This window comes from Ixodes scapularis, unplaced genomic scaffold (genome assembly GCF_016920785.2).
Source record: "Ixodes scapularis isolate PalLabHiFi unplaced genomic scaffold, ASM1692078v2 PGA_scaffold6__148_contigs__length_123643588, whole genome shotgun sequence".
Lineage (NCBI taxonomy): Eukaryota > Metazoa > Arthropoda > Arachnida > Ixodida > Ixodidae > Ixodes > Ixodes scapularis.
Genome location: NW_024609881.1, coordinates 66,677,601 through 66,749,689, shown reverse-complemented (window position 1 = coordinate 66,749,689; position 72,089 = coordinate 66,677,601). Strand labels below are relative to the sequence as shown.

Below are 72,089 nucleotides of genomic sequence, written 5' to 3'. Positions count from 1 at the left end.
GGTGTGAACAACACGCCAGCTAATTTAAACGATTCCCGCCGTCGCAAGTTACGGAAAACATGGCAGCTAATTTTTGATGCCGGAACAATTCCCGTATCCGTGCATCACGTGCGGTACAGTGACTGAGAGCTACAGTTTTCTGCCATGCTTCTACGGGTCAAGTTACGGGGAAAACCGTAGGGCCTCATTACTCTCATGCACGTAAGACATAGTTAATGCTGTGATCATGATGGAAGACAACGGTAATTGTACCGGCATCAAAAATTAGCTGGAAATTTCTATAAATTTGACGGAATTTGTTTTTACAGTGTATGTACTTTTTGTCAGGATCCGATGACCTTGGATTGTGTCTAACTCTGGACCTGGAATCTCTGAGAAGTCCAGCGTGTAATCCACGGCGAAAGGCCCTGTACAGCGCTATTTGTAAGTGCTTTTTATTCTAATAGTTCATGAAAGACGTTATGATTGGTTACTTTTGTGTTCGAAGTCATGTTTATTTCATTTTTGCTATTAAAATATGGCTGTCTTCTTGGCGGTAGATATGTGCTGTAGGAAAGTCCTCCCAGTAGGTCCAAAACCGAATGCCACAGAGTGTTGAGTTAGTCCTTATTTGCCAAGATTCGGCTTGTTGGGTGCGAGTGGAGTGTCAGTTACGTCACTGCGATATGTGAATGTATTTGCCAGTAATTGTCTTTAGTCGACGATTTCTTTTTATATGACTGATTTATTTGAAATTCTTGATTCATTCAAATGTCATGTTCTTTCCTATAACAGGGTATTTATTCGACTTAATTTAGTAGTACATTTGACGCTAGTGAGCTGAAGAGGAAGGCCAGCGGTTTGATTTTTAACTTGTAAATGATATGGAGGCAATATGGGTACATTTATGACTACATATTTCTGTGCCGCGAATACCGTAAGCCTTAAAACATTTTTTTGTTTGTTTTCAAATCAACATAGAAATATAGGTGTGAACTTAAATGGCGAGGTTGTAGTTATCAGTTCTTAAAAACCGGTGAAAGGAAAAAAAAATGTTTTTTTTTTTAAATCTGGTTGGGGCACGCGTGTCAAAGAAAATTGAAGTGAAAAAATTTTTTATTTTAGAGAAATATTGATGGCGCGAGGTGCCTTGCAAATAAGTCAATAGTCACCTCCTTTCAACTGCTTTTCTCTTGGCATTCGGACGTGCGGAGGAGAGGTCGATCGGCTTCGCCTTTACGTTGAGGTGGAAACAACGAATGACCATCTCGTTGAGGTGGAAAGAGCAAATGACCATTCTGTGATGTCATGGACTTTGCCCGCATAATTTCAAATGAATCTTTTGCCGTCAATATTGCTCTAAAAATTATTTTTATTTTTTTTCGCATAAAATTTATTTTTTGACACGCGTGTCCCAACCAAACTGCTTAAAATATATATATATTTTTTTTTTCAAAGCCTCTTCAAGGTTAGATGAAGGGTTGAGGGTCACTATGATGTTGCAAGGTTAGGCCTAAGCAATTTATAGATTCACCTTCCTACTATTTGAAAAAAATAAAAAAAGAGCTCTAAATTCGACCTTGCAATGCAATGCATTCAGAGTGGTGCAACCAGTTCATTCACATGCAACGAGAAATTTAGAGCCCCCATCTATTGTGCAGCTAGCTGCATGATGAAGTGGCACACATGAACAGCTTGCTGACTATCTAGTAGTGTCGGTTGTGGCGGAGCTTAGGCATGCCACGATGCATTCTTTGTTTTGACATGTGGCACATTTATCAATTATTTTAACTCTTGCGAATCAAAAGCTGTGTGTTCTTGGGTTGGGGTACTTTTATATATATATATATTTAGAATTTGTGCATTTAAGTATGTATAATTGTTTTTTTTAAGGTTAAAATATACTTTATGGCAAATTAGCTCCTTGTAGAGTTGAAATTACTTTTAATTAATGGTCTCCCCAAACTGAGATATTACATGCATTCGCTAGCTTTTTTTTTTTTTGTAAAGTTGTAAAATAAACTATAATATACGGCAGTCAGCACTGAACCACCACAATAGATTGTTCACACTAACTAATCTATAAAAACTTGGACGAGTCTACTTGGACAAATCCAGATGTAAAGAAATTGCATTCATCCTACCCTTCGGGAAAGTCTGTATAAATATAGAGCTATGTCCTTTGCCACTGTGGGCAGAGGCCAGCTGAATTGCTACCGTTTGGAAGGTGGAGGGGTGATGTGCAGGGAAGCTAAACCCTGTCTCCTTCTCCCATATCGTTTGCTATAATTGTTTCAAATGTCAGGAAAAAAGGGGGGGGGGCAACTGCCCCCTCCCCTTGCACCCTTGTCCCGATGCCACTGGCAGGGGGTGCTAGCTTGGGGATGCCATAAATAAATGCAACCACTTACGGCTGCCATTGCATACAAAGGAAAAAGTAGAGAGAGTGGGAGAGAGATGTGGATTATTTTTCTTTTAGGTGTTCATGTCAGAAGGGGTACTAATGGTTTTGGATGGTTGCGGCTGAGTGGCTAGCCATGAGTGCTGCCTAAGTGTTTGGTTCGGACTCTTGTTCAATCGGCAAAAATGCAAGTCCCAGCCAACTATTCAAGTATATTCTATGAATGGCTCCTGGGATTTTCGAAAATGGTCTATTGTCTTGCAAATGAGTGCACTGGTATTAACTAAGGGCACTTAGAAAGCTTACTCTTTTTTAATATTTCTGACTTTACATTTATGCATTCATTCTTCACAGGAGGAGTGGCACGACGGATCGACCTGCCCGGTGATGCGGAGTGATGAAGAGGACTCAAGTGCCATAACTCTGGTGTCGGAGGACCACTTCTTTGAGGTGACGGATATTGTGGCTCGTGCTGTGCTCGTTCTTGCACTGCACTGGGTCCACGACATATCTTACCGTCAAAAAGCAAGCCGGTCACTCGCAGTGATTGGGCACTTCATTGGTTTGAAGTACAAGATAAAGTCCGTCCTGGCTTTGGATCTGATATCAAAGTTAGAAACTTTTAGCCAGAGGGAAGTTAGGTGCCAGTTTTGGTTTTTTTGCCATGTGCTAAAATTAAAGTCTTGGTTTATTAAGCTTTTTTCTACTGTTTTTATTCTTTCCATGCTGACTTTTCATGAAGACCTGTAGCCTCTGTACAGGCTCATTATCTATGTGCCGTTCCACATTTCCTATGCAACTATCTTGTAAAAATGTACATAGCCGATTTTAGATTTTAGGGCTACTGTTCATTGCAAAATACTTGAGTTGTCCCTAGTTGCATGCAACAACTCCTGCAATAAGGCCAAAAGCATTCCACATTACAGTGAAATCAAGAGAGGTATTGACATTCATAAAATAATTGCAAAAAGAAAAGTACTGTGGTCGCACTTTAACTGGCTAGAAATGCTGATTGCCAGTAGAGTTTTTTTTTCTTTTTTTTTTTACTTTTTTTCAGCAAACTTTTTATTAACAAACAGCCAAATTTACACTTCTGTTCTTCTAATTTTCTTTTCAGGCGTTTCTGTTACTTTTTACTGGGTTAACTTGCACTCAACAACACAACAAAAACAACATATAAGAGTATAATTGAGTGGAGTTTGTGTGACCCCTTCCTGGAGAGTGTGTTTAATTCTTTTAGACAGAGTTTAGGCACACGGGGGTGTACTTTACACAATTCTTTGTGGAGAGTAATTAACTCTATTAAAGAGTTAAGCACTCTTCGAAAAGGGGTCACACAAACTGCTCAAGTGTGCTGTTATTTGACATTAACTCTCGCTAGAGAGCATGCTTAACTCTTTAGTGTGAAGTGTAGGCAATACTTCTAATGGAGTTTTATTTACTCTCCTCAAAATGGTCATCACAACTCTTCCTAGAGAGCATGCTTAATTTTTTATTACAGAGTTTAAGCAACACTTCTAATGGAGTTGTAGTTACTCTGCACAAACAAGTGAAATCAACTCCTCCTGGAGAGTTTTTTTAACTCTTTACACAGAGTTTAGACAACACTTTTAATGGAGTTCTCATTACTCTACACAAAAAAGTGAAATCAACTCTTCAGGGAGAGTATGTTTAACTCTTAAGTACAGAGTTCAGGCCACACTTCTAATAGAGCTGTAGTTACTCTACACGATGGAGTGAAGGTAACCCTTCCTGGTGAGTACGCGTAACTCTTGAATACAGAGTTGAAGTTACTCTACATGAAGGAGTGAAGGTAACTTTGCCTGGAGAGCCTCCTTAACTCGTTAACAAGGAGTTTAGGCAATACTTTTGATAGAGTTATAGTCACTCTACACAAAGGAGTGATATTAATTCTCGTCAAAGAGTTTAGACAACACTTTTTATGGAGTTATAGTTACTCTACACAAAGGAGTGAAATTAACTCTCACACTTACACATCGAAAGAGTAGTGCTGACTCTGGCAAAAGTATTGGCATGACTCTTTATGGAAGAGTTAAGTGAACACTCGCATGGGAGAGTTAAACTGACTCTCGTCGTTGAAGAGTAACCGTTACTCTCAATAAAGAGTGTGGTTTGCGACAACCCAGATACTCCCCAAAAAGAGTCGAGTCGACACTTGTCGACTCCTTTTTTTTAGAGTGTGAGGTTAGCATTGCAAATAAACCGCCAAGGGAGATGAGTAAGCTACGTCTCTAAAATTAAATTCAATCCATAGTTTCGACCAAGAGAAAATAAAAACTCATATTGCTACGTTTTCCTTCAGAGGGACGGGCGGAGGCGCAGTACCTGGCGAGGCCGGGAGGATAATTTCCATTGTCGGCCTCGATGCCGTGGAGGGTTGCGGGGCACCGGCGGTGCCGGGGCCACAGGTAAGGAGCTCATTTGTTTTTGCCCAAGACTTTCAGACATGTTTTGCAAAACAAAATATTTGTCTGCACATTTTGTGAAACCGAAACTTATATTGAGTTGCAGCTTCTCACTTTGGTAATTTTAGACAAAATGTTTATCTATAAACCTTTTACCTGATGAATACCGACTACTTGACCGGAAAGTAGCAGTTGCAGCCTGCTGCTAAGAGGTACTCGGTAGAACACACGACTATATCTGGCAAAGATGGCAGCATAAATACTATACTTAAAGAGGCTGCATTTAAAGTTTTCAATAAACAGTGAGGCCTCGTCGCACATGCCGACATGATTAGAGTGTTAATCTTGATGCTTCTGTTCAGTTATGGGGTCCAAATGTACTTGCAGCTCATGCTATACTCGACTTCACCTCAAAATGTCATAGCCTGTGCAACCACAGGGATTGTAATTGTTCTTAGCAGTTGCCGACAGTGATAAATATGGTTAGTGCACACATTGTTAAATCACTACAATGTCTGTTGTAACAGAGTGAATAATGGCACTCTGAGCGTGTTCAGGTACAGGAAGCCTCTCTATAGAGTGCCAGTCAGATGAAGTCCTCGGAAGACAGCTGCAGCCACTTTACGTGAATTACACAAGTTTCCATGTGATCATAGATTTCTCTAGGGTTCTAGGAATGCCAAATTCAATATTGCTCGATGATAGCGAGATTCACCTGAACCCCGTCACTTTCAGGCTGTACCATCGCCAGTTGCGGTAGGCAGCAATGAATATATTGGGGAAGTCCCAGGAACCAGTGACACCGGTAAGTGTCTCTTACAGCATGCGTCGTTATTTGAGTTTTAGTTGATGTATATCCTGCCTATATTAACAAATACGAAGGAAATCCAGAAACAGGAAGAATGCGAGACTTTAGGCAGACGAGGAATATGGTGTCCAGCACATAAGTCCACAAAACCACTCTATACCCTTAAATGTTGTAGTTAGTGAAGGGGGAAGGGGGTTATTACGTTATAATTGTTTGCAAACAGAAATTGGTTCGAGTGCAGCCTGTCTTTTCTGCATGCGCTCTCGATATGGACCAGTTTGCTGTCTTCATAATGCAATGACTGCCCAAGGGGTGTGATAGTACACTCGTCGCTGCCAGCTGCAGTTCCTGCCTTTTCTTATTGTCCTTCCCAGCTTGGTTCACAATCGCCTTTGTGTTTAGCTCAGAGCCAGCCGCCCAGCCGCCCCCGCCCCCGCCCCCGGTGTCCGCGAGCAGAGCGGCATTCTGTCGACACAGTGTCCGAGCAACTCATCAGAGGTCAGCAGCGACTAGTGGAGCTGGCCGTGGCTAGGCTTGCTGCCCTTGAGCAGGCACCCGTATAAGACAAATTCCTTAATCCCCTACGAAGTTTTTTGATGTCTTGATGACTGGTATTGGTGCACATGCCTTTTCCTTTGTTACCAAAGACAAGAAGACTGCCGCATAAGGCACTGCATGCATTTGAAGAGTTTTATGACCAGGTAGTGGTTTGGTCACTACAATGATAGTTAAGAAAAAAGAAAAAGAGATAACATATGGCACGATTCGGTGTTTCTGGTATGTGTGAGGACAGTGAAGAGTATACAAAGGCACAATTTATAAAACTTGTTAAAAAAGGCACCCCCAGCCATCTTATGACAGGCTGAAAAATTTAGTAATAGTTATTAGAAAAAACCACGTTGTCATATATGCCATGATATGTTCCAAAATCATCAGGTGGTGCTCTGCATAAGGGTCATAGTTCAACAGGGCACACATATGTACACACAAAACAAAATAGTGCATATATAACCCTCGGAGCATTAAACGTTCGTAATTTTCACTCTACTTTTATATATATATAGAGAGAGAGATAGAGAGAGAGAGAGATTCACAACTGCTTTCAAGGAACATAATTAAGTGATATTTCCCAGCGTTTATTTAGACATCTTGATACAAGTTGCTGTCTCCCCTTCCGAGGAGCATGGTGTACTCTCAGTGCCAATATTTCAGTTCTCCTGAGATTCTAACCCAGAGCATGCGAGACTTTAGGTTGATTTCCTGATAATAAACCTTTCAGTTGTTAGTCAGCGCTTGTCCTGTCCAGTTCCTTCCTCTGTCCTTGTAAAATTCGTGCTGTTCCATTATGAATATGTAGATGCCTTGAAACGCAACGCCAACTGAAGTATGTTTCTGCAATTGGAAGCAGTCAGCGTAAGGCATTACTTGGCTTTAGAGTATGGCCAAAATACAGTGAACCCTGGTTATTCTATATGGGTGACCTGTGGTGGGAATGGTCATCATTCGAAACGTTTGCCATTCCAGCAAACCTCGGCTATCCGGTAGCTGACACTGGTGCTCCTGCTGCCGCTCCTGATGACCTCGGCCACCCGGCAGCCATGCCTGGCTCTGCCCTGCAGGCCCCCCACTCCGCCGCCTGGCAGCTTTTCTTTTATTTATTATTTTTAAATCTATTTTTGTTCACCAAGGCGTGGCTTTAATGTTTCTTTTTTCCTTCTAATGTACGTAATATTTCAATCACAAGAACTACATTTCTTTTTGCAGACCAATGTAAATATTTATTTCACAAGATGGTAATTCTTAGAATGGAATGGTTATAAACTTCTGTTGTACAAGATGGAGCCATTTTATTTTGTTCTCACAGTGCATGATGGTTACTTTCATAACGTAACTCTGCGCCCTAAAATGTGTACACAAGATTGTAGCATTATGTGAAAGAGGCTAGTGTATTACTGGTAACACCTGCAAAATCGTCGGCATCTATCGGCTAGAATAAAACATTGTGGAGGCAGGTTCGCTCACCGACCATTTCAAGCGAATGAAATATTAACAGCACCTGGCCGCCTAAAGACGAAGCCGTGAAAGTGGGTTCAAAAACATGTGATGAAAATACACTCTTAAAAAAAAGAGCCACTACCCTACCAAAAAAACGGTTTAAAAATAAACCGGAATGAATCCGGAATTTTAATCCGTCATATGGGCCCCTAAGCAAACCGGATTTCTAGAAACCGTAAATGAACCGGAAATACCCAGTCCGGAAACTCAACCGTAATTGGTCGAAGCGGAAGCTGAACCGTATCTGGCCAATCCGTAGAGCTTCACCGGAGTGGGTCTAACCGTATATTAAACCGTATCAGCCAACACCTGAATATAATAGAAGTAGTTTAATATAGTGACACACCTACTGTTTCACCTTCCGATGTACTGCAGCTGATGCTACAAGCCATCCCTTACAAAAATGTCATATCTAGACTTATAATGAAAATACAGATATGGATATATAAGGAATTGGGCAGATATGACCACATCTGCCCAATTCCTTATATACCATATATAGACTGCGTTATATTATCCCGTGTTTGGGCCTGGCAAATAGGGTACCCACCTCATATAAAGCAATTTTCATGTGATGCTCCTTCTATCATTACATTAAAATTATTGCCATGGGGCAGGTACCATACTTTCAGGTCCAGACATGGGATCATATAATGCATTTCTATGAATATCCACAAAATATACATTTTACTGCTATCCCACACTGCCAAACGTGTGTTTACGTAGATACATCGGCAGAATAGGCCACTGACCAATCTTTAGTGGCCTGGTTTGAAATTTGTAATTCCGACAAATATGTATGCTACAAAAATCAAATGCAGGCGATCGCTAGTTAGCAAACACTGTAACATATCATTCCACGTCTGAAAGTCACAGCCCTTTGGCGGGATTGGTTGTCGAGGGAGCAGACAGATATGGTTTGCAAAAAAAGGTTTATACATAAAAGCGCCAAAATTCCAAACAAGCACTTCCGCCGTTCAAGAAAAAATAATAGTAATATCACACGAACAACCATTAAAATAAACTAAAAATGTAATAGCACACAGACTCCTATTAAAATAAAACAAAAGGAAGTCGACAATTAAGCTGTTAACTATACGAAAGTTCCAAAGTCGTTGATCCTTACTCACAGGGTAAAGTTCTGATTCAACTCTCCGGTCGAGCACAGCAGTTTTGACATGGGCTTGCTTGCTAGCCTCGTCGTTGAAGTCCTTCCTTGCACCGTGCGATGTTCAAAGTCCCCCAGTCGCTCCTCGCTGGCCTTGTTTTTCCGTTCAGTCCCGAAATCATCCCTTGTGACCAACACGTCGCACACACACACACGCACAGACACCATTGTTCGCCGGAAGCAATACAAGATGAAAAGTTCATTACTGCTCCTTGAACACGACGAGGTCACCACCGCTGCCCGGACTGGAAAATTACGAGGGCATCATATTTTTAACTAAAACTTAATAAAGAAAAAAATTAATAAATAATGAACACATAAGTAACAGAAACCCGGACTAAATCATAAGAAAAAGTGAAACAACAAACACACAAATAAAAAAAAGAGTAAAAACACAAAGGACTTACACAGAAAGCTTTTTGTCGGGTCCAGCTGTCGGCATGCAATGGCGTCGCCTTTAGGGAGGCAATCCTCCCCCACCCGCTTTGACCCCCACCCCCGCACCCCCCGTCTCCCAAAGAGTTCCGCCGCTACTGATGAACCTTGAGCGAGTAGTCTCTGCATCGGGGAAAAAAGAAGAAAAACAGCCTTGCATAACACCATTCACGCACAATTAATAATACTGGTAAAAGCAAGCGATCTACAGACAATAACAAGCTTTCTGAACGCAGGAAATAAGCTAGCCCTAACGAACAAAGAAACAAACTTACTTCGGTTCCCGTGCCATGATCTTGGCTGTTGAGCCGATTTGACGAAGTTCCACTTCTCACAGTCGCTTCCGTCTTTTTCGGACACGTTTGAAACTAAGGCAAACTCCACGCATCACGACTAATCGGGAAATTTAACCGTTATCCGGTCGCGAACGCAGGCATTCAAACGCACACGGCCGATACGGCCGGCAAACCGTGCGAAACATAGGCTGTTGATTCGATGAGATTGTTTTCGTATCTTCAAAACGTTTCAAATAAAAGGATAAGCAAACCGCATTATAAAACTCATATAAGACACAGCAATAATAAATTATTGCAGACGTCATTATTGCCATAATATTATGAATAAGTCCTGTATATGTAGAAAATATTAAATACGAAAGTAAGTACAACGGTTCGAAACGACTTCAGTAGACATGTATCTTTCCAGAACACACCCTTGGATAACCGGGCAACTTTAGTCTAGTTTGCTAACGCGCTATCTTGCAGAGCGTGCGGACGTTGGTTCGAATCCCGGAAAACACTCTTTCTTATGTTTTTTTTTTTTTGTATTGGTTTTCATTCTTTTAAATCTTTTTTTACCTTTTGTATTAGTTTTTATTACTTTAAATATTTTTTTCCTCGCCTTTTTGCATTAGTTTTTATTATTTAAAATATTGTTTCTCACCTTGTATTAGTTTTTATATTTTTTAATATTTTTTTCTCACCTTTCTGTATTAGATTTTATTATTTTAAATATTTTCTATATTTTTGCAGTCGTCGGCACCGTTCTTTAGGGTAATAATCACGGACAAGGTGAAAACAAAAAGTGCGAGCCTAAGTTTGAATTGTTGCAAAGCACAAACCGTGGCCCTCTTGTTTTGCCGGGATAATTCATAACCGTAGGCAAACAGTACTAGCCCTTTCAAAGAAGAAAGAAATGTAATAATAATGAGCATATTGCGAGCAAAATGGGAAAATGTGTAAGTGGTAAAACTGCCACAGTAATGCAGCTGAAGTTTGTCTGAAAGCGGCCATCTTCACCCGCTGTCGAATCAAAAATACCGTCATTTTAAGGCAGTAATTTAGCTGAGCTCATAGCGCGCTACGTATTAATTAAGCACATCTCTTAATATTCTGACTTCCGGAAAGTAGTATTTAATTTGTTCTCGTAGATCAGTGCTATCCCCCGCGTGCCGCCAGGTTTTATTTATACAGCTTGCGCTCCGCAGTTTTACTTTTTTATTAGGCCTAGACACGTTTTTATTCCTGAGGTTCAAGTGCAGCACGGATAATTAAACTATCTTTCAGAAACGGCATCGTTCAACGTTGTAACAATTATTTTTCGTAGCGTCAAGGGGTCACATTCACAAACCCGGCAGTGTGAACATCCATAATGCAGTGGTGTTTCTCGCTTTTTTGTGTTAAAGAAATAAGTTTTTATATTCGCGATCCTCTGGAGCGGTATGTCGTATAACATAATTTATCAAAGCAACAGATATCGTTTGGCTATGGGAACGTTCGAAATATTTCTGTTAGATAATCGTAACTACCACAGAAAGCAGTTGATTCCTGTCTGAAATAGCATATTTTCGCACTCAATTTCGTAGCGTCATAAGCAATAAACACATCTCTTACTTTTCTAGTCTCTGGAAAGTAATGTTTATTATTGTTTTTGTAACTCAAAGCGCGTGCTCAATCATGCCACGTTTTTTTTTTCTTCATTTTTAGGCTCCGTTATACCGTTTTTAGTTTTTATCAGGGCCAAACGCCTCCGTATACCACCGGACCCTAAGTATAGTACATCAAATTAAACTAGCTTCCTGAAAAAAGTGATGTTCAGCGTTGTAAAATTTATTTTTCGTGGCGTAGGCGGTCACATTCTCAAATCCTCTGCAGCTAATTTTCTTCACCGTATTGTTTTTTCTTGCGTTTTCGCGATAAAACACGTCAGCCTTGTCATGCTGGGATAAAATACCCTAGCGTCGGCAGTCATTTAGGAAGGATTGATCAACGCAAACATTTCCACTCGCTATCCATGAATTGCCACAGTTTGTCAGAATCTCAATGACTTGACCTCATAGTGAAAAGGACGAAAAAAAAAAAAAAAAAAAACGATGCCGGTCAGTAAACGGATCTTTTATGACGGGGCTCGCCAGCTTGAACACCAAAGCGCCGATGCCGGCCAGTCACTGAACTTCCATGTAAATACTGGCCATCAAAGGATATATTAGCTTTCACTTCACAAAATAATTTTTAATTTTTGTGATTGTTTTCTGTTCTGATAAACTCTGGATCACGGTTAATATGAAACATACACTTAACGCCAATGTCAAACCGGTCACATTGTTTTTTTCTTTCTGTGTTGTCTCAAAATCGTTACCAGCGACGTTTCAGACTAAATGAATACTATGTTTTCTTTTCCGCCAGCTCTGCATGACAGTCAATTTACCTCGTTTCTTCATATTGGCTACTGCATGTCAGGAACATTGGTGGTTTTGATAGAACCGAATTGGATGGACATCTGAGAATTCTAACTTATTAGTTATTACACTGAAGGCGACACGTACTGACACATGTAGCGATGTAGGAGCGTCATAGATTTAGAAATATAATTTTTTTATTATAAGCACGACTAATGATTCCAACCAAGTATCCTTAATCCTAAAGTTAGATTGAACGGAAATCGTATTACCAGATGCACCACTCGTTGAAAGTAACTCTGTCAAATTGCCACAATATTTCAAGATCCGTCCTCCAAGTCATACATGAGAAATTTTTTTTATTTTTTATTTTTCGGCTAATATTGGTTAAAACCAGTTACCGGTAAATACTTTACGGTTACGCTTACGGTTACGTGTTTTTTTTTTAATTTCAAATAACAATTTTGTTTCTGTTACGGTTACTGAAAATTTTCGTTCCTAAATGGTTTTCGGTTTCGGTTACGGTTTAAATCCCTGCTTTGCGTACCTAAATTGATAAAAGCCCCTAAAATTGCCTGCGTGTGCACCATAATAGAATGTTCAGCATGCAGGCATAAACAAGGAGACCGCAGAAAAGCTGTCAAAGATACTGAAATGACACTTCCCGATTGTGTGTACATCTAGCTGTGGCATCGAATTAGTTCTTGTTTTTGTTTGTTTTTATGTGGAGAAAATTATATAAAAAAATTATTTGACAGTTATCAAGCAATTATTTAAAAAATAACTAAAAAATACCAAAACGTTGTTTAAGCATAATAATGAATAAGTATTGCAGAGTGCATAAAAATTCTAGATGGAATCAGATGGCAATGACTGGCACAAAAATCGCCGTGATGTCTCCTTTTTGGCACCGCATATCAGCTGGCTGTCTTCTGCGGTCTGAGCTTTGATCGACGCAGCAGCCCGTACGTACGGTATCGGGATGGATTGTTTGCAACTTGATATTTCAACCATACGCTTGAAAGCCTTCGGCATCAGGCGGCTGATCCGATTTTCTTTGGAACAAGATATGGCAAAGTATGGTTTGTGCAAAGCAGATATTTTCAGCCTAGACTTTGTCCAATTTGTTTTTTAACCGAATTTGACAAAAAATGGTTTGTTCGAACCGCATATTGTGTGTCTGGAATTCCTTCAATTGTACTTTGAACCGGACTCCAAAAATCACGGTTTGATCGAACCATTTAGGAAAATCACGGTTTGTGTGAACCGGAATTTGACTGTCTGGAATTCCTTCAATTTGACTTTGAAGCGGATTGGGAAAATCACGGTTTGTGCGAACTGGAATCTGTCTGTCCGGAATTCCTCCAATTTGACTTTGAACCGGATTAGGAAATTCACGGTTAGAGCGAACCGGAATTTGCGTGTCCGGAATTCCTCCACTTTGACTTTGAACCGGATTAGGAAAATCACGGTATGAGCGAACCGGCATTCGCCTCTCCGGAATTCCTCCAATTTGACTTTGAACCGGATATGAAAATTCACGGTTTGTGCGAACCGGAAGCCACCTCTCCGGTGTGACTCCGGTTTGATCTTAGTCCGGATTTCACTTTCCGGACTGATTTCAAACCATTATTTTTGCTAGGGTATGACTCTCTTTGGGGGGTATTGGCGCGCCGCAGAATCGACTCCAGTTTGTAGAGTCCCTCGACTCTTTTTTTAAAGAGAGTCGCCACGACTCCTTTGCGAGCTACAGATTTGACTCTTCCGCGACTCCAGTTTGTAGAGTCTTATTTAAAGAAGGGTCCTGCGACTCTCATCATACTGAAGTCATGGTAGTGTATGGGCGACTCCAGGTGACGTAGTCAACTGCGACTCTTTAATGACTTTTATCCAACGGAGAAAAAGAGGCACACGACTCCTTCCTGGTAATCCCCGTGACTCTGTAACAAGAGTTGTGAGGACGCTCCTTTTATGAAGAGTCCCTCGACTCCTATCGCAAAAGAGTCATGGGAGTGTATGAGCGACTCTCCGAAAGATAGTCAGTGCTGACTTTCACTTTGTCCGGAGTATAGCAGCCCTAGTCAAGTATCAGTTTGTTGAATAAAGAAAGGCATTGTGATCGTTAGGAGACTTCTTTCCGCCTGTGAGGTTCAACTTGAGTTTCTCTAAAACAAGGGTAGTAACATCAACTGTGTGAAAGTATAAAGGTTGAAATGGAAACTTCGATTCCACCTAAAAGAAGCGGTAACATCAATTGTCTGCAAGTGTAAACGTCGAAATGCAGAACTGATATCTTACAATTTCCTGTAATGAAACATGAAAAAATGAACGATGATGGTCTTAACGATGCTGAACTGAATGCTGCTCTAAAATTTATCATGAAACACAACTGAAGCTTTCAGGACAGCATTGTTTTGTTACATTGGAATTTGCCCACTACAAAAAAAAGTAAAAGTTTTTTTTAATCGGCAGCTTAACTTTCTATTAGTTTGGTTATATTTATCATTTGCAATAGGTTGTATATCTTTTTTGTCACATGTCTATACTATTGGCAAGAGCTGGTGTGAACGAGCATGTTCTGTTGCTTTATGCCTGCTTTGAGTGGACAGGTGGGTGGCAATAAATTGCAGGAATCTTCAAATTTAACAATAAAGATAGCTGTTTTCTCTCAGCTCATATCACTGCCATTTGTGCAAATGCAACTTCGTGAGTCCTACCATGCAGGCACTGCAAAACAAGCCACAAGTATTTAAAGCAATTACTTTATTAGAAGCTAATGTGATACATATTGACTCAAAAGCCTGCTTCGGCTTATCACAGGGGTTTTATCACAAACGTACTAAACAAATAACATCATAAGAAATAATACTAATATACAAAACTGGTATAACTATTAGACAAGAACAAAAATAAATTACAATAACAAGTTTCGTGGAGGCTTGCTTTGCCTGCTTGATGTTGAGGATTAAATAAGAATAAAAAAAGACAAGTTTCCTAAAAGCTTTGTTTGCCTACTTGCTGTTTTTTCAAACTTTTCTTTTTGCAGTTTCTTCTTCTATGGTTTGAATCCTCATATCAACAGATGCACAAAAAAAATCTAACAGAAGTTTAGATACACAATGGAACACACAAACTTTTGTATTATAGCTGGAATATTCACCAAATACATATGAAAAACATTAAAACAGTAACCAATATTGGTCATTCTTTTTCCCTGTTCTAGGAATGTGCTCCGAGTGCTGTCACAACTTTCACAGCTCTTACCAAAATCTATGTATTTTTTTTACCCATGAGGGTGCTCAAGCACAAAAAGTGTGCTTCGTCGATTCCTCCCCCCCCCCCCCCCCACATGCTGACCTTCCTATGCTCAGTACATGGCTAATACCCGAGAGATTCTTGCTGAAAAGTCCAGGAGGCACATTCTGCCAGATGTCCATGGGTGCTTTCCAGTGAAAAGTAACGCCGGGTTCCCGAAAGTCTTTACTGGGTCCTGGGAAAAAAGAAGCCAATGATAAGAAATAAGTTCTGGAAGTCAGACAAAGTTGTAGGTGAGCAAAGTAAAATTGTCGAGGACATGTTAAGTGCCCGCAGTGTCATAGATGGAAAGTCCATGCAGCAGAGTGAAAGCAAGTGAGGCAGACGCCCATTGCTGCCTTCCTATATTTCGCTTTCCCCAATTCTCACTTGATTGTGAAGTGTTTCGTTAGGTGGAACCAGTGCATCAGGGTGTCTACCAAATTACTGATTTCAAATTCCTTGACTTTTCTAGAATTTCCCTTAACTATTTTGATAAAAACTTCCTGACCACTTCTGGATCAAAGGATCATAATTCGGAAACATTATCCAGCATACTCGTGCCCATGCGCAACCATCAAGCTTTGTTTCGTATCGCCGTTCCACTTTCAGTGGTCATTTTCCTTGATGAAGCCAACTTTTTGACGATTTCCCTGAGAATTTCAGGTTGGTAGACACCCTGGTGATGTATCAGGTTACAGATGGACACCATAAAAATGCAGACTATTGCATTCAAAATTATTTTAGCCATCAGGAGGAACCTAAAATATTCCCATGGAGAGAGATAGAGAGTGGAGGGGCGGGGGAGGCTGCTGCTGCTATTGTCTGCTTTTTCTTTTAAAATAATATCAATTTAAGGCTCAAAGGGAACGTAAATAATAATTCAGTAAGTGCACTGAAAGCACTTGAAGCTCAAGGGGCACGGTCTCTACTGAGGAAAGAGGGGAGGATGCCAAGTCTAGCTGAACCTGTTCTGCAGCACCCTGCATAAGCTAGGTGCTAGGCAAGACTGGGGCTTATCTACTGAGAGTGTCTAGTACAGTCAAAGAAAGCATTATAAAATTCTTTGCTGGGCAAGGTGCTTCGTGGCTGCAATGAAAGAAAAGAGTACATTAAGACAGGGACAAGAAAGGAAGGGAAGACTTTTTTTTCTGAATAAACTAGTTGGTAGTGAGCGCTTGTGTCTTCCTTTCTCGTCCCCGTCTTATTGTGCTTCCTTTTTAGTTGTAACGAAAGCAAGCCACGATGGAATTTAGAGAGGGCTTAAGCTTGCTTTAACATTTGTGTGCATGTGAAAGAATGCTTCATGTACAAGGCCTAGTACAAGGTAGTGATCATTACAATTTTCATCATCACTCATCAACAATAAAAAAAAGAGTACATAATGCATCTCTGCACTACAACGTCTCCTATAACTTTTCGTGTGCTGTACCTATATAGGCATCTTTTGCATGCAGAAATGGCGGGACATTGAAACTAATAGTAATATGTTTATCATCTTTGCTGAGATAAATGTTTCTGAAGTTTGGAAGGAAAGACCCGCCTTCCAACATGAGCCCGAATCTGGTCTTTGGTTTGTTTTGAAGTCATGGCCAAGTGCTCCTAATAAAATATTGAAATAACCAGTTGAGAAGACAGCAGATGATATTTATCTCACTTGGTCTCCAGTTTTAAAAAAAAAAATATGTTTACAGATTGGCATAGCAAAGACACCCTTTCAAACGCATTTATCTTAAACAACCATAGTTACATGTGATTTATTTTCAGCATGAGTAGTTACATCGACGACGCAAACGGCACGGCTTTCCTCTGCTCTTGTCCCTTCCCCCATCTTGTTTTCTTTTGCGAAGACCAGCATTGATAAGAATAGCGTAGGCCCTGACGACAGCAAACAGAGCTTGTTAGTGGTTGTCCGCACCAATTTAATCATAACAGTCTAACCCTCTTTTTTAAGAATGGAAACAAAAAGATGCTCTCCCACTGAAAAAAAAGGAGTAAAGTGGATTAGAGTATGACCATAGCACCTCTATACTCACAAAGCCTGCCAGTTCGACGACGGAGTCATAGACTGCCTGGTCATAGATTTGGAACGTGGGGATTTGGTAGAGCACAGAGCATTAAAGAGCCATTCCTCGGGTAACCTGGACGTCAGCGCACAGCTTTTGCTGTGGCGAGGACCCAAAACATAATTTTTTCGTGTTTCGCGTCCGCTGCGGCGAGACTCTTCTCCGTTGTATGCCACTCCACCTTTTCCATTTCGGCGACTGCTCCTCGTGGCAATCTGCCAGGTTTTGTCAGTATAAAGGAGGCTATGGTACGACATAAACTGGTGCTCTGTAGCGGGGCGCCATCCTGCTGTGTGATGTTTGGGCAGCCCCTTTGTCCACAGAACTCTGAGAATGTAGAGATTATCTATCCTACCTGTGACATTATCTGCAACTCACAAATTTCAGTGCTGCATTGGAGTGTTTACAGAAAGGCATGCAAGTAACTCATGTTTTTTTTTTATCCGCAAAACTTTCAAAAGGCCGAATTGTTTACCTCGGCAAAAACTGCACGATTCGGGGCACAGCCACGCAAGCGGCAAGGCGTTGACACCAAGAGGTCTCGCTCTCTTTCCCTCGCTGGCTCTTGTGGTACCCTTGTCTCCGTCGACTGAAAGGAAAGCCCTTTCAGTGTCGTGCATACTTGAGCCTCCTCTGAAGCAAAAATGATTCCATACGAACCTACCTGCCATTAAAGACCAAAGTTCACTTCTTCACTCTTATTTTCTGCCCACCTAATACAATGGTTTGTTACAAGGAACACCACCGTTAACTAGAAAACTCATTCGTAATGCAAGTCCTACGTAGTAAGGAATCATGTTCAAGGTCTAATTAAACAACAAGCATGGGCTCTAAAGACACCCTCCTACATGGGAGGGTATTAGTGGACCCGATTGGGCTAACACTTGCGAGGCCTAGCTTGACAACATAATAAATGACATTGTTTCTTGTCACATTATTTTTTTTATATGCCTTGGCATTAGTTCTGACCTTAGACTGGTTTTGAGCACACCAATATAATGTTTGCAACTTCGCCATGGGAACCGCGAAGTTCTTTCAAAACTAAATAGCAAGCTTTAAAATAAAATAACAAAAAAAGTTGTACAGATGCAAGAATATAATTACCATTGTCTATGCGCGTACCTGCTGGCACCCGTTTCCAGAAAAATCAACCAATACCAAAGTAATGCACATATTATACATCGTGAAGAGGCCTGCTGACAACCTGATGAAATGCCAAGAACGCAGGAACTGTTAAGTTTTCCGTTCACTGCATGGTTCTCTAAAGGCCCGTTCACACTCTTGCGACCTCTTAAAACTGGGTTCCTGAAAACCTCTTACGAGAGGACATACTGGCGCCATCCATTGGGCAGCAGTGTAAACTTGGCGGTCCAGCATATTTACTATTTCTCTTGAGCATTATCCTTTCTTTCTTGGCTCGAAAAACCTTTGTCAACGTTATAAACAAGCCTTTCTTACAGGTATTACAAACGTTTGACCTCGGAAATTCCGCGAAACCTTCGCTCTTGTAAAATGCAATTCCAGGGTCACCGCATAGATGGCGCCAGAATGCCAGTGTGTACCCTCGTCCTAAGAACTTTTAGGAAGTTTTAACAGACCTTGTCTCTCTCTGTCGTACTCGGCTGCAAGAGTGTGAACGGGCCTTAAGACTCAAGTTTTTGCCAACTGTGTTCATTTTCTTTAATCTTGGAAAGTGCTTCCAGGATAGTAGTGCCCATGTATCCTCCCGAAGTTGCTGGTGCATGCTTGGCACACCCTCGGAAGCTTCTGCCGTTGACTTTGGAAACCTGTGGACGCACACATACTGCGGTTCCATCCTCCAGCCAAGGCTACCCGCTTGCGCTTGCACAGCTTCCGCAGTTAGTTCATGCTGAGGCGAGGCGAGGTATAGTGGCATTTGCACATTCAAGATATCAAAACCCACCACATGTCGCTCCGAGCGGCATGATGATGATACCCAAGAGCTATTTCGCGTATGGTCTATAAAACCTATATAATGCACGATGCTGAACCTTGCCAATTTCTACATAGTTTAGAGCCGGGAAGGCGGATAAGCAGCAAGGCACGCACCTGCAATAGCATCCACTTTGACAGGTGTAATGGGCTTCCTTCCCACGGCGCCATACTTTGTCACGCCTGGAAGGTTGGCCCGTCACACTCCTATTGACCAGGTCCTCGCCCTTGTAGAGGCACCGGGACAACAGGATCAGCAGCGCGAGTCGAACTTCGCCTTGCCTATGGCCCAGTCAAATTTTTCTTGTGGTAGGGAGACCCCGCCTCGGAGGTAACGCTGCAAGAGTAAAGGTAATCATAAATAAACAGGTGCTCAAGCAAGTTTTAGTACAGGTATAGTGCCTGGACGTATTTCCCACTGGTGCAATTGTCATCTTGTCCCTCCCATGTGTTACGAGTTGTCCCAAGGAAGCAACAATGGTGTTACAAAACCAAAAGTGTCATGCTGTCGAAAGTCTGTAGTTGGTCTTCAAACCTCAAGTGAATAAGACAAGCAGGCACAAGTGCCGCTGTCATCATGTCGTCCCAACTTGTTACTGTGAAGTGACTGTGGACTGTCGAGGCACCGTAAAGAATGGTGCGGCACACACACCTGATGGCTAACCTAACCTAAAACCCCTTGAGGTCTTTGTGCTAGTTTCGTAAGTGGCATCAAAGCGCCTGAGCAGGAGGCCCGTGCAGGACTTGGAAGCAAATGGCAGTGTAGCCCTGAAATGAGAGGCACTTGGAAGTGAGTGGCAGCACGGCACTCACTCGTGGCAAGTGTCTCTCGCTTTCAGACAATTAAGGCTGGACCGCATGTAAGCGATTTAATGAGCAACGAATCGAGCATCGGCAACAGCGACGGAGATTTCTCACTGTCGCTTGTAACGCTGCTCGGTTCTTGAATTACTAGAAAACGTCGCTCATCACATTGGTCGCTTGCTCCTATCACTTTCATGCAATGTGCCTCGTCGTGCGGCTGAGCGATAACAAAAGGGGTCGCCCCCCCCCCCCCCCCCCCATCGCTTGTCCCGTCGCTACCTTCATGGTTGTCAGCGCTTGCAAAAATGTGAAGAGTGAAATTTATGCAGGGCTTTGTCCATGCCGGCTCTCAGACTGCTGGCAGAGCTTTGGGTTTCAGTGAAATACGACCACATGGTTTCTCACTCTGTTTATGTTCTGAGGAGGAAAGCTGACGAGGAAGTAGTTGAAAAATCAGTTCATGATCTCTTCAAGAAAGTTGTTCGAAACACCTCGTTTTTTGTTGTTTTTTTGGCTGTCTACAGTGCCGTCCGACGGCACTCCACACCAGAGGTCGGCATTTTAGGTCGCCCTCACTCACCCTCACCCTCACAGCCACACTCACCTAAGCCCCTCACTCACCCTCACCCTCACAGCTACACTCACCTTCAGCCCCTCACTCACCCTCACCCTCACAGTCACACTCACCTTCAGCCCTTCACTCACCCTCACTGAACCTCACGGCCCTCACGCACTCACCGCCCTCACCGCTTTCACGGCCCTCACGCCACTCACCACCCTCACGGCCCTCACGCCACTCACCGCCCTCACGGCCCTCACCGCCCTCACGGCCCTCACCGCCCTCACGGCCCTCACGCACTCATAGCCCTCATGCCACTCACCGCCTTCACGGTCCTCCCGGCCCTCACCGCCCTCCCGGCCCTCACCGCCCTCACGGCCCTCACGGCCCTCACCGCCCTCACGGCCCTCACCGCCCTCACGGCCCTCACCGCCCTCACAGCCCTCACTCACCCTCACACTCATGAATTTTCCTGGTTCAGAAACTCACTCACCCTCACCTCACCTGTGAAGATGAGGGTGAGTGAGGGTGAGTGAGGGCCCTCATGAGTGAGGTTTGCCGAGGTATGCTCCACACGCGCCTACAGGTGCCGTCCGAAAGAAAGTCGAACAGCACACGTATCCCTGGGGAGCTCGTTAACCAACCCCCTGCATACATTCATGCCACCTCGCGGCAACAGTATGCGGCTGCTAATTACAAAACTATTAACCTACTTGGCCCCATTGCACATGACGCCTCGCAGCGTCCAGCCCCGCTGTCCCCCATGTACCTCCGGAAAGGGACGCCCATACCATTTTGTTAAAGGGGCCCTGCAATCATATTTAAGCGCCTACCTTCTTTGCGGTTTCCACGTCTCTTGAGGTTCGGGCAAGCGAGCGGGCACGGAGAGAGTAACTAAATATCAGTGAGTCATATTTTAACCGGAAGACGCGGAAACCTCCTCCACCTACGAGGGCGACCTGCATTGCCGAAAGCGTGCAATATGTGACGTCTTTGGTCCTGGGCTTACCACTGGTCTAAGCCGCTAAAAGCTTTTTTTTAGGCGAAATACAAAATATAAGTGTCGCGAACCGTTTCAATTATGTATAAAAGTAGTTTTTGTTCGGTAATTTAGAGCAGAAAAGAAACAAATGCAGTTTATAAAGTAAGGAAACAAGAAAACACTCATCAACAAACCCGCCACCAAGCGGCGGAAAAAACGGCGCATACTCGAAAAGGCTTGTGGGGTGAGGCTCCGACGAACAGCGAGCGTAGAAAGGTCCCGGATGTACGCGGCAGCGCTGCGGTCGTATACCGGCTCGAGGATCCGACCGGTTCCGAGCGTTCCGAAGGCTTTCGGCGCGGGCTTGGCTGGCGATTTGGCCATTTGGCGGTATGGCAGCGCGAAGTGGCTCCCGTTCTGAACTGATCTTTACACCGTGTGTGCTGTAGTTTGTGGCCAATGAGGTGTTATGCCAAATTAGTCCTTAATCGAGTAGCAAATGCAATGTAAGCCGCCCTGGCCACCCGCCTCATACAGCCTATCCAGAACATGCTTTAGTGGCGCTCTCTCGAGCCGTCGACACGGAGTGCGGCAGCCGTGAGCGCTCTATGAGCTCACTACTCCTCTAGTTCACGGCCAGTTAAGCCAGGACCTACGACGTCATGAAGGAGGTTATTTTCTGTTTGTTTTTGTAATTCTAAATTGCCTATAACTTTCAAAATAAAGCGAAATTGGAGAAAAGATTAAGTTACTTTGTTCAGTGCGCTCAAGTTCGGTGCAAATGAAAAACCACTCAAAAAGTTGTTGCAGGGCCCCCTTTAAGCAAAGTTTCGTCGACAACATCCTTTTTTTTTTCCCCAGTGTTAATGGTAAAAAAGAAATGACGTAAATATCGCCAAATGCCTCGACGAAACAAAATGTTCGAGAAAAAGATTTTAAAAAGTAAGCCCACACTGTGGATCGAATCCGGCTCCGCTGCCTATGAGACGAGCTACGCTACACATTCCAATAAGCTACGCTACAACTTCGCAAAACTCGTTTTGACAATTCGCTTTACATAAGACATTCGGACGGCACTTGAAGACGCGAGTGGAGTGCCATTGCACGGCACGTGAACGTTCTGCAAGAGCGCCGTTAGACGGTACTCGACACTACATTATTTTTATATACCGGGTGTTTCTGCGAAGACTTTCAAAAATGCTAAAACTTAAAGAGTAAAAAAAAAAGAAAAAACTTTCTTCGGGAACAAACTACCAGCCACGGCGGACGTCAGGAATTGCCAAAAACATAGTAATTAGCCAACTAATTAATTAAAATTTGTTAATTAACTTTTTAATTAGTGGAAATAGACATATGGTTCTAATTAGAAAGTTGCTGAGCGTTATCGAAAACCACTAAATCAGTCACTTTCAAAAAGAATTTCGACGCGTGAGAAGCGCAGTAGTGCACTAAATTTACCGCTCTTTGAGCAGGTACAAGGCTGGGGATAGATAAGAGACGGAAAAATCGCGCGGGCGCCTTATCGCAACCGCTAGCTTTGTACCTGCTCAAAGAGCGGTAACTTTAGTGCACTACTACGCTTCTCACGCGCCGAAATTCTTTTTGAAAGTGACTGATTTAGTGGTTTTCGATAACGCTCAGCAACTTTCTAATTAGAACCATATGTCTATTTCCACTAATTAAAAAGTTAATTAACAAATTTTAATTAATTAGTTGGGTAATTACTATGTTTTTGGCAATTCCTGACGTCCGCCATGGCTGGTAGTTTGTTCCCGAAGTTTTTTCTTTTTTTTTACGCTTTAAGTTTTAGGATTTTTGAAAGTCTTCGCAGAAACACCCGGTATATATATATATATATATATATATATATTTTTTTGTAATTACTCAATGCGCGTTTTTCCCCACAACCTTCACAATAACCTACAGCCAGAGGGCTAGAAAATAAGTGCAACATATACAGCATTTTGTATAAAAAGTTCGTGCCCTAGTCAATAAAGAACTCCTCGCAAGCAACATCATCAATGCAAAGAATCGAACCTGAATTCGAACACCCGCAGTGAAAGCAAACGGGGTGCAAATACGAGCACCAGCACGTAATGGATACCTTTAGCAGTCATGGGTTCCGCGAAACACACCGCCTAGTTAGGTGGTACCAAGGCGCCACCCGATTTGTCGAACTCGACTTGTCCACCGATCCACGGGATAAAGCTCCCGATACACTTACAGAGTCCCGTCCCCCCCCCCTGCGGCTTGGGTGGGACCTTCGCCTCTGTGTGCGTTCCCGCAATCTGACTGCTCGCTCAGTGACAGGTCGGTTGCGGGACTACCTTGGGAAAAGCTCGAAGGTCATCCGATGCGCAAAGCACGTGTGCGACAAGGAGCCCCACACGTTCGCCGCGTTCGCCTTCACGCTTCCTGCACATACACACAAGGGCACTTCACAAACGCCCCGAAAAGAAAGCACTGAAAAAGTCAAGCGAATAGGCGAGTACTCACCAACTAGACTCAAACTCACAGCTGGTTCCATGGCCCCAAGGGCACGGCGGCACCTAGGACACTTTTTGTTTTTCGGAGAACGTTCTTCGGTGTTTTTTTTTTTTTAAAGCCTAAAGGCTTGAAGCTGCAACCGACCGAAAGTTTGAAGCTTGCTTTGTTTTTTATTTTGGTTACCGTGGCAATGGCGACGCGGCGACGTTCGCTGGTTACGACGAAACTCATTTGACGCAACGTGAATGTTTCTGTTTCAGTCAAAATTCATTAGAACTTTTAAACGTAAAATTTTTTTTTTACATTTATCTAATTCTTTGTAACGAAGTATGTTGGTTGTTTACTATACTGAACCTTGGCCTGGCTCAGCTTCGTTGTGTACTAAACTGTAGCTTGGCCTGTCTCAGCTTGGTTTTATTTCAACATGGCGGCGACAATCGTTGCGTGTTGTGTCGTGATCAACCTATTTTCTGTGCATTGGTCGTCCTGTTAGCCACCTCCTGCAATCCACATAAGCCGCAAGCATGCTGTCGGAGTATTGTGTGCCCGCCGGAAAGAATATGCAGTCTTCTCGGAAGCAAGGCTGCTACTAGGGCTGCTCGGATCGTGGCTTGGACGTCGTCGGCTCCCACGAACCCAGCCCGCGAGCCTCACGTCGTTTGCTTGGTTCCTTTACGTTTCCGGCGATGAATCCCCCAGCCTTGGCCTTTGCCTCATCCCTACAGGACCTAGCTGGTGAAAAACAATCTACGACAACGCGGCGTCTTTGAAATGCGATTGCTACGATCAGTTGCTCTTAAAAAGCTCTGTGTGTGTGTGTAGGCGTTGTAAAGAGAGCTCTTCGGTGTGAGGGCTCTTACCTTCACAGTGTGCAAACTCTTCAAATGGTTATTCAACAGGCGGCGCTGCAAGACGTAAGCGTTCGGCGTTGCTTTAACTCGCAGTGTAGTGGTGTGGTTCTAAATATGGGCACTTATAACTATTTTCATACATAGCGTGCAAAGCTGTCAAAGGTACTGAAGTGGTGCGTATGAAAATACAGAAAACAAAATGTGCTCCTGGGCGCGTTTCGTGGACGAGTGGTAGCGCTGCTCTGGCAATACCGACGTCTCGGCGGCAGTGGTTCAAACCCACTAGACGTGCAGTTTTTTTTTTCTTTTTTAGACATTTTTTTTGTGCAAGATTGTGCGCATTGCCGAACTGCATATTTCAATTCCGCCTTTCTTCTTGCTTTTTATTTATAAGTCGCCGAAAGGCCACATTTCTACCATCTGCTCTGCCGCTTTGCAAGTGTTATTTGCCTCCAACACCGAGTTATATTTTTCTTTTGTGCAGCGTGGAATGAGGAATATCCTTGATAGCAGCCTTGCCCCAAAATTTATAATAGGACGTTAATAGACAATAGTTGTGGCCTGAACAGTTTATTTTGGAATAGCTGTCAAGGGTAGGAATCCCCCTCTCGGGGTACTTGCGATGCACCTTCAGGCGAATGGTGTTGTGTGTGAATTCGGCATGCTTGACAGTCCCCGTGCTCGAAAGGTCTTCGCTTCGGGGACGCCAGCTCGCCAGATAGACACTGCGCCTTGTACTTCGCGACAGTATGGGCGCACACTCCGGTGTTGTTACTGACCGTCTCCAGGACTTCACGACCGACGTCTTCGGGAAACGCGTTCTTGTACTCGCGTACACGTTGGCGATCACCTGCTTGCACTCTTTCAAGGTCTGCGCACAACGAATCTTCGAAAATATCCGAGCAGGAGAGGTACTTGAGCTTGTTGCATAAGACGCCATCTTCTCAAAACCAGCCAGTGCCACACAACCCGAAAACCCGCAGCGGCTGTTGCACGGACGAAAACGAAAACAATTTAAAGTAGTTTACATTATCTTTTTCTTTTTATTAAAAAAATTTGTGCTCCGTCGAAATCATAACACCACTATCAGTTGCTAGCTCCAAGGAGGCATATTTTTCGACTATTTTATAAGTGTTTTTGCAGGGGACGCACTATTTTATGGGGTGAACGTAGACACGGTCGGCGATGCAAACTGGTGCGCTAGCTTTGACTGCGTTGCATGCTACGTTTGAAACGGAGTATAGTCTTGAATGAGCTGCTGCACCTTCACTCACTCCCAAAGACGCAGCCCATGACAGTTCCAGAAATATGTAAAATGCAGCCGCAGGATTCGGTTTCGAATAATATGCACGTCGCGAAACTTGTTGAATCTCGTATAAAACGAATTTTCAAAACGAGTACTCGCAGGTATAGCTACGTGGAAAGATGCCCGCTTCTTACGGAGCGAACCCAAGTTCGATGCAAAAAATAAACATTTTTTTTTACAATTATTGTTGAGAAAAATTAATGTCGACGAAACTTTGTGTATTATTTCTTTTTTCCTTTCCTTTTTAATTTTTTGTTTGCACAATCATTATTGAAAAAAAAAATGTCGACAAAGCTTTGAGCTAAATGGTGTCGGACTCCCTTTCTAGGGGTGCATAGGGAAACAGCGGGGCTTGGGTTGCCGGCTGGACGCCGCGAAGCAGCATTCATACTTTTTTTCGGTAGGGCAAATGCTGCTGTCCTGTGACTCCCGTTGAGAAGGGGAAGAGTCAAAACAGAGTCGCATGAAAAATTGACTCTCTAAGAGAGTCGTGAAGTGTCAAAGAGAGTCATGGAAGCAGTGACTCCCTTTGGACTCCTTTATTTTTAAGAGTGTAGCCAATAATCCGACATAGCGTCTTTTGAAAAAACACAAGTAGCAATCAGCGGTTCCTCATTCCTGGCCACCGGCTGAATATGTCCACCTTTCGTAGCAACAAACCAAAAAAACACTTCTTTTACTAAGCGTCGTGGCTATATACACACCGCTAACATTCATGTTTTCGAACAGCGTACTCTACGAGTCGTACAAGCACCCGACTGTGGCGAATCTTCACCCGGAACCTCTTTGCCATGAATTTGTTTATGTCAAATTAATTCAGAGACAGGTACTAACTACCATAAGATGTGTGGACTGCACAGACCTAAGCATCTGCTCCAAAATACTGCATATCTCGCAACACATGAAGGAATATGGGAAATCGGAATTAGACACAGTGACTGTCCTATCGGGTTTGAATGAAGTGCGAACAGTGACGGAACCTACAGCAGAACACCGGTGCATTGTGGACGCTTGGGTTGTGCTGGGCAAGGCTCAAGCACATCGAAATAGGACGCACCCGCTCGCAGCGCTCTATTCTCCACCCCAAAGTTTTATCAGTTTCCGGATGCCTCCTGCAGGTGCAGCATCTGTTGACAGCCACGGGCTCTGGTGTTTGCATTTCATTCGAACCCAATAGTATGGTGAAAAATCTAAAAAAATGCACATTTGCTAGCAAGAACGTTTTTGCCTGTTGGCATCTGCTAGATATGGCAAGGGTAAATGAGGTTGCTCACTCAGATAAGTTTAGACCAAAGTTAATCACACCCAGCCACGGTGCACCACCTCAAAGATGCAACATCGTGGGCAGAATTACTTTGAATGGCACTACTTTTTCTTTCTTGCAAACATCCTTTGCAGTCCTGTTATTACTGTGTCACGGACCTTTATCAGCCGATCTCCAGAAAAAAGCTGCAAGTGCCACAGCAGAAATCAAAAGCATTACAAGTGCCCATGTAATCCAGGAACCTGTGGAGCTTGCGACCAAAGCATTAAACACAAGTTGGAAGCACACGTGTCCATGCAATCCAGACCTGTGAAGCTTGCGCCCAAAACAATAGATACAATTCAAAAGTACTACACGTGTACTTGCATCCAGGCCTGTGGAGTTTGCACCCAAAGCATTGTACAGAATTGAAAAGCGCTACACGTGCACATGGAAGTCTGACTTGCGGAGCTTGCACCCAAAACAATGAATACAAGTCAAAAGCACTACAAGCTTACACGCAAGTTAGACCTGAGGAGTTTGTGCCCAAAAGATTGAAAACAAGTAAAAAATGCTACATGTGCCCCATGCAATCCACACTTGTGGAATATGCACCCAAAACATTGAACACAAGTGAAAAATGCTACATGTGCCCCATGCAATCCAGACCTGTGGAGCATGCACCTAAAACATTGAAAAGGAGCAAAAAAAAAACAACACTACACGTACCCCACGCAATCCAGACCTGTGGAGTCTGTGCCCAAAGCACTGAAAATAATTCAAAAGCACTACACGTACACATGCATCCAAGCCTGTGGTGCTTACATCCGAAACATTAAAACAGTTTCCCTACGCACACACACGGAGTCCAAACAAGCTCTCTCCGGCACAACATCCACAGCACTGTACACACTGACACAGACTCCAAAATGGCTTCGGCACATCCACGGCGCAGCACACACACACACGGAGTCCAAAATTTCTCTGGCATAACACCCACCGCACTGTACACATGCACAAAGAAGGTACAAGATGACTCTGGCACATCCACATCACTGTACACAAGCACACACGAAGTCCAAAATGGCTTCGGCACAACATCCACCCCACTGTACAAACACACACGCACACACTCAATTTAAAGAGGCCCCGGTGACGAGTTACAGTGCATCACTGGTTCTGGCGGCGACAACGGGTGCGACGCAGTCGTTCACGGACGCGTTGCAGGTGGGTTGTGTTCGGCAGAAGCACAAGGCGGTCCCGCACAGCCTTGCCCTGACTGTAGAGACGCCCCGACTGGAGGCCTCTCCGCTCGCGAACTGCGTCAGCGCTTTCTTCTTCATCATTGTCCTTGTCAGAACTGCTATCTGAGTCTGACTGTGGCTCTGGCTTGGCCTCTCCTGAGTAGGCAGACATTGTGGAGCACCGCACAGGCTGCCACGATCGGCACGATCGTGGCAGCCTCTGCGAGCACCGGAACCTGTGAGAGATCTTCGGATGATGGTAAAGGGTCCGGTGCCTGTGTAAGCACCGGAACCTGCTCTTCAGCAGCCCGATGCAGCGCTCCACGACTGCCCTCATGGAGGCGTGGGCCTGATTGTATTGCCCAGCCGGTGTGCCAAGTGCTGGCCGCCCAGGCACAGGAGTCATCAGCCAGGGCTCCAGGGGGTACCCACTGTCGCCTGCATGGAAAGAAGTATGACTGTTCCTTAGACATCTGAACCACTCCCTACACTTTGCACAAGTGCTACTGATCACGTATATAGTCCCTCACTCGTATCATTTGAGGAGAATGCTTTCACAACAACCAATCAACGGGTATTATTTAGTTTTAATCAATTGCTGCAGTAAGCCCGAAAACAATACCCAGTAGCTTGCTGACGCCTTTGTGCGTGCGTCGTATTGACCTATAGTGAGTCGTTCTTGGAGGTATAGAATGCTCTACTAAAACTCCCTACGAGTGAAAAGTATGTGCTTCATAACAAAGATGCTTTGAAACTGCTAATGCATGTTCTAATCCTGTATCTCAAGCACTAAAATTTCTCCACGATCCTTGACTTGACTTAAATGGTGGTCGCCTTTGACTGAAACTTTAAGGACTGTCCACACACTTGCGTTTAACTACAACCGACTGAGCCAAGACCGGTCTTTAAGCCTCTTGTAATGGCTTACGACCAGCTCCGTATCAACGCATCCCGTAGTAAGACGCTTAAAACCCGGTCTTGTCTCATTTGGTCATACTTGGCTGCAATTGTCTGAACGGGCCTTCACGGTGCTGAGCTAAGATCGCTCACCAAGCAGGTACTCATTGTGCCTGACAAGATGGCCAGCAACGCACTCTTGGCGCACCCACGAACGCCTCCACACATATGAGTCGTGGGTTGAGCCGGGCATCCTTGGGTCGATGGCCAGGATACGCAGGTCGGCGTCAGACACCTAGAATAAAGAGGGCACTCAGAGGGAGGTAGGACAGATGCTGGCGCACAGTTTGTCCAGTTGTCGCGCACATTCCTCAATTTTTACAGGTCGCTTTCTTGTCATACAAGTGTTCCTTGACAAGTTCGAATAGCACCAGGCCTAACCAGTGGCATAGCCAGGAGGGAGGCTTTTGGGATTTCAGCACGTTCCCCCCCAGCCGACCCTATACTATACACATACATTTAGAGCCTTCCACCGCTTCGCCCCCCAAGTCATGGACATCCCAATCACCTCCCCCCCTTCCCTATTGAAAAAAATTCCTGGCTACGCCACTGCGCCTTCCGGAGTCACGAACCGATACGACTCGGGAATGTGCCTGGCCAGAACACTTACGAAAAAGAGTAAGGCTACAGCACGACGTCGTGCACCTTGACCGGAGATGGCCATACGCACGACGCGGAGGGATAATGCCATTTGGGTCACCCTTTTCGGACGGCGCGTGTATCACTGTGAAACGTGTTAACCAACCCGACCAACCCCCCCCCCCCCCCCCTGCCCCTTGCGCTCACTCCGCTTAGCAGCGACAATCTGCGGCTGCTCATTACAAAACTATCAACCCAGTTCGTCCCCCGTACACGCCGCTTCGCGGTGTTCAGCCGGCAACTCAAGCCCCGCTGTCCGTCATTACAGGCCTCCGGAAAGGGAGTCCCATACCATTTAATTCAGCAAAGTCTCGTCGACAACTTTTTTTTTTCACCTATAATTGTAAAAAATGAAATGCCTTAAACATCGCCAAAAAGTATGTCCACTTTCTGGATTGAACCCGGGTCCGCTCCGTGACAGGCGGACACCTTCCCACTAAGTTACGCTCCAACTTCAGATATTCGTTTTATACGAGACCTAACTCTATCGGTGTAAATACGATTTCGTATTCACTTCGTGTGAGTCTGGGATGAGCGCGAACTGTAAAATATATTGCACTTACCACCATGACGTTCAGGGCGTAGTACAGTTTTACACAACGGTAGAGCGCCTTTGTCACGGTAGGGTCGTCCTTGGAGGGTCCCTTCATTGCGACGAAGGTGCCGTCGCCGCACCCGACGACTCCGGGCAAGGAACCGCGACGAAGGAAGGCTTCTTGCGCCGCCGCCCGTTCCTCCGCGGTCTGGGGGAAGGCGATCCACCGGGGACCGAGGCGGCGCACGATGGCCGTAGACACGGCGCGAACACATGCGCTGACCGTGGTCTGGCGAACAGCGAGGTGCCGGTCGCTGGCCACTTGTCCCTGGTAGCTTCCAGTGGCGTAGAATCGCAGCGCACAAAGCACCTGCTGCTCCACCGTCATCACCGTCCTTGGGCATCGCTGCCGCCTCAAGGCCGCGTCGTTTCGAAGTTCGTCGCAGAGCCACCGCACGATGTTCTTAGACAATCGGTAGTGCCGGCGGAACTCGTCGTCGTTCATAACAAACGCGTCGACGTGCGTGAAAAGACGCCGTCGTCGGCGAAACCAAAAGTACAGCAACTCGTACACCGCCATCTTCGCTTCTCGCTCGATCTCGCCACTGCTCGCCCCTCTCCAACCGGGCGCGCTTTCCGAACTCGCGGCGAGTCACCGTGACATCACTATGACGTCACGGGGAATTCGCCGGCGAGATTGCGTTTTCAAGTTGGGCGACTCTGTCCGCGCCACGGTGACGTCAGCGTCTAGGGTGTTGCCGGCTACAAGGTCAGTCGCGGCGCCGACCAATCACGGCGGTCGGCGCCTCGGCGAGTTTTCTCGCCGCTTCTCGCCGCCGCCCAGCTTAGGGCCCCAGAGCGAGAGAAGTTGGCGGCTATGCTGCACAACTTTGACGAGATGTTCACCGAACAGCCGGGCTGCATCGCATTGAAACTGGGGACGCATGCGCTTGGAAGTGCAATCCGCGTCTTTTCAGCCTGGCGAAGCGAAAAGCGATAGATGCCGCAGTCGATGAGCTCTTGGAGTCCGGAATCGTTCGCCGGTCATCAGGACCCTGGGGATTCCGGGTGGTTTTGGTGCCAAAGAAGAACGGAACATCAAGACTCTGCGTCGATTATCGACGCTTGAACGAGCTGACCGTAAAATATGCGTATCCATTTGCGAGCATCGAAGAAATCATCTCGAATCTGGGGACGGCGAACTATTTCACTACCTTCGACGCAAGCAAAGGCTACCTCCAAGTGGAGATGAGCCCGGGCGACGAAAGCAAAACTGCATTCGTGTGTCATCGAGGCTTGTTCGAGTTCACTTGGATGCCGTTCGGATTAACAGGCGCACCGATGACATTCCAGCGGTTGATCGACGGGGTGCTCGGAGATGCCAAGTGGCAGTACGCGCTCGCGTACCTGGACGACATCATTGTGTAGTCGGAAACTTTCGAGGACCACCTTCGTCACCTCGAGGACGTGTTGCGCAAACTATGGATCGCCGGCCTCACACTAAACCCGACTAAAGCCCAAACTGGAGCTTCTGAGATCAGGTTGTTGGGATTCCGGATCAAGAGAGGAAAAGACCCCCGACGCGGACAAGTTGCGGGAGATCTTGGAGTTCCCAGTCTCTACCGGTGTCGGGGGAGTGCGCCGTTTTCTCGGCATGATAGGATGCTACCGAGCCTACATCCCGAACTGCGCAGCCATGCAGGCACCCCTCACGCGTCCATTGCTGAGGAAAGCGGCTCCCTGGAGCTGGGAGGCGCCGCAGGAGGAGGCGTTCGTCCAGCTGACCGAGGCCTTGGCGCGTACAGCCTCCCTCAAACTACCAGACCTGAATAGGCCCTTCACGATCCAGATGGACGCCAGCGACCAGGGTCTCGGCGCAGTACGCTTGCAGTAAGCAGAGGGAGAGATCCGCCCGGTGGCATTTGCCAGCCGGGAGCTGAACCCGGTGGAGAAGAGCTACAGGGTGAGTGAGCGGGAATGCCTCGCCATCATTTTTGCTCTTAAGACGTTCGATCATTATGTTGAGAGGACGAAATTCACGATCGAGACGGACCATACGGCCATCGCGTGGCTCTCCCGAATCAAGGAACCCGCCGGAAGACTGGCGCGCTGGGTCTTGACACTGCGGAAGTACGAGTACCGAATTCGGTACCAGAAGGGCACGACAAATGTGGCGGCCGACGCGCTCTCCCGCGCACCCCTGGATCCCCCACCGCGCGAGGCAGCAGACTACGGAGGCGGGGCCATCCACCGGGAGACGGGAAATCCCGCCTCGCGCTCCGCTCCCCACTGTGGCGGCGTCGAGCAGCTGGCTTAGGCGATTACCTCACTGGAACCGGCGTTCAACCGAAAGGAACTGTTCGAAGCACAGCAGAACGATTCGTTTTGTCACGCTATCTTCGACAGGCTCAGGCAAGAGATGGATCCTGACCAGACAGGCGAAAAGACGCTCCGGCATTCCGGAACACCGAGAGGGCCAAGTGCCACCGCCCGGGAGTCAGACATTGAAGCAGGTGAGCTGGAGTCTTACCTGATCGATGGGGACGGCGTCCTGCTGCGCTGCTTCCCGGAAGAGAGCGATTCAAGTGAGTGGTTCAAGACCGTGATTCTCCGTGATCTCAGAGTGGCAGCGCTGCGTCACTACCACAATGCGGACGGTCACGGCGGTGCGCCGAAGTCGTGGCATAAGCTGCGCCGTTACGGGGCACCTGTTCCGGTACGTCCGGAGCTGCGCAGTGTGCCAAGAGCGGAAGCCGAGGGGGGGGCAGACCACCCGGTTTGCTCAACCCATCGTGAGTACGAGGCCATGGGAGATCGTGGCCTGCGACTTGATGGGACCCCTGACGCGGTCAAGCGGAGGCTGTCAACATGTGTTGGTAGTAACCTGCCACTTCACCGGATTTGGCGGGATGTTTCCAATGCGGAAGGAGACAGCCAAGGGAGTCCTGAGCAGGCTGTCCGAGGTCTGGTGCCGCTACGGGTTCCCTGAGAGACTCGTGAGTGACAACGCATCGATATTTTGCTCGAAAGTCTTTGCGGCAACCTGCCAGGCCTTCGGGATTAGGCGTTGTAAGACTTCTTGCTACCATCCCCAAGCAAATTTGACCGAGCGGCGGAACCGCGACATCAAGCCGCTGCTCGGGGCGTATGCTCGTAAGCAGCGGGACTGCGATCTGCACTTGGATTCGATTTCGTTTGCATTGCGGTCCAACCTCGACCGCAGCACTGGGTTCACAACAGCGCTGCTGAACTTCGGCAGAGAACTCCCTACGCCGACCGATGCGGTTCTTTGCCCGCGACAGAGCGCCGCCAGAGCGGTGCCCTCGCTCGAGGACTTCGCGACGCGGACAAGAGAGCGACTGTCACGGGCGCTGGACGCCGCTCGCGGAAACAGTGGTCTTGCGCAGGCGGAGCAGAAGAACAGCTATGACAAAGCGCACCGTTCTTGGGCGAGGTCACGTTCAGAGCAAGGCGAGTAAGTTCTTCTCGGCGGCGTTGGCCGCCAAGTGGGTGCCCCTTCGTCATCGATTAGAAGAAGTCCCAATGTGAACTGTCCTGCGGACGAGATCAAAAGTCTGGTCCCTCAGCGCGGCTAGCTTAGTCGGTAGAGCATGAGACTCTTAATCTCAGGGTCGTGGGTTCGGGCTCCACGTTGGGCGTCATTTGTAGGAATTCGCGTACCGCCGCCGATACGCCAGATCCCACGTTGTCCGTCAACAACCCAAGTCCACTCTGGTTCTTTCACGGGCGCGGGATTCCGCTCCCCGTTTTTATGTACAATGAAACGCAACGCTACAAAACACTCAATTTAAACTACAAATACACGCGACACTACACAAATATTTATAAACGCACGTTAAGCCCAAAGCTAAACACAAAGAGGGCCCCCAGGCCTCGTGTCCCGCGATTACCCTAGATCCGGTCGCCCTACGCTTGCCTGGACTCGGTAGCGTCCGAAGTTCTAAGTTGTTGTTGGATACGTTTTATTCAGATTTAGAAGGGGTACGACGCGACCGATTTCATGCCTTGTCTCTCTTCGACCCCTGTCTACTCTTCGACCCCTGTCTACTGGGTATATAGCGATCAATGGGCAAGGAGGCTTCTCCTCGCCCACCAAGGGGCGCCTACAGCGCCATCCAGTGGCTAGGGGAGAAAGCGGCTCGTCGGGAGCCGAATTCGAGATCCCGATCGACCCCGCGGCGACACGCCCATGTGATCATGTCTGAGGCGAGGCAACTGCATAGCTGCCTCGCGGCCGAGACGGCAGAGTGGTTTGATGGGCGCCCTCGTGAATGCACGGTGCGCCATACAACGTAACACAATGATCATTTGAAGAATTTGGATATAGCACGAGCGAAGCCATCTGTAAGAACTTATTTCTGTGACACCGACGAACCTGTATCCGCGGGCTTTAAGTTTACATGTTAATCACGTCAGCAGACTCCTTTTTGTAATTGGAACTCCATTCAACCCAAGATTTTAATATGCCTTTTGCATTTTGGGGCTTTTGCTGTTTCGCTTAACGGATGGGTAAGAAAAATGCTTATTTCAAGTGCCGTACCTAACACCTGGTGGCACGAGGACTTCCTGTCACGACGCTAACCAAAAGTCACACGCAGGGAGATACTGCGATGTTCTTGTTGCTAGGATTACCTCCCCCATGGATCTGGCCAAACCACACAAGAATATTGAGTCCGAGCTTGTGTCCACCAGGATGTCCCGATCTTGAGGCTCTCAAGTAGCTGAAAATAAACTCAAATAACCTTAAGTACTTGGCAGAGATACCTTACAAAGGCTAGCATATTCGTTTGGGATCAGCACATATATCCTCTTATTTTTATAGTTTGTATTTGTACTCATAAAAGAAATACTTAAAAGGTTAAAACCGCCCAAAAGACAACGGACAGGGTAAAGAAGGACACAGACAGAGCGCTGACTCGCAATTAAATTTTTATCGAACTCAACGGTGCAATATATACGCACAATCTAGAGCAAAAAGAAGAAAATCAGCCTGAAAAACACCCAAAAGCAAAAGCACAAAAAACAAACAAACACGAAGCATCACCTCAAAAAAGATAAAACAAAGCTAATCAAGTGTCCAGAAAATCAATCTCCTTCCTAGATAATGCAACAGAAGGGCTGCTGACAGACCATGACACTCAATCTGTCTATTTCTAGAGCCTCCAAAATTTCACGTGTCAGCTGGTCCCGGTGGCGTTTTAAGACCTCGCACTGTTGGAACTGAGGGTGGCATCTGCAGTCACGGCGATGTATGCCGAGATGACCGGAAACCGTCGAAGAGACGGTGTAAGCATGTTCCCTTACCCTGTCGTTGAGACAGCGCCCTGTCTGGCCAACATAACGCCTGCCGCAAGACAGAGGGAGGGAATCCACAACTCCCTCAGCGCAGGTGACGTAACGATTGCGGAGCTTAGTAGTGCAGCCCCTCACCTCCCTATCAGAGGGATTAGCGGCTCGGCACAATCTAGAAAGCTTGTCGGGAGCGGTGAACAAAACATCCACTTGACATCTGCCTGCAATAGGTATGAGGTTGTGGGCCACGCCATGCATATACGAAATGACGGCAATTTTTTCTTTCTTTCTCGTCCTCCCAGTTGACCTCTATAAAGTCAAGGCACGGGAAGCTATATCGTCTGTGTTCCAGTCGAATACCGACATCTCCCTACAAAAGGTTAAATCCGAGGCCAAACAACTGTGTAGAAGGCTAAACCTGGATCAGCTTGTCAAAAGAATCGACGCATGAAAGCAGCTAAGTTTACAATTATTGTTTACTGCTAAGACGCATAAGGTAGAGTGCCCTTTGCGCGTCATTGTCTCGGAGGCCGGTACCTGGCAAAAGCTTGTCGCATTGTTCCTACAGAAAGGATGGAATTTGTTAAAGACTGACGATCCTTTCCTTGTGCATAGCTCTAACTAAATCATTTCGTTTCTTAAAGGGTAACTGCAAAGAGAAAAAGGTTTTTTTTGAAGCACCCCAATTGGATCAAGCATGTCAAAAAACAATTTTTACAGCAATATTTATTGCGTGAGACCGATTTTAGTTTGCGGCTATTTCGTCCGTTTTGAATTGCGCGCCACGAACTTGTTATTCCGTGACGTTGAACACCAATCGGCTGCCATACTTCTCATTGGCTAAGAGTTTGATTGACAGCTTAGATATTGGTTGTTAAAACCTTTTATATGTTGCACTTTTCTTTTGAAAGGCATATTTTTACGTTTAAAGAATAACCCATGTGATGAGAGTTATTAATCTTTACAAAATACTTACAAGACGGGCACTTCCGTTTGGATTCATACCATGACAAACAAAAGCTTCGCCATTCTTTCATGGCCGCCGAAGTCTCTGCTCCCGCCTGTCTCGCCTACCTCGACTAAGCGTTTCGCCGAAATGATAAGTGTTTCGTGCTGACTCAGGTGCTTGAGTGAGACCTCTTGAAGTGAAGTAGTGTGTGTTTAGCAGCTCTCGAGGTGCTAGTGATAGGAAGCGACGCGGGGTTTTGACTTTCATAGCGCGGTTCTTTGGTTTTCCTCTTTGCTGGCTTAGCGTGATTTATTGTTTGTTTGTTTGTTTGTTTGGTTGCGCGTGCAAATACCGACTTTTCGGAGATGTCAGATGAGTGATATCCCGACAGTGAGCCTTCCAGCAGCCATTTCGCCCCGAAAGGAATGCTATCGGCTGGAGACAATCGGGCGTTCGCGTAGCGACAAACGTGTCCAGTTACGTTCTCGTCATATCGCTCTGGAGGCCGTCGAGATTCGCCCCGTGTGCACCTAACGCCCGCGACTAGACACAAAATAAAAATGCACTATGTTCGCTACGTAAAAGGTGGTCTCAGTTCATGCATCTGTAGGCAGGTACAAAATCGTGCCCAAATTTATTCACACCGCACGATGCAACACGTCGCTGTGCAAACGCAGTCCAACACGAAGCATAACAACGGCAGATTTAGGACCACAATTCGGAATCCATTGTTCAATTAAAACGACGTAATTTTGTTGAAAACGCCCGCAGCTTTTTACTCACGGTATGCGTCGGGAAACTTCCACATTTTGAAATAGAACGAGGCAGATTTACTTTTAAAAACGCTCGCTGCGTCCTCCCGGACCAGTTCGACTGGATCAGCTGACGACAACGGGACTGAACTGTTTGAACGTCAACCCCACAACAACCAATTTGCGCTCCGTGTTAGCACGGCATTACACACACCACGAATGTTTCAGCTCTTTGTCGCATCGCCATGCTGCACCAAACAGAACGGGATCGCCGAAACCAACGCAGCGCTGTCGTGAACCTTAGCTTGTGGTTGCGCACTCGTGAATTCTGTGACTCCCTTCGCTTTCAAAGCACGCACGACGATTACGAATGATACTTTCCATCTTCCGGGAACATCACAGGGGCACTTCTCCGGTCACGTCTTCGCTACATGTACTCGCAAACCGCGTCAAACCAAAACAATACCGCCGCCCAGTGTTGCCAACCTATTTTTTGGAAATACCCCACGCCAGCGTCCAGAAAACCCTATGTTACCCTACGAATATTTCTTATTACCCTGCCTTCTACCGTACGAGGCAAATCTTTGTTCAAATAAGGTTGTTGCATGGATTATGCTGATATAGGGTAGTATTAATACAGTACAAAGCGACAGGGTACGCATGCACGCGCATACCTGGGTTATTCTAGAACACCATGCTTGCATGCGCGCTGTGTAGCATCAGCACAACAGTGTAGCTTCGAGCGCACAGACATCCCCAACCAAGATGTTTAGCTGATTTGTCATAAAATAAAAACTGGGCTACGTGGGACCAGCACTCGCGGCGACAGACAAGGCGGCTCATTACAAAAGGAAGCTTATCGGAACGGTATATTAGCTTATTCTTTGGGTGAACCGCCTAGGGATTCGTCAAACTAAGGTAATATTTTGACAAACTACGCTATTACACCGGGGGAGGATAGGAAACCGACGGCTCTTTCGTATTCGCTGAAGTGTCATTCAAAGAAACGTGATGGTTTCGACTTTGTTCGCTAAAACGTCATTCTCTCAAGTGAACGCCTCCAGTCCCAACTACTTGCGCAGTCGGTAGACAGTCTTCAAACTGCCTACCGACTGCACAACGTGCCGGGAAGCTCCGCGGGAGCTTTGAAATTGGTTTCCGCACTCGTCGATCATGCGTGATCAGCGCTCTATAAGCGTGGTAAGGAGAGTTAATTGCAATGCGCCATAACAAAAAAAAAAAAAAAAAAAGCGCCCAGTACGAGTGGTAGTTCCCGCTATGGTTATTTTCAGCATGCGCACCTTAATTACGCCAGCGCGCAGAAAAGTCCAGTTGAACAGGTGGCTGCCGGTTCTGGTGGGATCGGCCTGGTTCCGCCCGCGATGCCACGTGTTTCGCAGGTGTAACAAGGGCCGCCGGATGGACCAGAGTCATCAGAAAAAGATTGGCGGGAACATTTCCACTGGGAAGATACCTCTTCTGGCTCCAAACTCCATATGCGCAACTCCACCTCCTGCCGCCTCTCCCACTTGCTCCCAGCTTTCCAAAATTCTACAGAAAAAAACATCGAGGGACTTTACTCTATGGCTTTCCCGACCGCTCTCGTGAGCGCGTCGGGTATGGACCAACGAAGTCGGGAAATCTAACTAAAAATACTTTACTCTGCAAGGAACCAGAGCTTGGGCATGGGCAGTCATGCGGAACTCGCAGTGCGGTCTCTTCACCGTCAGGCCGGTCGTTCTCCTATGTCTCGCGCAGGGCTGCCTCGAGCTCGGGTCCCTCGTCGTCCTTCTCTTCCTTTTTGAAGAATGTAGACACTTCAGAGCATGGTGTCTTGGAAGGCTCTGGTTGTCCTACAGGGACGCACCGCCACATTACTCCCCCTCCAGTGAGGAGGCGAACGTTTCAATAGCAGCCTCACACAGTGGCCTGGGGAAATCGTGTGGGTGATGGGAGACGGCCGGTAGCGGCTTGTGCTTGAGGATCCGGAATGCCAAGGCGCGCTGGCCAGTATACATGGCGTCCAGAGCGTGTTCTCGTATGCGGCTGTTGAGTGCTCGAGGAGCAGGGGTGCGCACGATCGACAGGATGTTGAGGGCGTAAGTGATCTAGTGGGATCGGGGTTGTTGCTGACGGCGTTTTCGGTTGGGGAGTGAGGTTTGGTAGTGTAGTTGACGGAGCACTGTCCAGATGGGCTGGCTTCACGCGGTCCAATGCAACGACTTCCTGCCGTCCGCGGATGTCCAATGTCATTGTTTTGGTCCCTCGGCGCAGCACCTTGTACGGGCCGTCGTAGGGTGGTTGGAGCGGCTTCCGTACGGCGTCATGTCGCAAGAAGACATGGGTACCCGTCGCCAATTCATCACTCACAAAGGTAGACGGGCCACGGCTTAGTCGCGGTGCTGTGGCGCGGAGCTGTTTCATCGTCTCTCGGAGTCTGGTGGCGTAGTCCGCGGGGTCGGGACAGGCGTCAGCTGGTGGCGATGCAAAGAATTCTCCGGGGAGGCGAAGGGTGGTCCCGTAGACCAACTCGGCCGCGCTGCAGCCGACATCCGTCTTGAGTGACGTGCGGATGCCTAGCAGCACGAAGGGCAGCACCTCCACCCAGTCCTGTCGTTGATAAGCCTTTAGCGCAGCCTTCAACTGCCAATGTAACCGCTCCACCATGCCGTTACTCGCGGGGTGGTACGCTGTGGTTCGGATTCTTTTTGATCCCAGGAGCTTCATCAGTTCTGCGAAGAGATGAGACTCGAACTGTCTACCTCGGTCCGTGGTGATGGTTGACGGAGAGCCGAACCTCGAGATCCATTGCGCCACGAGCGCACGCGCCACGGTCTCCGCGGTGATGTCGGGCAGTGGTATCGCTTCCGGCCAGCGTGTAAACCGGTCGACACAAGTCAACAGGTAGGTTTGCCCCTGTGATGGCGGCAGCGGTCCGACTATATCTATGTGGATATTGTCGAACCGCGCGTCCGGGTGGTCGAAGGTTCCGAGGGGTGTTACTGTGTGGCGCTGAATTTTGGCGCGCTGGCACTGTACGCAGGCGCGGGCCCACTGACGTACATCTTTGTTGATATTGGGCCACACATACCGGGATGTTAGCAGGTGTTGTGTGGTTTTGATGCCGGGGTGGGATAGTCCATGAAGGGCGTCGAAAATCTGCCGACGAAACTGGTGCGGCACGTACGGGCGTGGCGATCCTGTTGATGTGTCGCATATGACGTTGGTGGTACACATGGGTAGTGTGACCTCATCAAACACGAGGCGACCGGGGGATGTACGGAGTTGTTGTAGTTCTGCGTCTTCACCCTGCGCTGCAGCCAGTCGGTTGAAGTCGATGGCGGCTGGAGGTTCAACCGTGCAGGAACCTATGCGTGAGAGCGCGCCCGCTACGATGTTCTCAGCGCCGTGGATGTGCCGGATGTCATTCGTGAGCTCGGAGACGCTGGACATTTGCCGGAGCTCTCTCGGTGAATGGTTCCCCCCACGTGGTTTCAAAGACTGGAACGCATGGACGAGAGGCTTGTGGTCCGTCAATATAAAAAATTGTCGTCCTTCCACCATGTGCTGGAAGTGTCGTAGGGCCAGATACACACCAAGAAGTTCACGACCGAATGTACTATAGCGCTGTTCCGTCGGTGTCAACTTGCGGGAGAAGAAGGAAAGTGGCTGCCAATGTCCGTTCACTTCCTGCTGCAGCACCGCACCAACAGCGATATCCGATGCGTCGGTGACAACTGAGAGTGGAGTACCCTCTTTTGGGTGTGAAAGCATTGTGTTAGTGGCAAGGAGTTGACGGGCACTATCAAATGCCGATGTGGTGCACTCGTCCCATGTGAGCTCGGTGGATGAGCTACTCCCGTCCGAGAGCATGCTGTGCCGCGGCGCGAGCTTGGCGGCGCAGCCCGGGAGAAACCGGCGGTAAAAGTTTACCAAACCAAGAAACTCCCGGAGTTGCTTCTTCGTCGACGGCTTCGGGAACTCTTGAATGGCTTGTACCTTGATGGAGAGTGGACGGATTCCGGAAGAGTTTATCGTGTGCCCCAAAAAGTCGAATTCCGTCTTGCCTAGGGCGCACTTGCTCACATTGACGACAAGCCCGTACTCGACGAGGCGAGCGAACAACAGTCTGAGGTGTGCGACATGCTCTTCGGCAGATGTGCTTGCCACGAGTATATCGTCAATGTAAACATAACAAAAAGGCAGGCCCCGCAACACTTGGTCCATGAATCGCTGGAACGTTTGCGCAGCGTTCTTCAACCCAAAGGGCATCCGGAGGAACTCGAACAATCCAAAGGGCGTGGTAACGGCTGTCTTAGGTATGTCCGAGGGCTCGACGGGGATCTGGTGGTACGCGCGTACCAAGTCGATCTTCGAGAACATGGTAGTGCCATCGAGCGCTCCGGTGAAATCATGGATGTGCGGGATGGGGTAACGGTCGTCTGATGTAATGCGATTGAGGGCTCTGTAATCTCCACATGGGCGACAGTCCCCGGGGGTGGACTTGGGGACCATGTGGAGAGGCGACGACCAGGAGCTCTCCGACTGGCGGACAATGCCCAGCTCGAGCATGTGCTCGAATTCTTGTCGGGCGATTCGTAGCTTGTCCGGTGGCAGTCGGCGTGGGCGCGCGTGAACAGGCGCCCCTGTCGTCTGAATGTGGTGTGTAACATTGTGTTTGACGGGGCGCTCGTCCAAGCTTACACGCGTCAACTCCGGGAACTCAGTGAGGAGACTGGAGTACGGCGTCTCATCCGCTGTAACCGCGAACGTGAGGCTGATGGAAGCTAGGGACGAGGCAATGCCTTGCACTGTCAGACTAGTTGTTTCGTCGTGGAGGCGTCTGCTCTTGACGTCCACCAGGAGTGCAAAATGCTTCAGAAAGTCAGCCCCAATAATCGCGTGGGGAACAGCCGCACATACGAAGACCCAGCGAAATGTGCGCCGCAATCCTAAGTCCAGTGTCAGTGAGCGCTCACCATGCGTTGCAATGGCCGTGTTGTTGACGGCCCGGAGCTGTGACGTGCTGGGGAGCCGGCGCTCTTCCGCGGTTGCTGGGATCACGCTGATTTCTGCTCCGGTGTCTATCAGGAAACGAAGACCAGTGATGCGGTCAGACACAAAGAACAAAGTTTGGCGGCTGTCTTCGTTGGCGGGAGCACTGGCCACCGTCAATGCTCTGCCCTGCCGCTTTCCGCTCGTGAGCAGGGCGGCTCACACTTGCGAGCAGCGGGACCGAACCGCTGGTGGTACCAACATTCCCCCGAGTTGGTGCGAGACGATGAGCGAGGCCTGCGCCGTGGTCGTTACCGTGACGTGCTGCGTCTGCCGGGAACCTGGAGCTTCGCCATCATGTCGGCGAGACGACGGACTTCCGCTCGCAGTTCGCCCAGCTCGTCCGGAGTGCTTCTGCCCTGGACCGCTGAGATGGTTGTTGGTGCTGCCGAGACCTCTATGATTTTATCAGCCAGATCGGCGATCTTGGCGAGGCCGATGTCCCCTGCGGACGCGAGGACCATTCGCACATTGCTTGGCAACCGCTGCAGGAACAACTCGCGGAGCAGCGACTGGTCAATTGTCGTCGCCTTTTCTCCTAGTAGCTGCTCCAGTCGGCGAAGCAGCTGGGTGGGGGTGCGGTCGCCCAATTCCTCGGCTGTTAATAGTTGCCGGAGCCGCTTTTCCTCGGAAGCGCTTGTCCGACGAATAAGCTGAGCCTTGAGGGTGTTATATGCGTCCTCCGCTGGCGGTGAAATTAGGAGGTCTCGCACCTCTGTGGCGATGGCAGGCGAGAGGCTTGACACGACATGGTGGTATTTCGACATGTCCGCTGTGATGCGCCGAGTCGCAAACTGGGACTCAACCTGCACAAACCACAGCACCGGGTCCGCCGGCCAGAAAGGAGGCAGCTTCAAGGTGACTGTAGAGATGCCAGAGGAAGTTGTCGCGTCGTTGTCCGTCATGACAAGGCTGGTTCCGTTGGTTGCGTTGCAGTTCGAAAACCGGGTCACCACTATGGCTTTCCCGACCGCTCTCGTGAGCGCGTCGGGTATGGACCAACGAAGTCGGGAAATCTAACTAAAAATACTTTACTCTGCAAGGAACCAGAGCTTGGGCATGGGCAGTCATGCGGAACTCGCAGTGCGGTCTCTTCACCGTCAGGCCGGTCGTTCTCCTATGTCTCGCGCAGGGCTGCCTCGAGCTCGGGTCCCTCGTCGTCCTTCTCTTCCTTTTTGAAGAATGTAGACACTTCAGAGCATGGTGTCTTGGAAGGCTCTGGTTGTCCTACAGGGATGCACCGCCACAACTCCAACTTGGCGCGTGGTGCACTCTGTTAGCACATCTTGTAACTTGGATACTTTCGTTTTGCATCATGTCGCGGTGTGGCAGCACACGGGTTGTAAAGTTATGCAAAGCTTTCACATCAGCTTTTTTTTACTTTTTTGTATTAGGCTTGCCGTTGAAGAAGCAACGTTTGAAAACACCCTACTTTTGGCAGGGAAATGGCCGGACGGCCCCTACAACCCAACAATGTACCAAAAATGCCTTAAATACCCTACAAGTAGGGTAATTACCCTACGGTTGGCAACACTACCGCCGCCGTGCGTTGTTGCAAGATCTTACCGGAAGTCGAGACGCTGCGTCGTTCAACTCCGCAACGCAAGGAGAGTGAGGGGCGTGGCGTGCACCTCTTCCGCGGGGGTCGAAAGAGCGGGAGTTTCAAATGTGGAGAGGTTCTGACTCCGACTAAATTACGTCCTGTGGCGTAAATATTGATAAAAACATTTTTTTTTTGCGGAACATTTGTTTTGTGACATGTTTGTCCCAATTAGGCTGTTTAAGAACATACTTTTTGTTCTTTGCAGTTACCCTTTAAGGAAAACCCACACACTGGTTATATGGCCTGCTCCTTTGACATTAAGGATCTTTATTACTCTTTGCCTCACGATGAACTTCTTGTCTGCATTAGTGATTGTATTGGCAGGTTTGGTGCTGTTGGTTACCAAAATACAGCTGGAATATCAGTTGAGGGTTTTTTAGAGCTCCTTGACAAATACCTCAGGTCGACCTTTGCGACTTGGGAGGGTACTGCCTACTTGCAACGTCAAGGAGTTTGCATTGGATCTTGCATCGCCCCTGTTCTTAGCGACTTGTTCTTAGCAAGCATTGATCGCATCATTTTAGAACACCTTGAGGGTACCAAGGTTGCAAGGGTTTTCCGTAATATAGACGATTTTTTAGTCCTTTTGGGAACTGACGTCTCGTCCTTTCATTCATCAATGACTCATATTTTAGGCATCTTTTCTAACTGTCTTTCGCCGCTTGTTATAACTCACGAAGTACCTGAAGCCGGATGTATAAAATTTTTGGATTTAACTTTAACAATGTCCCCGGAACATTTATGTTGGGCTTATGAACCTCGGGCCGGCAAGCCTCTTCTGCCCTTTAAGTCCGCGCATTTAAAAATTGTAAAACGTGCAATCGCGAGGACCTGCTACACTCATGCTTGGCGAAGGTCTTGCTTTGACAAAGTTGAACCTAGCTTCGACAAGCAAACTGAACGCCTCACTGTCGCTGGGTTTCCCTCACACGTGTTGACAGCTGTTGCTGAGTCACTGCTCAAAGAAACCAAAACTTGCCTGAGACGAGCGATATCCCTGCCAGCAGTAGAAAAGGACGAGAAACAAAGAAAAAATTCGCCGTCATTCCGTATATGCATGGCGGGGCCCACAACCTTAAACGTATTGCAGGCAGATGTGAAGTGGATGTTATGTTCACCCCCCTCCCCCCCCCCCCCCCCCCCCGCACAAGCTTTCTAGATTGTGCCGAGCCGTTAATCCCTCTGATGGGGAGGTGAGGGCCTGCACTACGAAGCATATTCAAATGTAAGATTATAAAAAGTACTACTGCAATGAAAAATGTTTCCTAACCTCATGCTCAACCAGTGTCGACTGGGGATAAAACTCCAGTTCATGCACTCACTGAGCATGAGGGTCGAGTGCACCAGCAGTCGGCAGGTGTCTGCATCGAAAGAATTTAGTTGGCGCATTAAGAGGCTAACTGATAAAAATGATTACTACTTTCAGTAAAACGCCAAAACAGCGCCGATTTCGACTTGGCACTAACAGTGGCACACAGTATCGCTTTTACTGACTAAAGGGTACTCAGTCATTATTTTCAGGTACCCAATTCAACTAAATATTCTTTCCGGCTTGATTTTTAGGAAAATCTTTAAATACTGTAAACGACTACATTTTCGGGTGGACCTAATTTTCGCGAATCGCCTACAATTCGCGAAAAATACGTCCCGCGAAAAATTCGGGCAATATGTCAACGCTACGGAGGCTATACTCAATTCGCGAAAATTAGAACCCGGGAATAATTTCAAAATTTCTGCTTTGGCCCGATTCGCGAGAATTCGAGCCCGCGAAAATTAAGTCGTTTACATTATTCAATAACTGTTGGGACAACTGCTAAAAAAGGCAAGACAAAACCAACATTTGATTTTGCCTTCTCTCTCCAGTAGCACAAATCTATGGCATGCAGGCAAAGCTACATAATGAGCAACACGTCTAAAAAACAGGGTATGTCTTATCCAGTGCATAAAGTCCCCGTAAGTTGAGGGGGGTGTCTACAAGAAGGTGGTGGTAAGGGGGGCGAGGGTATTCTGACGAGATGTAGTACATGAAGAAAAAATAAAACCCACTATTGATTCTGTCCACGCTTTATATGCGACCCTCAAATTGCTAATTCATGACATGGCTAGAAAACAAGCTATTTTATTGCAATATATAATTTTGATTTTCCTAATGCTGGGGGCTTCGGAGGAAGATCTCAGACTACCCGTTAAAATCGGTGGGGACTCTCAGACCCCCCGAGACGCCCCCCCCCCCCCCCCCCCCCCCCCGACTTTTAGCCCTGTACTCTTATGTATATATTTTATCGCGCTGCAGAGCACCAGTCGGATGGAGGTTTAATGCAACCATTTTTCACAACCAAATGTTTTGCGATCAGTTGAGAAGAAGTTCGAGCAGTGAATTTGTCCTCGCCACTGGCGAGGACAAATTTAGTGCTGCCCATGGAGAATTTCAAAAAAATTTGTAAATAAAAACGAGACCAACCTTCACAAATAAATCTAACTTTCGCAAAGATAAATGATCTTTACCAAGATATGCGGGATACTGTTTCACAGCGTCTATTCGTGTGCTTAACAAATTTTGAGGCAAATTATCGACAATGAAAAGAAAACACCCGAGTGCCAGGGAAAGAAAAAGGATGCATACCTAGAACAGAAAAATTTAGAACTAACGACAACGGGCAGGCAACTCTGGTGATACTCTCGAAGGGACTTCCTGCAATGGGCGTGAGCAGATCACAGGACAAGATCCACTCAATGGTTGCAGCCATAAGTGATTCATACCATAGAGCTCCAGAGGGAGCTTCAATTGGATGTAAGGTGCCTTTCATTTCTCTGCAAAACGGAAAGTTTAATAACTATTATGCATCCATTAGGCGATACTATCATGAATTCGCTGACATTTAAATGCATCACTAGATCAACAAATTCTTAACTGTGGCGGGAAACACAAAAACCGGAGGCAGTATTCCCATACCATCTCAGCTTAAACGGAGGAGGGGGGGGGAGGGTTGCAACGATTTCCGGTCTTCAATCAAAAACTTGTGTAAGTTGCCCTCTGAGACTTCTGAAGTAAAGAACAAAAAACTGATTTCGCCTGCGTCTTCTAGTTGTTGTGTAAAAAAAAAGAAAACTATTGACATTTCTGCACCCCTTAAATCACAGTCTTCAGGGTCACACCTGGTCGCACTAATAGTGACGTAATTCGGGGTGCCGTTATGGTGCCTGGAGCGCGTCTTCAAATGGTGTGCTTAGCGCCCTATCCCGCCCATAGATCAAAAGTGGTCCCAAAGTGGCAACAAATGACGTCACAGAAGCCGGAGTGTCATGCTGTTGCCTGTAGCGATCCTGGCGGTTGGCCGTAGAAATGCTGGCGAAAAGCACGAGTGAACGTGAGTGTCGCTGTCGTCACGGCGTCCCAGGCGTCCCAACTTCCGGCTGCTTCAACTTCCGTGGACTGTCACAGTGGAGAGCAGAACAGTCGTGTATATGGCAGCAGAACAGGCGTCTGCCATATACACGATAACTGTTGAGACGCCGCCACGATCGCGATTAGCGACAGCATGACGTTTCTATGACGTCATCAGGCGGAAATCGAGGGACCACTTTTTTGGAGGCGGTAAACACACCAGTCGGAGACGCGTTCCAGGCACCATAGTGCCGTGTAGGTTCCCGTTTGCTCTCTCGGAGGACGCTAACTCTCCCTCTCTCTGCTGACATTAGCGGGCGTTATGCTGCAGGTTAGAGCCAAGCGAGGTCACGTAAGCTTCTCGCCCAGACTTGTGCTGGTTACTTGAAAAATGTAATGGATTACAATTACAAATTACCGAGCTTCACATGTAATGGATTACTGTTACCAATTTCTCTCGCTGAAAAGTAACGGACTACTTTAGTCCGTTACTTTCTCCGTACACTTATCCAGAAAACAATAAAAATAATTTTGACATTTTTCAAAAAGTTCCGAAACACTTCTTTTTATTTCTCATACGCCAGTATTATGGTAGCCCTTGTAAAAATAAAACATTGTATTTAAGAGAATGAGTGTGCACTCCGTTCACCTGTAAGCTGACAAGGCACCGAAACCTGCAACCACCATCCCGCTAGCTTATGGCCTACAGAAATGATACCTGGATTTTCCCAGACAAAGAAATTGGTGTGCATGTTCAGTACCAGCGTGAACCCCCGCTACGAGATTCGGAGCTAAAGATGCGATCTACGAAAGCTGCATTTTGACTCGGGTGTTTCGCCTGTCATTCACAAGTAAAGAAAAGCTTGGCTCTAACGATACAATGTATAGCCAATTCAGAATGCAGGCGTGCCAGCTTAGCTTGATGTGTTCCCGTAGATTAGTTTGTTGTGCTTGCTGATAACAATGTGTGTTTTATTGGCGAGCAAAGTATGCACTGAAACTCTAGGTTTCCGTTCTCTGTAATGCCCTGAATTTTGAGCATCTCATTAAGAGATGGCCATGGAGACGACGGACACTCCATGACCGAAAACTCGACCCGTCAGAGAAAAAGTGGCGGTTACGGGTTATCGAGCGTTCATCGGTTCTCACTCTCATAACAATATTCGTGGAGGCCAGTGCAGGAGTGAGCATAGAAAGCAAGAGAAGCGGTGGCCATCGGTCTCACAAAACAATAAAGAATCACATCACTTTTACACGTTCTCTCTCTCTCTGTCAGGACTCCTTAAATGGCGTAACCCCCCCCCCCCCTTTTATGTTAACAGTTGACTGTAAAGTGAGGAGTGCATTCGACCTCCATGCCCAGACAAGTAAACCAAAAGAAGTGTCTTCCGTACCCTCGAAGACGATTCTCTTAGCCTCGCGCCGGACACTTTTCAGCCGTGCCTCAAGAACGTGCTAGGATCCAGTAGCACACATTAAAACAAAAAGAATTCGACCCCTCGCGCGAGCCTACATCGTCTGTTACCCAGTTGTGAACCCGCGAAACGAAGGGGTACGGAGTCGTGTTTGATGTCTGTGCAGACGTCGAAGTTGGAAAGGGTAAAACGGAGTAAAAGACAAAAACAAATAAACACGAAGCGCCTTCTCTTGGCCGGGAGAAGAAGAAAAATACAATGAAAGGTGACGGAAAGTCTAATTGACGTTCTCTTATTTGATCTTTGTCTTTCTTATATTTGTACGTGCCTTGCCCGTTTTTCTAGTGGTTCTACACTCTTAGCAAAAAGGGTAGCGATAGTCCTCCCTAAGGGGAGGAACGGTCCCCTACTGAAAAAACCCGTATAAAAATTCATACTGGTTGACCCGTATATCTCATACGGTGTTATGGGATACGGGTCTCCCACATGCTACTGGGAACCCGTACCTGTACAGGTTGACCCATTCAGATACAGGAACCCGTTCAGATACAGGGCCCGTACCTGTACGGGTTGACCCGTTTAGGTAAGGGAAACCGTGCCTGTACGGGTTGACCCGTTTAGATATACGAACCCGTACCTTACAGGTTGACCCATTTAGATATAGAAACCAATATTTACGATCTGTTCAGATCGAGAAACCTATATCTTTAAAGGTTTATCCGTTCTGACGCAGTAATAGGAATCAACATGGTGTCCAACGTTTGGAAACGAATGGATGTATCTTTGCAGGTTTAACAATTCGCATGCATTTGTCATGCAAAGAATGAGCATGAGCCAGGTCATTTCAGGTTATATGTGTATTTAGGGAACGCAAATTGGCATCTGCGGAACACCAACAAGAAGCTTAACCTCTAAGCAAGCTTAGAAGTCAAACTTCTCGTTAATATCCTGCAGTAGGATATTAACAAATTTGCATACTGCAGTAGATTCACCCGAGCTGTCCTCTTCCCTAAAGAGGCCTCTCGAGAGTGCCTCCATAGGTACTCGTTGAAGGCATCTGCAGGGGAAAAGAATACAACAATAAGTCATGTATATCTACAGTTTCCTGAAAAATTGAATATTTTAGTTCGTGCAATTATAAGCAAGCAATTTCCACTACAATTTATGCTTTGTTAATATCTTGTGATACCATGTAGACCCCAAGAGCAACTTCTTACGATTACGCAGTCTGCTTAAAACAGCAGGCATGCATGATTCGGGCCGAAAGTTTTGAACCAGTTCAGACCGAGTTCAGAGGAGTGCAGAAGCAGTGCGCAAGTCGGGCTGTGGCTGCGTGAACTTAAGCTGCAGCGTTACAAACGACCCTGTAATTGGTTTCCAAAAGACCGAAGAGTTCCCATCTGATACTGCATGAACGCTGAACTGACTTCGGCCAGGGCAAGATTCTGTGGAACTGAGGCTGAGCTCGTGCAGCACTGGAATAGATCGAACAGGCCAGTTCAGCGTCCATGCAACTTCCGGTTGAACCTAATGAGTCAGTTCTTACACTATTTGAACTAGATCGGCCAGTTCAAGCAAATCAAAAAGACCTAGTGTGACTTTCCACAACTATGCACTTAAAGTTTGCTTGCAACAGTGTGTTCCTTGCATTTCAGTGTTTATGAAAATTATAGACCTTGGAGCAGGGGACAAAAAGGAACGGAAAGACACGAAGCTCCGGAGCTTCGTGTCTGTCTGTCCCTTTTTGTTTCCCCACGTTCCCGGGTTACCACGTCTATCCTTAGCCAGCTCGCCTGCCTGTTAACTAAATAAAAGTATGTTCTATAAATCTAAATATGTATTTTCAATTATGAACATGGGCCTCTGATTGCCTACAAGCTCTAACTTATTTCATGCCCAACAATGTCATTATGGGAACAATTGTAGTTCTGGGCATGTATATAAATTGACAACACAGATTTGATATCAAGAACCATTTAACTAATTTAATATCCGTGTTACGACCCTTTAATGGTCTATTCATGCAAGATAGTTCCCTGGTAAGAAAACTGAGCACTAGAAAGGAGGAACACCCACGATGAGAAGGCGGTTCAGAAAAAATGGGCAGTACTCAAAGGACAGAGCCAAACATAGTTCGGTTGTAGCAGTTCTAGTGCACAAACAGACTCACTTTCACAAATTTGCTAGTGCCAGCTTTTCGTTCAAAAGAAAAAAATAAGTGCCTCAGCAGAAGGTCCTGCGAGCAGGTTACTGATATAATGGACCTCCCCCAAAACTTGCAGGGATTAGCATATATTTGCAATGCGGACCATGTTACTGTAAAACCTCCTCAGTGTGAATACATCAGAAAGCACCAAGGGACCTAGATGACAGTGACAAGGTCACTTTACTTTTCTTCATATATTAAAAACAAAGAGGGAGATAGGGCTTCTTCATTTCGGTTTTGCGCTCGGAGCTTCACGTTCCTAAACCTCGAACTAGTCGAACTGTGACCCTTCAACAGCCTATAACACTGAAAGTTCTGAAAGCCTTGGAATATTTTATCACATTAATTTTGTCGTAGCAGGTTGCAACTTCAGAAGCCGTAAAGTTTGAGTGACTCACCAAGTATGAGACATCTGTGAGAAGTGGGCACTTATTGCTGCCAACTTGACTGGAATCAGGGCCCTCTTGGCGACGGCGCCCTTGAAGCGCCGGCATGACACCCCTCACACTCCACCCATGCACGTGCTCCCTGCCGAAGATCAACTTCGTGGCCTCTTTCAGGAACATGGAGTCTCCCCGGGCTCCCCTCACGTAGAACAGTTTGTCCTTTTCCACCAAGACACCATGGCAAAGGTGAACCTAGAAATAGATAGAAATGCTCTACAGGAAATGCAGCCAGCCATTGGTCCCGGTCTCATTGATCTTTCGGAAACTTGTGCAGACGTCTGCCGTACAATGCCACTTTTTTCGGACGTAGGACATGCGTGGCACCTCTTCACGAAACACCTTGGGGTTATTCTTTTTGAAGCCAATCACAGAAATTCACCACAGGCACTCACTACTCATCTCCAACTTCTCAATGTAAAGAACAACTCATCTTGAAGTACAGAACAGAGAGTGGAACAAACATAACTGCAAAGGAATCGCATAGCAAACAGTTCCAGCCACGCATGTCGTCTGCTAAGACGCAAAAAAAAAAAAAAAAACACGGAGGGGAAAACAAAAAAGCTGACGGTCGGGTGTAGCCACGTGACTTCCGCCCACTCACTCTCTCCTCTCCACTTCTCCGACCTCCGTGCGCGGGTTTCAGTTTCGGTTCTGAGCAGTTGCGTTTTTTGGCTTTAATAAAATATATATGTGACTGTTGCAGAATATTAATTTGGTAGTCGTTCGACACCATAATAAATCGGCTGGCAAAAAATGAAAACTTTTATTTGCGAATATAAGTGTCCGTTTAAGTGAGTTCAGAGTAAAGAGAGAAAGCGAAAGAAGGGTACCAATTATAACACAATTTTAATTGAGCTACTTGGTACATGATTTATGAAGAGGCTCGAAATAAGACAAGGACACTAGAAAGAAAATGTTTCAGAAAAGTGCCAATTAATTGGGAAGAAATATCTTATCAATGCCCGGCCCTACTCTTTACATTCATCGGCATTTTGAAGCAGCCCGATGGTTCAATTTAAGGAAGCGTACAAATTACGTCATTCAAGGAGCTGTGGAAACAATAAAATTTAGTCACTTGCCCAATATCTGGAATGAATATTCCATGAAATTCTGAACTTACCTCGTCATCAACCCCTGCAAGCACTGACACACACTCGGGAAATGCCTCCGGCGGGCCTGCTACAAGATCCGCTGCTGCAACAGCAGCATCAGCGGCCGGTACAGGTCAAGCGTGATCCACACCAGCTCGCACTACGTGAACTGAAGCAGGAGCGCCAGCTGCAGGAACCACTGCTGGGCAAGCTGGAGGAGCTGACCCAACACCGCCAGACGGGACATTGTCCACTGCAGCATAATAAAAACACTCTTTAGAAACAAGACACGGTACAGGAGTCAACCGAGTTTTCGGACGCCAAAAATTCAGACAAGCTTGATTATTCGGACGTCAGCACTTTCCTGGTTCGTTGATGGCATGAGGGCTTCATAGTACTTCATGCCACAGAAGACTACCGGCAGTGTGCTTATTTGTTTTTCCGTAACACACCGGGACTGGAAAAGTAGTGCGAGCAGGACACAAAACAAAAGGGTGAGAAACAAAACAAAAGAAGAAAAAGAGGAAGAAAAGAAATGCGCTCAAGTTCGCCGGCAGTGGGCGGCAGAGAGGTTGTTTAGTTTACAAAAAAATACCGGTGAATAGTTAATAAATATTCATGCCAAGCATAATTTTCCAACGGTTTGCGAGATATAAGCTCAATCTTTCTGACGAAATCCAATGCTGTAGCAGATCGTCTGCTCACCTTTTAACCAGTTGCACAGTTGCGTCGCTAGGCACAATCTGCCGCCCGATTAAAGTTCAGTTTTGTTAGTGCTGTGGTCATGCCTACGACCAGCTTCTTCACTCCCTCCTCCTCAACAAAAAGAACTCCTTTCTCCCCAATGACGAAAGGACGTGCGCTGGCCGGGCTCATTGGAAAGTGCATATTTAAAATGTTTTGACTGACAGAACAAACCTCCACTTCAAGCCTCATCTATGCGCACAGACCATGGTGTCTTGGTGTGGACATGATCGTTTGACAAACTGCAGAAAAATATTTCTTCAATCAAAGCAAAAGTGCTGCCGAGCAAAAGAGGCTCATCGCCATCAGCAACAAGAAACAAACTCTCAAAGCTCCATTTGCACCCTAAGAGAAGAAAAGAGAATTATACACACCTCTTAAACTCATTGATACATTGAGGCACCCCTGTAGTATATGCTTACTTCTGTTTGCGACCAAAAAAAATTAAAATTACTTTTGATCCCTCAGATAAAGTGTGAGCACATAATATGTAGTGTGTGAGGTAAGCAACTGAAAGTGCCTCCACGCTTACCTAGTAGTGCCAGCAACTGCTTCTTGAGAGCGTGCTCTCTATCTGGGGCTCCTGCTCCAGGTTCAGCACACTCTGCTTTGCCGACCTCAGCTTTTCAACCAGTCGGGCATGCTCCCCAAGCGACACAGTGGACGTCCTGTCCTCTGTCTTTTTTTTTCTTGTATTTGCCACCCACTGCAGGGGATGGCGACATCTCAATCTGGAAAAGAAAAAGGTTCAGGTGTTTTAATATTCATTTAATATAAACTCCAACATATAAGTGGGACACACTAAGTTCACATTAAATTGCCCCCCCCCCCCCCTTTATTTTTTGGGTGTAGGTTTCAGCCCTATACCTGTCATTGCCCCCTCCCTGAAGAAATGCTTCCAGACGCCCCTGACAAGATATCCGGTATTCACTGTCAGTACAGGAAATAATTGGTATATCGTGCTTTACATACTCCAGTGTGTAAAGGACGATACCTGTTGGCAGAAAACACTGAGTAGGTAAACGAAATAGTATGATAAAATATTGTGTCAAAAAGGTACTTCTAAGTTAGTTCGACAGTAAAATATGATTATACTACATTGGACCCTGTGTACTTTCTATGAGGAACGTAAACTCTCAGTTGCTTTGTACTTGCAATTCAGTGCTTTTAAATATGATGGCATCTATAAGCAAAGCATATGCACTTTAGGCGTCTGTTGGTCCGAGGATTTATAACTGCTTTTGAAAACAGCATGTGCCGGCACATTATAATTCAGAAAAGAAAAACATGCCGCCGGCACTGCACCTCAAACCCACAACTGTTGGAGTCTAAGCCGGGCATCGTATCCGCTTCACTACGAGCATACATGGGTAAGCATTTGCGAAAGAGCTACTGGTTGCAGGCAAGAGCTGCGTTGATGCACGTGCCAGTGACTCAACGCCGTTGTTGCCATAGAAATGTGTGCCGCATCTGGTCGCAGTCACACATAGCCACATCTGAGGAGAGCTCTGTGAACCAGACTTGAGTATCATCTTTCGTTGTCGGTATGCGAAAGCACTTCTTACCAGAGGAAAATTACGCAAGCGTGCTGAGGCGCAGTGAAAGCAAAGTGCCTAGGGTACTTCGGAACAACATAAAACATGCTTGTTGAGAGCTGGAGAGGCAAGTAGCAACAAGAGGACCATTGAAGCGGATGAAAAGATTAAAGAGAGGAAACTTCGGCTGCAACGCAAGCAGGACGCCAAACAAATGAGGACGTCTTGGGATAGTGGAGAAGAGATGTAACTTCGTGTACAGCGAGATTTTGACTTGACTTAGAGCAGGTGAGCACATCTCGTAAGACTGAAGAGTGTCGAATTCAGATTTAATACGGTCGAGAAACAAGCAGGAGAGTGTCTATTGAAATTGAAGAGGGACAACTGCGGCTACAGCACTGTTGAGACTAGGAGTGGCCAAGCTGCGGCACTTTGTGTGTTAAATTACGGCTTGTGGTCCACTTTCATAGAGCGTATCTACCCACCGGATCTGTGCACCAGAATAGCAAGCAATTTAAAAAGTGTGTGTACAAATAGTCCTGATCAGCCATATTGAATGAACACAATTACTCATGAAGCGAACAAAATGCAAGATATTCTTTAGCCTAACCGTTCAATTTTACCCTCAATTACTGCCCACTGGTGACGGAAGTGAAGTATGCTGCTGATTTGAAAAAGGGAAACAAAAGAAGAACCCCCTCCTTCTGAACAGAGTCGAAGATGAGGTAAGAAAAACAGCCTAAAGGCACACATAAACCTTGAACCTTGAGTTCAATACCATAGGGATGGCCACGTGCTTCTTTTTCAAAGCAGCAACCAGCTCAGCTCGTGTCTCTGTAAAACAAAACATGCACACTGAATTACATCTCAAAGTCGTCGTGTTCGTCTCTTTTCCCCCCTTGTATTGGGGTTTATAAATATGACCGTTCACCAGGTAGCCTGCGCTATAACCCTTGTTTCAAAAATTATTTTTTTCGATATTTTTACACATTAAATGCACCACCTAGTCGAACTTATGTGGTAGATTTGTCGAGCTTACAAAGCCGATTTGTTGCGATTTATTTTGAGTGTCGTGGATACCATCTGGAGTGCCCTGTAGTTAAACAACGTAAAATCCTTTGCTCTTGCCACCCAGTTCTTCACAAATCGGGCGCGAGGACGTATTCGTGCCCACCACATTTCGCGAATTTTAAGACGCCGGAACGGGGGCCAACGAAATTTCCGCTTTCCACGAGTCCTTAAATTTCGCTAATTTTTGGACGCGTGGAGTTTGCAAAAAATCGGGGGCTGGCGAACATTAGGGAGTGTTCGTAGACCGCGTTTCCCCCTCCGCAACGAAGATGCGACTGCCCGCCGATAGCCTTGACTGTAGAGTTCCGGGTATATAGCGAGTTGCGGAGGGCGTTGCGGGACAGCGAAAACTATCTACGCAAACTCCCTATTAACGGTTTGCAGTATACGTTCTGCTTCGAGCCCCTGATGCGTAGAAAACAACTTACCATTCCCCGGCGCACGCTCCAACAGCCTCCCAGTAGACGCTTTTCGGCACGTCGGGGTCGAAGTCGCCAACGCTCGCCGGTTTGAACTTCTTGATACGGTTCACGCTGACTATTGCCTTCGCGCCATCAATATAAATCACGTACGCTTAGTACATATCGACACCGATACACACCGATCGAGATAGCCCTAACTTCAATGCGGCTTTGGTTCAGAGTACTGGCTGGCAATGGCCGGCAAGCCAGCGGCGCTGGTACGTAAGGATTGGATTGGATTGAAGAAATAATCTGCCTTAGTTTATATTAGTACTATTATTACTGAAAATAGTTTTCGAACATTTAAAAGCATAGAAACTTACCATGTTAAGTTTATTTATTGTTAAGAAAAACATTGTTTGTCCGTTGTTGGTTGTTTTTCTGCACTCTGGCTTGCAGCTACGAAATCCAATCCAATCCGACGTCAATAAACCGAAACCGAAACTACCGTGGCACAGGGCTCAAAGCTATGAAGCAAACTCTCGTTTATCTCGGCCTCGCTCCCATGGATTTGGTTTTCTAATTTTATGACTTTAAATATGCATGTCATAAAATGGTTGAGTTTGATAGCTGAAACTGTTAAATTGAAATGACCTAATATGTGATTTTTTGATTAAAATTCTTTATTGAAAAAATATCACAGTCTAGTTTCGCGGTGAGCGCGTTCCCGTCGAGGTCTGATAATTTCTGGTCGCGTTAAATAGACCGATCTCACCGGCCAGTTTGACTACGCCACCGCTGCCGCAATGGAGCGAGGGAACTTAGTTTTTGGGCACGTGCGACAACCTCGCTGGAGCTCTTCGCGTGCAGAGAACGAGAAGGCACGAACCCTCGCGTGCACGGCCGTCTGCCTCCTGTGAACTAAAGTTATGGCGGCTTTACGCATGCGCCCAATGCTTAGTGAGATCGGTCTATTGTGTATACCGCTAGAGCCTGTACAAGGTTACCGACCGCCGGTTTAAGTGCCGGCGCCGGTAAGGCGTTACCGGTCGCTCCGATACGTGGTTGCTGTTAGCCGCGCATCGATTACTGGCCACAGGTACGTTAATACGGCCCACCAGTGTGGCGTACCGGCTTCGCCTGTACGTGTTCACTCGCCGTCTGTACATGATATGGGCAACCGGTACGGCGTATCGGCTTCGCCGGTGCGTGGTTACCGGTTACCGGTGTGGCCTACCGGCTGTGCCCGTACGTGTTTACCGGCCGCCTGTACATGGTATGGGCAGCCGCTACGGCGTATCGGCTTCGCCAGTACGTGGTTACAGGTCGCCGGTACAGAGCTACCGGTTACCGATATGAGAATGCACGACTCCGGTGTGAACCGGTATAGGCCGGTATACATTTGTACAGGTTTTTTCAGTAGGGTCTTGTAACCTATGTTCCTTTAGAAAGGGATAAACTTTCGTCCCTGAAGCAGGGGAGCAAATAGTTCCTCCGTCGCCTGCATCTCATTATGACGGCCCTGAATCGAGCAAATGGAGCTCAGTGAGGCTTAACAAGGACGCTACGTCTCTTGTACGGGAAGAGAGAAGCAGCAAATAAAAGCGTAACACGAGCTTTCCCCGAGCTGTGTTTATTTCCGAATCCAGATTCCCCCCGCAGGTACAGAAACGTCCGTTTCGAAAGCAATTACTCAGTCTTCTCGTCGTCAGCACTGCGATGTTAAACGGAGACAACCAATATCCAGTTACTTCGCGCCCTTTACATCTTACCTTTGCTGTTTCTTGAGTCACAATTCCTTCGTCAACCGCACATCACGGAGGAATGGAAAACCAATCCGCAAAAGCAAAAGCCGCTCTCAAAAGAACAAACTCGAAGCCGCTGTAGATCGCGTAGCGTGAACGAATTTTAAATCGCTTGCCACCAGATGGCAGGGTCAAGCAGAGTAATGGCCAGTCGCTAGGTTAGATGGCGCTAGGTAGTGCCCAATTCATGATCTACGAAAAGTATTTTGTTCCTCGGGTCACCACCACGCGTCGGGATCTGCGACCTGTGCTATACACACATGTAACACATCATGCATCAGGTGAACATACACTGAGCGCATACACATACATGTCGCATAAAAACATCAATACAACGGCACACAAACCCGAACACTACACCCCAGCTCTGTGTTGCCGTCTTTTATACTAATCGTTTTGAACATACGGAATTTCTCGGTGACTCGCTAAGCACTAAACAATATTCCCAGCATGTTCGTTGTTTTCAAGCAATGGCATACCTCTGACAGTATTTCAAATGGCTCAGGGGAAGAATCTCTTATTAAAAAGTAAACGCTCGCTCATGCCGTAATTATTTGAAAGCCAATAAATCAAGCCGCTCCAATGCGGTTCGAAGCCATTAGTTTGTTTCCCTGTACGGCAAGTCGTAGCCTGAATTTCTATTGTAGCGTGTGTTTTTCTATTCGGCTGCAATTGCCGTCTTGAATTAATCTCTGTAGAGCGTATATTCACTCAGCTGGAAGTGCTTCACGGGCAGAGAAATCACTTTTGGATCAACCTGAATGCAGTCAAAGCCGCGAGTTGCGGCAGGTGTTAAATGTACGGAGCTACGCCTTGGCGAGCTCGAAAGCTTCTAGCGCTGATCGCAGCGCGCCACTTAAAGGGCAGTTTCTCGAGGAACATTCGTATATTTAAACAGCAAAGTTAAGGGTAGCTTTTTTATTTTATCTATTCTTTTTTAATGCTAAAATTCCACACTGTGAATATACGTACTTTCCGTCACGAGTTCGTACTGTTGTTCTTGCCCCAGAGCGCAATCACTCTCGGGGACGAGACGACCGACAGTCACATTGGCCACTGTATTATAGGAGCTTATACTGTTCAGACCAGCGTTCCAACATGACTATCCGCACGTTGATCGATTGCACGTGAACCCTCAAGTGGTATTAAACTTTTTAATGTAAAGCGGAATGTCAACCTGCGACACCCCGCCCCTCCGATCACGGCCCGACCAGCGGCATCAGTGCCCGACAGTTTACGTCATGTCATCTTGTTCTTGCACCACTGATACGCAAACGCACGGTCAGATCGGCGATAATTCCAGTCTTCTGTTCACAACGCACAACACTGCCATCACGATGTTACTGCTATGTTGCTGACATGCAGAAATACAGAACCACGTTGAACGCCGGTTGGCACTTGGCATCGGAAAACAGAACCGAACTCAGTACGGAAGGCACCCAGGCAGCAGGCAGTTCCGCGTGGTTCCGCTACTGTAGTTCCGAGTGAGTCCCGCAATCCTCTGCCGCAATCCGGAGACGGCGCCATCTTACCCAGTGTACGTACGCTGCTGGCACTGCTCCGGAACTTCGCTGTTTCTAGCGACTTCGTTTGCTCCTTTGATAAAATGAGTGATAAAAACGTCAATGCAACCGAAATGTTCTGCACGTTTGAACTAGAAAACGCAATTACAGGCGGCCTTTGCTGCCGCTAAAGCTCAATCAACTCAACAACATTTATGAAACAACATGCGCGACGTGCTCGAAAAACGAAACCGAAAGATGAGTCGGGAGGGCGAAAGCTTTCTCCCGTCTGCCTGGAGAAGGAGAAAAACGTTTCGATCCTCCCTGTTTCTCGTGTCCGCTTGGGGGCGCGTCAGTAGAAGGCATAAAGACGCGCCGTTGCTACCTTTTTTCTCCATTTTATCTTAGAGTGTAGTGACCGGTCATACAAAAATCGTGTTTTCTTTTCGGCTATTCTCTCCGTCTTGATGTTTATCTTTTATTTTGTTGAACTTGCGCTCTTTATGCTGGTGAATGTTCTGCTCGTATGGCTCAGTTACTGTATCATGCTCATATTTCTAAAAAAGTAACTAGTAACTAAAGTAATCCATAATCAATTTTTTGTAACGAAATTACATTACAAATTACTTCTGAAAAAAAGTAACGTGGCAATCACAAAATTACTTTAAAAAGTAAGGGATTACAAGTAATCCTTTACTTGTAACGGATTACTTCCCAAGTCTGTTCTCGCCGTAGTTCCTTCGGATGCCGCTCGCGGCTGCAGATGGGGGAAAAAGTTCGACTTTTGCTTTGCGATTATGCAGCGCAGTCACGACATGTATTAATGAGGGAGATGCTTTCTCTATCATCCGGGACACAATGAAAAACGTAAAAATGACGAGATGAAATTTTTTTTTTATCTTAAAATCGTTGCACCCCCCCCCCCCCCCCCCCTCTAAAGTTAACCACGGCGGATGCTTCAAGCCAATATTGCGAATTCAGTGCCGAAGGCAAGCCGTGTGACCTTGCAGTTGGACGCCACGGTACGTCGAGCGTGTCACGTTGTTTTTGCTGCTATGGCTTGTAGTGCCATAGACTTAAAGAGATACAAAGTGTAGACGTTTGCAAGTGGGCCCTGGGTTAGTCCTCAGCTACATTGCGAGGTAGGTACTTACACGTTCCAAACAGGATGCTTGCTACCTGTCACCACGGGACCAGCTTGTGCCCAGCGATTGTTCGAGCTGAGTACAGGACCTTGACAGTGTCGTTATTTGACTCGCAATTTTCTGAATGGTCCAAATGGCTTTGACTTACAGAGAGACCGCGTCTCAGTAACTAATGATTTCGGATACGTAACTGAATGCTGATATATTAATTAAATGCAAAACAATTACCTGGCAGGCATTATACTTTTTCAACAGGCTGGGTCGACTGCGCATTTAGTCGAGGAAGTCGATGCGTGATAGGACAATACAAACAAAAATATGTCTTAGAATTCCTTTCGCACCCCCCAAAAGATGTGTTTTTGAAGCCAAGATACACAAGGTACACTCGAAGAAGAGATGGAGGAAAAAGGCCAGCAACGGCGGTCTTCCTCCCTTCTACTGACGCGCCCCCAAGCGGATACGAGAAGAAGGGAGGAACGAGACGTTTTCCCCCTTTTCCAGACAGACGGGAGAAAGCTTTCGCCTTCCCGGCTCATCTTTCAGTTTCGTTTTTTGAGCACGTCTTCGCACGTTGCTTAATAAATGTTGTTGAGTTGAGTGAGCTTAAGCGGCAGCGAAGACCGACTGTAATTCCGTCTTCTAGTCCGAACGTGCAGAACATTTCGGTTGCATTGACGGTTTTACCACTAATTTTATCAAACGAGCTAACGAAGCCGCTAGAAACGGCGTAGTTCCGGAGCAGTGCCAGCAGCGCTACATACACTGGGTAAGATGGCCGTCTCCGGTTTGCGGGCAATGTTTTCGGTAGGGGTGTTGCGAACGTTTGTCGAACCGGATTTTTAGGTCGAACTTTCGGGGTTCGACTGAGTCGAACCGAATCGACGAACCTTCGAAACTTTTCAGCACAGTCGACCGGTTCGACTTTGCGGACCGTGTGGCCAGACCTTGATACATGCATGTCTAGGTTTGGAGAATTTATTTTTATGCAAAGGGTTATTTTATTTTATAAACAGTTGTAATTAAAAGAAACCAATTCTAATCACTGAAGACGTTAATAACATATTTTTTTGTACTGTACTAAGTGAAATAACCAATCAGCGGTGCCCTTAATTCATCCCTTAGCCAATACCATCCAATCCGAAGCCAACCAGCCAGCCTGTCGCGCATGCGCACTCGAGTCGAACCTCAATACAAGGTTCGTCGAAATTTCCGCAAAAAGTTCGAAAAAGTCGACCTGGTCGGCCGGTTCGCGACACCCCTAGTTTGCGGGACCCACGCGGAGCGGAACTACAGTAGCGAAACCACGCGGAACAGTGTCGACGTTTTCGACGTTATTGAAATCGCAGGAACTGCGTCCAAGACAGGCAGGTTTTGCTGCCGGCTGCCTGGGTGCGTTCCCTGGTGCCTTCCGTGCTGAGTTCGGCTCTGTTTTCCGATGCCGAGTGCCAACCGGCAATCAACGGGCATCTGTATTTCTGGGTGTCAACAGCATAGCAGCAGCATCGTGATGGCAGTGTTGTGCGTTTTATACGGAAAACTAGAATTATCGCCGATGTGACCGTGTGTTCGAGTATCACTGGTGTAACAAGGTGAGATGACGTAAGCTGTCAGTCATTGATGCCGCTGGTCGGGCCGTGAGCGGGGGGAGCGGGGTGCCGCAGGTTGACGTGCAGCTTTACATTAAAGAGTTTAAGACCACTTGAGGGATTAGGTGCAATCGATCGACGTGCGGATAGTCATGTTCGAACGCTGATCTGAACGGTAAGCTCCTATCGTACAGTGGCCAATAAGGCTGCCGGTCCCCGAGAGCGATTACGCTCTGGGGAAAAGACGGAACAGTACGACATTACGACGGAGAGTACGTATATTTAGAGTGTGGAATTTTAGCATTAAAAAATAAAAGGTAAAATCGAAAAAAAGCTATCCTTTAATTTGATGTTTAAATAGACTACGGTTCCTGGAGAAACTGCCCTCCAAGTGGCGCGCTGGGATGAGTCATAGCCTCCTCTATACGGAGAAAGCCCGGCACATCGACGACAGAATCATAGAGCGCGCGGCCGCAGGAAAAAGGAGAGGAGGAGCAAGCCGAACGGTGACCAATATGGTAGCGCAGAGCAGAAAGGGCAGACCTAGACAGCGAGCGCTTGGGTCATGAGCGGCCGCTCCCCGAACCACGCTAGTTTTTGTGTTTTCGTCACCGTCGTTTTTGTATTCCGGGTGAAACGGGCGCGGCGATTCGAAAGGGCGCAGGGAGAAACGGGAAAGGGTGGACTTTGAGTTTCTCCTCTCCGCGATAGCGACAAGAAAAGAGAGAGAAAAAAAAAAGATTGTTTCTGCGTTTGGCCGCTCGCTCTTTTGTGGCGCTAGCGGGCAAGGTTCTCCCCGCTCCCGTTTCTCCGCCCCTCCTTTCCCATTTACGGCGGCCGTCTTTTCACGCGACGCGCCAGGCTATGGATGAGCGCTAGAAGTTTTCCAGCTCGCCAAGGCGTAGCTTCGTACACTTAACACCTGCAGCAAGTCGCGGCTTTGACTGCATTCAAGTTGATCAAAAAGCGATTTCTCAGCCCGTGAAGCATCACTTCCAGCTGACTGAATATCCGCTCAACAGAGATTAATTCAAGACGGCAATTGCAGCCGCGCGCGAACAGCACAAATAGAAAGACAAACACTACAATAGATATACTGCCTACGAAGAGCCGTGCGGGGAAACGAACCAATGAATCGGCTTGGAACCGCATTGGAGCCGGCTCGATTCATTGGCTTTCAAATAATTGCGGCATGAGTGAGCGTTTCCTCTTTAAGAAAACATTCATCCCCTGAGTCATTAAGAATACTCTCAGATATATGACATTGCTGGAAAAAATCAACATGCTGGGAATATTTTTTTATTGCTTAGGGAGTCGCCGAGAAATTCCGTACGTTCAAAACGACCTGTATAAAAGACGAAAACGCAGAGCTCGGGAGCAGTGATCGGGTTAGTTGCTATTGTATTGATGTTTGCATTTGCGAGGTAGGTGTACGCGGTTAATGTACGTTCATCTGATGTAGTATGCGTAATGTGTCTCCATGTCTGTATAATAAAGGTTCCCGAAGCGGCGATGGTGGCGTGAGAAAATAGAAATATCTTTTGTAGAACATGAATTGGGCGGTGCCTAGAGCCACCTAGCCTAACTACTTGCGATTACTCCGCTTGACCCTGCCATCTGGTGGCAAGCTATTTAACGTCCGTTTACACTACGCGGCTACGCCATAATTTCGTGTTACTGTGCTGAAATGAGCCAAGCAGCTGCTTCGGACTTGCTTTTTTTGAGAGTGGCTTTTGGTTTTGCAGGCGAATGGTTTACCACTCCTCCGTGAGGTGCTCGTGACTCAACGGTTGACGAAGGAATGTGGCTCGAGGAATAGCAAAGGTAAGACATAAAGTGCGCGAACTGGGTTCCGGTTGTCACCGTTTAACATCGCAGTACTGACGATAAGAAGACTGAGTGACTGCATGCTTTCGAAATGTAAGTTCTTTTACCTGCAGGGAGAAGACGGCTTTGGAAATAAATACAGTTTGCGGAAAGCTCGTGTAACGTTTTTAATTGTTGCTCCTCTCGCTCCGTACAATAGACTTATCGTTCTCGTTAAGTCTTATTGAGCTCGATTTGCTCGATTCGTGGCCGCCATAATGAGATGCAGGCGACGGAGGAACTTTTGCTCCCCTGCTTTAGGGACGAACGTTTTTCCCTTTCTGAAGGAACATATGTGTCAAGAGCGTTCCTCCCTTAAGGGAGGACCGTACTGACCCTTTTTTCTGAGAGTGTACTTGATTTAGAAAGAGCCTCAGCTGTAGAAAGGCGGATGCAGTATAAGGGCACTCGCCAGGCCTATACTCTTCAGCTCTGTCCATGCTGCACCGGGATAGAGAATAGAAGTTACACGCTCACTGACAGAATAAGAAAGGCATGGAGAAGCCTCAGTTGTTCCACCACCAGCCCGCCTGCTACCTTCCATGACGTTTCAAGGTCTAATGAGCCTCGAGCGAGCCTATCCCTCCAAAGTATGCTGGAAAGTACAAGCAGTGCTGCAGGTCGCCCGGCCCTTCTTTTTTTGTCATTGACTATTCTACATTTCTGTAGTCTGACATATTTGTAGTATGACATAACCTGGTAACATAAAGACGACCTCAGTCCACAGTGGTGTTTTTGTACCAGTGCTAAAATAGGATAATCATTGTGTAAATATACAAGTATCTAAGAGACAACAATAGTGTTTGTACAAAAATAAAGCTACTTGAACGTAATATTTCTGCACCCTTTCATCGCATTGTACAGTTATCATACCAGCAGCATGACTTTACAGGGCCGTGATGTGTTAATGAGAAGCATTTTCCAAATAAGTCAAGTCTGCCTAAAGAGAAAGTGAGATAAAGGCAAATGTTTCTTTATTAAATTAGATTTGAGCCCTTAAGGTGACAATTTTCGCAGTAATGATTCTCGCATAAGTGGAATAATTTTAGTTTGATAGCTTTTGGAAACAAAAACATGTCCGCATACGCCAGGCAGTTTCAGCAAAACGTGGTTTAGCCTTGTTATAAGCATTTGGCTCTTAAGAAAATAAACACCACTTCCTTGACTGCACTGTAAATCCTTTAACTGTACGCCATACTTAGCAAAAACCAAGATAATAGACAGGTACCGAGAAAAACAGACCAGAGAGATTTTCGAAGCCTTTATTACCCTAAGCATGGGCGAGTGACGTGTTAGCTTTTCGTCTGTTTCATTAACAGAGGACGAAATTGCCTTCTTAAAATCTTTTTCGTGTGGGTAATTTTAATTACGTGTTCCCTCGAGCCCTCGGGCCTGTGGTCCCTCGTGCCTGTGTGGCCAACGCTCAAGCGGATTCCGCGTTCTGTACCACTTTCTTTTCCTCTTTCGTCAATACATGAGTTGTGAGTGTGCGCTTGTCTGTCGTCTACGTGTTCCTCTTCTCTGTCCTTGTCCTTGTGTGCGGAACTGCAACTATGTTCAACCTGGTCATAGTATAACACAGATGCTTTGGCCGGACAGCGACACAAATGCCTGATACGAGACCACTATAAAAACAAAAAATAAAGTGTCTGTGAGGAATGAAACACAGAAACCAGATAGGCATCAATCACTCACCTTAAATCACTTGCCATGAGCGGCCAAGAGCATACTTCTGCCTTGATTGGCTGGTGCTTGCTGCCAAGACTTGCATGTATCAGAAAGAACAGACTTTTACCAAATTCACAAGGCAGCGTAAAGGTACTTTTAGCTTAGGTCCCTTAGCTGAAGGTACCTATAGTAAACATCGTTCTGAATCACGTAATAAATAAGCGGAGCACTTTGAGTTCATGTCGAATGCATTTCTGATAAACTGCGAAAGGAGGATGTGATAAACAATTATACCTCGAAATCGGTTTGATGCGCAGTTTTTGATTATCGTGTGTGAAATATCACATTTAAAATCTAAATATTATTTGTGTTTGCTTTTTCGGCACTTTATTCTTTTCCCTCTAAGTCTAAGGGCGCACCTAAATTAGACTTGCTCTAAAACGTCCAATCCGTCTGGCTACACTGGCCCTAAATCCTCTGCGTTTACGAGTTTCGGTTTCGAGGTGGGCGCCCTTTCTCTGTTTAGCTGCTCCATTTTTCTGCAAAGTTCTCACTGAAGTAGCTAAATAGTGCTCGGCAGAAACGAACCACGTCGGAGTCTCACGGTTACGCCAGTCACGCCATCGAAAGGGATGGACGACGACGAGGATAAAATGTCTGGGCGGGAGAGTCGAACGACTTGTCTACAACCTTGAAAAAGAGCTCACACTGGTGCATCGCGTTTGGGTTCCTAGCAGACATTGTTTTCCACGTGCCGCCGCTGGTGCCTGCTAGCTGGAGTATGCGTTCCTCGTCATTTTATTATTTCATCACATTTGTGTTCACAATAATTTCATAATTTACCACTTATATATATTCATTTCGTTATAATGCATTAAACAAGATATATTTTTAGATCTGCGATTTTTATTTTGAGTTTGTGGGTGTAGCTGTAGCTGTAATGGGAGCTTGGCGAGCTCCGTTTAACACAGAACCTGCCTTAGTGAAAGGGACCTTTATGCACCGTGTTATTACGATCGCCAGCCCCTTTTAATATAGGTACCTGTGCCAAAGATACCCTTACTCTGCCGTGTGAATTGGGTATTACTTGCACTCGGGTGTTTTTTCATGAGAGGGAACAAAATACTAAAGCAAGACCACCAGACATAGGAAATGGCGTCCAAGAGGAATTGACCGGAAAACTCGTATAGGTGCGCAATAACTTGCCTTGAAATTACTTGCTCTTGGTGGCCGAGAACAAACTCGTGTTCTTGATTGGCAGCCACTTGCTGCAAAGAAAACCTGCACATATCCGAAAGAACCCAGTGTTAGTCTAATACAGATGCTTTGGCCGAACAGAGACACAAAAGCCTGACACAAGACCACTATAAAGGCAGGAAGTAAAGTGTCTGTGAGGGATGAAACACAAAACTCAGAGTCATCAATCACTCACCTTCAAAACACTTGCCATGAGTGGCAAAGAGCAAACTTCTGGCCTTGACAGGCTCGTGCTTGCCACGAAGACTTGCATGTATCAGAAAGAACCCAGTCTTAATCGAACTCGGGTTTTTTTGCAGGAGAGACAAGAAGACTAATCAAGACTAATGCAAGACCACTACACATAAGAAATGAGATCCAGAAAGAATGGAACACAAAACTCATATAGGCGGGAAATAGCTCACCTTGAAAATAATTGCTTTTAAAGGCCGAGAACAATCTCGTGTTCCTGATTGGCAGCCACTTGCTACCAAGAATACCTGCACATATCCAAAAGAACCCAGCTTTAGTCTAATACAAATCAGGGTGTCTAGCAACTTATTTTTTTTTAATTCCCTGAGTTTTTCACGTTTTCCCTGACAATTTCAGGTGAAATCCCTGACAACTGTAGAGGCGGTTAAGTATATAAGACCATTACAACACGAGGCATTGAGCATTGAGAAGATAAGTTAGTATGCGCTTAATGCAACTTACACGTTCCAAAATATTCGGGTTCGTCCAGTCCGGATTAAACGAATACTTTCTTGTCGGCGACATCGTCAGTGAAGAGGCCCCAGGAAACATGATGAAAACACGACGCTCAACCACACACGTCAATGACCGAACGGCAGCATGGCCGCCAGTTGCACACTTTCGGATACTTCGGCTTAAGGCTTAGATTGGATTGGAGTCTGCGGCTTTCCCATTCTTTACTAAATCTAGCAGCTTTAACTGGATCTAGCCTAGTGTCGCACCCCCAATCCAATCCCTTCCAATGTAATGTAATGTTTGGACTGAATTTGTCGGCGGTTCCCTTTGCATCGGGTAGCACACTCTTCATCAGGTGAGCACTGAGCAGAGCTGCAGCTCCACTCTAAGAATAGTTTATTGCCTATTTTTCTGCCCCGAAGTCTTCAAGCCTTTGCTCAGGGCAGTCGATGGTGTTTCCGGCTCATTTTTCCTGACTGGGCTCACTTTTTGACAATATCCCTGACAATTTCCCTGATTTTTCCCGGAAATTAAAATTTCCCTGACAATTCCCGATCCTCCCGATCGCTAGACACCCTGCAGATGCTTTGGCCAGACAGATACGCAAAAGCCTGACACAATACCACTATAATGACAGCAAATAGAGCGTCTGTGAGTAGTAAAACACACAACCCAGATAGGCATCAATCACTCACCTTGAAAACACTTGTCATGAGTGCAGTGGCGTCACAAGGGGGGTGCGGGGGGGAGGGGGGGAGGGGCGAACCGCCCCGGATGCAGCGCTCCGGGGGATGTGTCGGCGCGGGCCACCGCCCCGGGTGCTGCTGAACCTAGTGACGCCACTGCATGAGTGGCAAACAAGAAACTTCTGGCCTTGATTGGCTGGTGCTTGCCGCCAGGACATGTATCAGTAAGAACCCGGTCTTCGTTGAACTCGGACGTTTTTTGCAGAAGAGAGACAACAAGACTAATGCAAGACCACTACAGATAGGAAATGGCATCCAAGAGGAATGGAACAAAAAACTTTTATAGGCGGAAAATAGCTCACCTTGAAAATACTTGCTCTTGGTGGCCGAGAACGAACTCGTATTCCTGATTGGCAGCCATGTGCTGCGAAGAATACCTGCATATATCCGAAACAACCCAGTCTTGGACTAACACAGATGCTTTGGCCGAAGACACACAAATGCCTGATACAAGACTGCAGAAGGCAGGAAATTGTGTATGCGGGAGATGAAAACAGAGCCAAGTGACGAGGCATGTTCTCTGCTTCACCTATAGTCAAGTAGTATGGCTCATCATGCTAATACAATGCATCTTTGCTAAAAAAATTATACATAATTTTTCTTAGTTAACAGAGTTTACTGCTAGGGGTACCTGTACACCAGAAAAAGTCAGACTTAGTCATGGTTATTTGTTTTTTGATGGATGGCAACGGGAATCCTGCATAGGTAATGAAACAAATAATAAGCCTAGCAAGCCAGGCTAGTTCGCCTTGATGCAAGCACAGTGCCTCGGCCGACGAATAGGGTTCTATTCTTGGTGCCTTGTCGGATTTGGTGGAAGCAGTCAAGTAAATGAAAATAAAGCAATCCCTCTTGCAGCCGGCAGGTGAGAAAGAGATTCATATGCCTCCATAAACAACCTGGAAATAAGATCGGGGGGGGGGGGGGGGTGGTTGGGTGGTTCGAGGGGTCAAATTTCGAACTTACAGACTGTTTTGTTCTGGTTTAAGTCCTCCTGATGTATGTTTTGAACCTTATTTATTGTATTTAACTTGTTTTTCTATTTTTGAGGCAAAAGCACATAATTTATACGTTAATTTACATTAGAAGCGTTTTAATTATACTCTGTGGCTTCCTAGCACTCATAATAGGTTCTCCGTGAGAGCGGCCTTAAATTATTGTTTTCTTGCTGTCGCTGCTGCTTGCTTCTTCACCCTTAAAGTGCTGATAACTCAACACAAAATTAACAAAAAATGTGTTTAAAATGTAACGAAGATCAGCATTTCCAAGCTGTACCCCTGCCACATGCCCCGACCATGCCACCATACCGTAGCTGAGTGCAGTGACGAATGGTCCCGGGTGCTGCGACCCGATCGTGTATGGCCTTACGGTGTGGCATGACTTGTACAGCACACATGCTTCGTGATGGAGGCAGCGAGCGAGGTGCGACCCGCTGGAGCTGTGTAAGCCACAGGTTTACAGTTTGCAAAGGGTGGAAAGATGCCCCTCCCTTTGCAGAGCTGGCAGTAGCTCACCGAGAAGCTGTTGCACAAGGGAGCCACAGAATGTGAATAAAAGCGCTTCTAACTGTGCATTACTGTGGAAATTATGTGTCAACACGCTAAAATTTAAAAAAAAAAAACGTATCTATCTTTGTATCACAAATGATACAAAAAAACAAAAAAAAAAAACAAAAAACGTCTCCAGGTGGGCTTGAACCCAGAGTTCCACGGTCCTTGAATTATGTTCTCTAACTTTCTCGGCAATTTTCAGGCTGCTGGCGGGTTGTTCCCGAGCTTTCCCTAGCTTGACACTAATTCCTGAAATCGCATCCGGCTCAAAACAAGTGAGCAACTCGGAGCAATTCGAAGACGTTTGAAGCTGCAGCAGGCCAATCAAGGACGTGATATTTTCACTTGATATTCTGTGCCAGTGATGATGACAACTAAAGACTTGGTTCTGGTTTGAAATTGATCATTTTTGGAAATCAGCCGTTTCAGAAAGATGCATCATTATTCTCGACGACACTTAAATGTATAAAAATATGTTTATAACGCATAATTGTGCGTCTAAATAGTGGAAGAAAAATAAAATTTAACGATGATGGCAAATGCAGCAGTTGGTTGCTGAGTGTGAACGCGGGCAGCCAGTGTTGCGACGTCAAGTAACTGGGCGAGATTGTCCCGTGTGAAGCGGGCCTAGGACACCCTATTGTCTTGTAGAGGAACCACTTAGGAATGTTTGGCTGTTTAAACATTATACTAACCTTTTAACAAAACACACACACACACACACACAAATTTCAGAGGGAAAAGTTAAGGAAAGGGAATGTGCCATTAGGTTCAGTGAAGTTTGTTGGCAGGACTCTGGACTCGAGCAGGAATGCCATTAACCTTGGTGTGACCCTAGGGGACTGTCTTGCTGCCTTTGCTTGGGTTTATCTAACAGAAGAACCTGTGTGAAAAGTAGAAGAAACACATGCGCATAACACTCACTATTCATGAGAACATATGTCAACATCCAAAACCACACATGGAAAAAAGTATGCGAAGAATTTCTCGGCTACATTGGCCGAGTCATCTCTCGTGGCCAATGTTTTATTGCAACCTTAATTTTAGTGAACAGTTAAAATGCATATTAGAAACAAAATGCAATTTGGTTTTCAATAAAAGTACAACACACAATACGGCACTCTAATATAGTATGTTGAGGTACCTCTGAACAAACTCCAGGGTGCCTTCAAGCAGTGACTTCCAATTTGTTTGTCTCAGGCACCAGCGACATGTCGACGAGGAGTGCAACCTGTAGAAGGTCGTCTAGAAGTGTGCATCCTAGATTAAAAAAAGCAAGATGTAACGATCATCAGAATAAGATCACAACAAAGAGGCTCCGTTGCAGTGGGACAACCTACAATCTAGGAACAGTAATCGGGAGTCAACTGACATACAGCCGAAATTCACTATGCGTTGACTGAGGTGAAACATGGCCGACGGGAAGATAGAAAAACGCGTGC

At 46.5% G+C, this 72,089-nt stretch overlaps 1 protein-coding gene and 1 non-coding gene across 2 annotated transcripts; one reads left to right on the top strand and one right to left on the bottom strand.

Moving 5' to 3' along the window:
• Positions 1 to 30,801: 30,801 nt before the first annotated feature.
• LOC115330676 (putative nuclease HARBI1) lies at positions 30,802 to 31,528 on the bottom strand. The gene has a single exon (XM_040212312.1). The coding sequence runs from the start codon at positions 31,447 to 31,449 to the stop codon at positions 30,802 to 30,804; it is 648 nt and encodes a 215-aa protein (XP_040068246.1). The 5' UTR covers positions 31,450 to 31,528.
• A 2,927-nt stretch (positions 31,529 to 34,455) lies between these two features.
• On the top strand, positions 34,456 to 34,528 carry Trnak-cuu. The gene has a single exon. It is a non-coding gene; the product is annotated as a tRNA-Lys (tRNA).
• Positions 34,529 to 72,089: the final 37,561 nt, after the last annotated feature.

Bases quoted from the DNA above. Each gene is read 5' to 3' on its own strand.
- LOC115330676 (XM_040212312.1), bottom strand. From the start codon at position 31,449: ATGGCGGTGTACGAGTTGCTGTACTTTTGGTTTCGCCGACGACGGCGT.